General features: G+C 29.1%; 1 protein-coding gene across 1 annotated transcript; it reads left to right on the forward strand.

Annotated features, from left to right (window-relative positions):
* The first annotated feature begins 27,378 nt into the window (after positions 1–27,378).
* LOC116767027 (acid sphingomyelinase-like phosphodiesterase 3a) lies at positions 27,379–57,271 on the forward strand. Its single transcript, XM_032657175.2, has 10 exons — positions 27,379–27,506; positions 46,841–46,964; positions 50,670–50,735; positions 52,515–52,668; positions 53,568–53,773; positions 53,842–54,008; positions 54,453–54,651; positions 54,888–54,997; positions 56,526–56,698; positions 56,921–57,271. Exons 2-10 carry the CDS (start codon positions 46,895–46,897, stop codon positions 57,129–57,131), a joined length of 1,356 nt encoding a protein of 451 aa, XP_032513066.1. The 5' UTR covers positions 27,379–27,506; positions 46,841–46,894; the 3' UTR covers positions 57,132–57,271.
* The last annotated feature ends 14,818 nt before the right edge of the window (positions 57,272–72,089 follow it).

A 72,089-nucleotide genomic window follows, 5' to 3' on the forward strand; every position in this document is an offset into this window, starting at 1 on the left:
ATTATAACATAAATAGTGTTAGCCGTCCGCCGCAATCTGTATTCAAACTGCGAACACAAATATGTGCTCTGCTTAACTAGAACGCTTAATCTCTCTTTGGATGACATTTATGTGAACTAATCTATTGTTTTTAAAATAACATACGCTTTTCTTGAATAAATTGAGAAAACTATAACAGATTTGTGAGTTAAGTCAATGATTCAATAAAAACTATAGTTTAAAATAAAATTCATTTATTAAACATATGTATATCTTTGTTGCCCTTTTTGTTGCGTTAAAGTTGTAACTATAATAGCGGTCGTAGGGATTAGATGAGAAAAGTTGTTCGGGTCGTGACACGCGCGGTATAAGAGCAAGTTTTAAATTGACACCAATTACGCGATTGCTTTATTTTAAATGTTTATTTTAGCATATTTATCATTCGTTGTGGCAATACACGAATGAAACTGCAATATTTTGTTAAACAATAACTACGTATGTACTAACGCATCAGAAATATATTACTGAAACAAAATATTGTACTGTTATTAAATGTGTAGTTATCTGTATATTCATTAAATAAATTAATCTCACACAAATTAATTATTTATTGATAATTCAACTGAAACAACGTTATACAAAATTTACATGACACGGTCATATCACTACGGAATTTTGGGGAAAGCATTAGTATTTCCCATGCGACTATGAATAGTTTAGTTGGGATGATTAATAACTTATATTAATCAAAGCATTATTCAAACAGATTAAATTCCCAAACACCGAAGAGTTGGACATCGATTAACATCTGATATTAGGAGGCATTGTGTCATTTTAATTAATTATTCCGTTCAGATGACATGTTCAAACAATCTGCTACATTACGAACAGGCTGACGTAAAAGTTATTTCACCATAATATATTGCTATAATATTAAATGAGTTTTATTGCAATATTTGGTGTGACAGTCGGCTCGAATGTTAAGGTATAAAAGGATGACATTTGTAGTCGGATTCAATATAGAGCGTAATGCATATTTATCAGAAGAGGATCCAATGCTTTACATTAGCGACACATCGCGCACTTTAAACTACCCCGAATATAAATGTGCTTTGCTAATGTTACGCAGAGGGCTATTGCGGATGGTTTGTTGCAATTACGAGATTTGTATTCAATGAAAATTTATTTTAACTTATTATTTTTGAATATATTTTTATCTTTTTTTCTTGTAAATTAATAGTATTTTAATTCATAAAATTAATAATATCTAATAATAAATCATGAAAAAATTTTTAGCTGTTCACAAAAAATATTTGCAATCATTAGAATTTCCATTCGGCCATTTTGTAGATGATAAAAAAAGAATTAGTGACCCTCACTGCCCGTAAAACATCGCTCTATTTTATTACAAGAATACAATCTCTAATAAAAGTATGATTTCCTTAAATTCATTCGTTATAATAGGATCTACGGAACTGATATTATAAATTTAACAAATTACTTTTTTTATAAGGAATTCAGCGATAAAATATCGGGAGTGAAATTGTCATTTTATCATCAATATAATTTAAGCGACATTGGAGGGAAATTAAAAAGGCTGGCTTTATATTTATATCAAGTACAATTGAATTTCACTTCCACACCATACGTCGATATTATAAGCATGTTTCGTTCAAATTTATTTGTTTTCACCTCTACGTCATTTGATTGTATAAAAGATCTCGAAACATAGTGGTATGAATTGGCAATTTGAATTAATAAAATCGATTTTATGTTCAAGTAGGGGAGAATTGGTATACCGTATCACTTTTTACTTTAACATAAATATTTCGACTATGACAAGACTTAGAATAATTAATGGATATGCAAAATAAAGTTTTATATTTTATCTTACTAAGCCCGATAAATCAGTTGTTTAATCTTACATATATAAAAATTTGCTTTTTATAAAAGACTGTTATCGGTACGATTTAGCTGACTAGTTGTTTTAATCGTGTTGTTTTAAGCCACTAAATTGTTATATCGTACTATTGGTGTTTCAGTCATATCACTGAATAAAAGACAATAAATTTTTTAACCAAATTATTCATTTTTAACTCTTAGGTAATAAATAAATATTACGAATACCTCTTGGGTGATAAAGGAAAAATATTATCAACACATCTACAATCTTTCTTAAAAGGATAACATGATGAACATATCCTATAATAATGAGATAAATTAACACAACTATAATAATAATGAGAAAAAATACACTTTAAATTATATTGATAAAGCTTCTTTCCCTTTAATTCTACAATTTGTGACTTTTCTTTTGGACGGTTGAATACTCTACTCTACTTGAATACTCTTTCGTCCACATTGAAGGTATTGGTAGGTCCTATTCCATTTGTATTTACAATCTTCTGTAACAAATCAAAAAAGTGACACACATTTTCTCTATTGAATCTTTTAATTCTAATCTTAGATGATCTTAGGTTGACGAACACTCAGCTGTGGTGCCTTTTCATGAATTATAAATAAAAATAAAACCATGCATGCCATGCGTTTTTCTTCACTAAATTATTGTGATTGTTATGGATTTCGGCAGTTTTAAATACGAGACGTCGCATATCATTTATTGTTAGGTCAAACATATTTGTTTCGAGAAGAAGAATATACTCAGCCAACTTATTTTCTGTTTCTACATCAAAGATACGTCTTTTTTTTGAATTTTCGTATCAACAGCCATCTTATTTTTCTTTTTTATATGCTGTAGAATTGTAAGTTTTGGAATAGTATAAGTCTTTAAATTTTGTTCAAATTGAATTGTACGCCTGAATAGCTCTTTGTAGATCCTCCTTGTTCCAATTGTAATATTTAATTTTAGCTTTTAGGTCCGTCATCTATAACAATATAAATACAGTCTATACAATATCAGTTATTTTAGACTAGTCGACTAAATCATCCAATCCAACTAATATTACAATCATTTTGGTAACTTCAAGGCGAGTAGAATCAATAGGCTGATATAGGTCGTTCACCACCAATGGCTTCATTACCAATGGGTGAAATGGCAGTCAACACTGTGCAGTCATTATTAAAAAAAAAAAGAATTAAATTAAAAAACTTTTAACATCTTTAACATTCTTTAACAAATAAAAAAAATACGTCTTTCGGCTTCATATATCATTTCGAGTGCGAAATCATGCTGTTCATGATTGTGGCTTTAGTTCCACTGCGACAAAGTATACTAACACCTATCTTATTTTAATCTATTAAATGTAAAAATAAAATATTCAACATACATTTTTGGTAAGCATTTTTAAATGAAGATAGAATAGGATTTTTGCCAAATTTTCGTGCTTGTGAATAACAAATAAGTAAATTGTTACTAATATGTAGGCAAGATTTGCCTGTGTTATTATATCTAAATAAAATTAGTACTTTTTTTGTAAATTATTATAAATTTTTTCTACATAAAGAATGGAAAATTAGCAACTTACACAAATATTTATGTCATACTTTATGAATTCTCTACAATAAATTTGACAAAACAGTACAAAGAATACATGTCTTTAACATCTTATGTATTTTCTTTGCGGTTGTCAAAGCGAGGTAGCTCGGTTCAAAATATATAATTTATTTAAAACTTTATGCGCAAAATGAATACTATTTTGAACCAACGTTTACGATTGGAAATGTCTTTGAAACAATATTTAAACATTAAATGTTTAGGGTACTACGAATTAGTGTAAATAACATATAGTTTTTTTCTGATACTTATTCGTTCTAACTAATGAAGTTAAGACAAGGGAACAAATATCATTATTTAACTAATAAAACCTAAGGTAACACCAATCTCTGTTGTAAAAGAGAATCGTATTAAGCTGTGTGCATGTTATGTTACATGTTATTTTACCTTATGCTGTGAATGCTTCGATTGCTTCGAAGTAAATGGATTCATGCATGGTAAGACGCTTTATTGTGTACGAAACATACGTGTCTTCCTTATTACATTACAATTCGTAATTTTGCCTGCTTTAACATTCATTATTATTAAATGGCTGTTATATAACATCACCAGTGTATTAATAACTTTGCTCAAATTATTTTTAAGAGATAAAAATACATAACTAAAACAATTTCTTGATTCTCAATATATAACATTCCGTTATTCAACTTTTCTCATTTGACGTCTTCAAGAAATCATTGCGAAACTTGAGCAATCAGGTCCTGTTTTTAGTTGGAAATTGCTCATAGTTGATCCTCCATGGTTTCGAGTTAACGGGAGAAATATCTATTATTACATATACTTAAACCATTTTTTTTACGAACAGAGTCAATTCAAAAAATTGTTTTAAATGATTTGTGAATTTAAATATGTTAATATACAAAAATATTTTATGTAAATATTATGACATCAATCACATACATAATTTTATTTTAATTCAAATTTGTCACTGTCACTGTAACTAAACGAACATCAAAATACGCCAGAGGCATTAATATATCATAAGACAAAGCATATACGATCGATACGCGATAAATAGTCTGATAGTAGACATACGACACAATATAAAACATACTCGGTCCCTCGTTAGACGTATTATCGTGTACAGTCAACGTTTTATGTTCATTTATCAGCTGCTAATAACTTAATATTAATATTTATATATTTGTCTTTAATACTATTCAAAGCATTTTCACATTTACTTTAAAATTATATGTTAAACTGTATTTAACATTTAATTTAACATTATTACACTTATTATTCCTTTATATCTAGCCTACAACTTATTCCAACGCTACCTTATATATTTGCAAAGTATCGGTAACGTCTGGGGAACTTATCATGATTTGAATAATAATAACATAACCAGTACCCCCCGTACTAGAGTTGTTTTGTATGGAATAGTTAGGAAATATAATTGCATTAGGTCAGTGCTTGTCGTATGTATCACATTTTGTGTAAGCTCACAGATTATACCATTTAACGAGTTTAGGTATTATAAAATTCATGTAATTAATTTTTTCGTGACGGCTAAATGTAAAATGATCCTAAATTTACGACTAAAAATAATAAATGGAAAAAACCAACCAATGAAAATGTGTTCTAATTGGTTCTGGTTTTGTTAGAAAAAATCAAATTATATCCAAATTGACAGGATATTTTAAATGGAATTCGAATTACCTAGAATAAAAGACGTTTGAAGTAAAATTAATTATTTTACAAAATTACTTTTGCAAGGTATTACATTTCAAAGTTACAGCCTTTGAATAAAATTGAGTGTCCCTGACGCAATTTGATATAATCGGATTATAAAACGATGTCGTACTCCGTGACGTCCTAGAATTGGTTCTTTTAATATAAGACACATTTTAAATTTATTTACACATATAACGACAATTGGTTGCTAACCTTCATAATAATAATAATTTAACGACCAGTATTTTTTCTTCTTTTTTAATATTTATCAAGACATTTCTTTACAATTTCTAAAAGTGCCACCTATATTTTTACAATATTTTTATATAAAAACCATAATCTTTATTGTACCATGTAATTTTCAAGGAGAATTGGCCAAAAATAAGTTTACATTTTAAGTACTTTTTTAAAAATAAAATGTATTCCTATATTTTCTTTAGCCGTAGTGTTGGATTTTATCCCCATTACCTGGATACATTCAGTTTGAAGACTGTAAGACACATCCTGCGTTCCACAGAACGATCTTCCACCCGAGGTTTTCCAAAGAGCTACATCAAGGGGTCTTTCAAACATCACGTGCTCAGGTGCTAACACCTCACCTTCAGCGCCTTTTATGTTGGAGATATCCATGGGCCACCTTGACAACTTGCCATCATGTAGGCAGCCTTCTTGTTTTGTTCCTTTAACATAAAAAAGAGCTGCCCTAAACACTTATGGGCATACCGAAGCAGCACTACCGTACAGTATTACCGTCGCAGACATTCAGGAGGGTAATTGATCTCATGGTAATTTTTATTAATCAAAGAACCATCAGACCACCACAGATGGGGTCCTAGAGCCTCTGACAAGCGGGATTGTGGGTGCAAGCACAATAATGTACCATGGCCTGGCTCGGAGCAGGAGAACGTACGGGGCGTTTTTAGTCAGTAGAAGTCTGATACTCCCTCTTGCCCCACCCAGGACAAGAGCGATCTTTTGATGATTTACCCTTTTAAAAAAGTTAGTGTTACGTCCTAAATAAGCTGACGCACCCTTACTGGTGACGGTGAATTTAGCATTCCACATATTTCAACCCCTAATACAAGGACACCAAAGGATATTCTAGCGCTTGTAGATGAAAATCCTGCTAATGTAAATACAATTTTCATTTGATATTTTAATACTTATATATTATTTTTTACTTTAATTCAAAAATAAGCTCGATATTGTTTTAAGTTAAGGACATTATAATATATGGTTATGCTAACAATGCGAATAACAGCGAATTGTTTTTTATTTTTATAGTCCCCCAACAAAATATTACTCACAAAACAAATTTTGCTGGATATGTAGTACACTGTGAAAAAGACAAAACTTTAGTACAAAATGTAGAGTATAATCTCAGCTTTATATTGAATGATATGTTTTACATGAAAGTTGAATGTACACAAAATTTAAACCTCTAATTCCGTAAGAATATAATATATATATATATATATATATATATGTATATGTATATGCATTTAATATATTTATTTATATTGAAAACTAACTTACTTATGCCATATATAACCATTTATATCACATTTTTAGTAGATTTCAACGACCAAAAAAAAATTATTATAACTCATAAATCTCTAAGTAAATATTAAAAACATTGTCCTTGACTTACACTTATAGTTTAAAGCATATGTAATATCGTGAAAATTCCAGATAACATAATATTTAACTGAATATAAAATATATATAAAATTATTACATTAATATAAACTGTACACATAAACAATATATAAGTATTTAGTTTTGAAGTTTACTTCAAGTCTACAAGCATGTACTAGATACCAAGATATCTTGGTTATTATGAATTCCTCTTTTTGCCTGTTAAACAGAAGTTATGTTCGGAAATAATTATTGATTTTTTTAAGAGAGTCACATATAGATGTAATTTTTATAAAAATATTTTTTGAAAATCATTTGTATCACTATATGAAACGACTATATTTTTGTAAATAATTAGGGTGCCATTATTTTTAATAATATATAAATTTATTTATTTAAAGAAACATTTAACTATGCGAAAGTGTCGGTAAAGTTGGTAGCAAATATTCTGTACTTACTTTTTTTTGCAGATAGTTTTAATAAAATTACTTATTCACGAACCAGCAAAAAAAACCTTAACCCCGTAAAGCCTTTCGTGTAACTGTATTTTGTACAAAATTAAAATTAGATTTTTTCGCAGCTTCCAGTTTAATCGAACGGACCGTAACTCCAATGACTGGGATGCTCGTAGGCATAAAATGTTGCATAAAAATCCAAATAGAAACATACAGAAATAAGCTCATGACTCTTATCGCCTTAAAATAGAGTCTATAATCCATGAAATAAAGAATGCCCCTAAAACTATTTCAGCAACTACAAATTTTCGAAACAAAAGTTACGAAGCACAAACTCGTTCGTGTGTGACAAACGGACATAAAAGTAAATGATTCTATTCCATATAGGTGACATATATGTTTCATTTATAATACGGATCATGTTATTCGTATGCTTAAAATTAGAATTTTGTCAATTTTTATTTAACTAAATGATTTAGAGATAACTAGGGATTTACAATGGAATAATATGAAAAGAGGCTTATTTTCCAATATATGAACTTTTTGAACGATGTTTTAATTATTTTTATAAAATGATTAATATTTATTTTAAACACTTTTATAGATATAAAATACATTAGGTTGGTTTAATTTGATCTTTTGGATTTTATAATCAAATCAATACTTATTAATCTATGAAATAGCCGATCGAACACTGGATTGACAAAGCTACAGGAGATTGAAATTAGGCTGCATGATAAATGATACTTTGTTATTAATTTACAGCCACTATATATCACAATGTTAGCATTGCTTCAGTAACTAAGAACATCGTTCAATATCAGCTCCAAATAATGTTCTTAAAATACCAATTTACAAAAGTACGTAATATGGTATATATCGGGAGAAACTTTTAGGATACACGGAACAATATTTTTCTGGTGTATAAATTACTGGAAATAATTACATAAAATGTGAAAAGAGAGAAATAAATCTTAACATCGTTGAAAAAATAAAATCTCATTTTGTATTTAAGGTCATGCTCTAGCAACTGATCCCCTATAAATGTTTATTAAAATTCTAAATGAGTGCCTTATTAAATTTATTAAGATGCCGCTTTCGTTATATGAAAAGACCAAAGTATATTCGTTGGACGTTATTATTTTTAACGTGATGTTGTGAAAATTTTTGCTCATTTATTTAATGATCAGACGAACAAATTTAAGACTTAACTTTAGCGGACAAATTTACAGGATAAGTATAGGATGTCAAAATTTATATTAAAAGGGCATTTTTATTTTGAGTTGGACACGGGCAGTTTAATACGAGGTGATTTTTCAAGTTTCTTAACTATTTTCAGTAGTCTTTCTGAGCAAGAGGTGGTGAAGAGTATATTGCTATTTTTTATGTGCCTGACCCCAAGGTTCTTATTAAAAAATATAAGTCATTTATTATCTGCAAAAGGTTAATAATGTAGCATAATAATAAACATATGTATATTATAAAAGTAATAGTTTTTAATGAGTTTTTTCTACATGTTTGTTTATTCGAGTTCTATGCATGTTTTTTTTTTGTCGTGTTGGAAAATCCTCATGGTTCTCCGCCGCCCTCGGAGAAGGGCGAAGAGGACTGTCAGACTTTTACTGACTAAAAACCAACCCGTTTTCCTCATGTACTCATGTGTCAGAAGGACCGGGATCGCCGAAGCATTAGTCGCTCCCCCCGACAGGTATTAACCCACCAAATGGTCAGGTGGGACCCGTCACCTACTCTGCGGCCGTCACCCGGCCACAGAACTCAAGTATGAGGCGCGCACGGAACACACGCCGCCGCCTCGAAGCCTGCAGCTGTTTTCTGAATCTGCCGTCTACAGGCCGCGCTCTACGGTGGCCGGAATTCGGCCACACTTGTCTTATGCATATGGGCTTCCACACTATTTATATACTTATGTTGGACTTACAATAATTCCAATTACGATTAAACTTATATTTTTTTCAAAATATTATTAATAATTTTAGAAGTTCTATGTGGTGTCATATATTATTCGATGTATGTTTCAATGCTAGCTTGTTAATCTGATATCAATAATAAGAATAAAACAAGATGATAAAATGGAAAATAAAATTGGATACCATACTGTAACTATTATAATAAATATAACATTAGATTTTCTTTCTTTTCTTTGTCCGTTACTTTACTTAATTGGGTAAACTCTTGAAACTGAGGTGGTGTTATTTTCAGGACAAATTGTGTTTTGTCTCATTGAGACGTTGAAAAATTTTAATTCCGTAGAGACTGGAATCAGTTTCTTTTGTTCGTATAACTTCAGTTTGAATTAGCGAGATTTTTTATTATGAACTCCTTTTATCTTTTTTGTGTGAGGCTTCATTTGATGACATAAGTAGGTTAGACTTACTTTTCTTTACGTTTCATTAGAAGATTTTATAAGACGGATTTGTTGTGAGTAACAAAAAGGTAATTTCAAAGTAATAAAACTTATTTATGTATAATACGATTTATGAAAAGAAAATCGAAAATGTTCATAAAATATTATTACACAAGAAATCTGTCAGGGCTTCATTTGAATGAGTTTTAGACTTAGATTTTCCTATTATTTTATTCTTAACCTAATAATACCTAAGTTGAAGTAAAGCCATACATTTAATGAATAAATAATACAGACTAATATATTGTTGGAAGCGATTTGTGCATTAATATTTAATTGGAAAAGGAACGCTTAAAAGTTTATGTAATTAATTAAGGCAAGTCTAAAAGACATATAATTATAATAAATATTGCTGCGGCTTGATCAAAAATTGTGGACTTTGATAAAAGCCGGAATTGTCAAAAATCTTGAAAATGTATTTTTTTTTTCGGTAATTTTATATTACCATAAACATTTTGAAGACAAGAAATATAGTTGACCAGAAACTAACTTAATTTTTTCTTCCAATGTAATATAATGACAAAACGTGTATGTTTTTCATTATTTTATAAATAGAAGGAAATAAAGGCATACGAGTGTATTAAAAAAAAGACTCTGGATAATTAAATTAAATATGTTTCATGTGCATATAAAAAAGTACTGAGGTGATAACTATTTATAAAATTCAGCGGACATCGTCACGACCGTAAGTAGTACTGTTTAATAAAGAGCGATATTGAGCTGTAAAAGAGTTTACGGTACCAGCAACTCAGCAAAGCCAATTAGGAACTGAAATTTATGACGACCCCCACCCATAAATTGTAACATTTTAATTTAATCTTTCGAAAGTCCAGCTTTCGCAGTGCAACTTCCAACTTTTTTGCCTTGATTTCTTGACTCGACCTTTGGAGACAAATGTTTTGTAACAGTGAGGTTTCTGTTACATACATTTTTTATAATTCTTTGCGAACCTTGTTCGATGAAATATTCAAGTTAATTTTATTATTTTTGTTTGGTCTGGAAGTTTTTTATATTATCATAAGAATAAAAAATCATGCCATAAAAAATATTCAGTGACTTAAAATTATGAAGAAAAATTTTTCATATATGAATAGTCTTTAATTACACGTGCATTCAAAGCAGAAACTTGATTTAAATTTATTTAAGTTTCATTTAACGAAATTTTTCAATAAAATAGAAATAGCAAACAAAATATAAAAGTAAACTATCGAATGGTTACGGTTATAGTTGATGTTATTATTGAAGGTTATTTTTATAAGCCACAAACTACCCATTATTATCTTCCATTTCTCTTTAAAGCTTGCCGCTAACGGCTATACCGAGTAATAAAGTGAAACGAGACTTCATGAAACCGTAAAAGGCAGGGCTGACGTTTAAACGTTTTAATATGTTTCCTTGAAATTTTCATTACTATTAAACAATTTAACTATGTTCATGCTCAATTAGACAGATGTTTTTTTCCTTTTAAATTCATTTTAGTTATTCTTTTTTCTCTTTTGCACTTGTATTTGAATGCTACCTTTAGTAAAATTTAGAAAACCTAATTTTTGGATTTCAGAAGCATTTACTCTAGTTATTATTTTTAAGCGACTTTTCTAACAAGTTGATTCGATTTTGATAACTACATTTGTCTTTAAAAATCATTACAATATATTATTATAGAAAATTCATTCAGCAGAGGTTACAACCGACGGAAATATGTTCCTTTTTCGAAAACGTAATCGTGAATAAAATTAAATATTCATTGATATTAATATTTATTCCTTATAATAGTATATAAGAAATAACAAAGTTATCGTAGCCAGGAAGCGCATCAAACACAATTCGAACAAAAGCTGAATCTTCTAGAGGAAATAAACTTGGACTGTACAAAACAATAGCAGATATAAACTACAGGCGTTGTGTTTGCCTTGATTAAATTTCTATTTTATTGTTTACCTACAGCATGTGATCGTCTATAACAAAACTTTTATGTAAAAAACAATTTAAGACTCACGAGAATAAAAGAATAATTAATATATATTTTTTTTCATTTTAATATACTTTTTTAGTTATTTTCACATAACAAATAATTCTATCTACAGCGTAAAATATTAGGGAGATGATTTTTAAATTTATGTTATAATTGTCAAATTTTAGCTATTAGCTATTTGTTCATAAAATATAATGTAAAACCTAAAGAAACTTTTAATTTAATAACAATTTGTGTAAAAAAGTTTGATATTATAAGCAACAATCAAATAAAAAAAAAACAAGAATAGAAAATGTCATGCGTTACGTGGTCGCACTTTTGCCACTTTTCAACTACCTAATTTAAATAAATAATATCAATATAGTGTACCCCAACCATTATTACGATAGTTATATTAAATATACATTTGTGTCCAATAAATTTAACAAGTGTTGTATGTACCAAACTTGACAACTTTCTTGTATATGATCTTTAAACTTACGGTAATATTATATAATCATGACAACCGTTTCCTTTATTTCTTCCAAATAACTAGTTTTCACCGGATTAATATAGATGACTATAATTAAAATGTAAAAAAAACTATGAAGCGTTTGGCGCTTTTTATATCACTTGGGTTTGACGAAAGATAACCTCCCACAACCAAAATGTATAATGTTCCACAGACGAAGATGAAAATATATGACAATGAATAACAATATATATAGAGTGTATTACTACGTTTATGTTAGTAGCGTCACTACGAATTTCACATAATCATACATAGTTGTTTTAAAAAATCCACTTAGAAAAAACAAACAAGTTTTTTTTCTTAAAACAATAAAGGTGCTACTTAAAAAAATTATATTATTTAATGAATTGCAGTAATTAAAACAAAGCATTACAGCTAACTATAATGTCCATCATAAATTTTTACGGAAAAACTGAACTGGATAAAGGTTAAACATAAGAATAAGTGCGGTACTCAAGCTTAATTTCACGGGTCCCAGCGATGTTTAGATATTTGATGTTTATGTGTAATAGCTGAGACGGTCAACAAATTAAGGATATTTCTAAAGGAAAAGAAAGGAAAAGGTGGATCTATCGTATCTAATTTATAAGTTTTTACATAAAAAAGTTTATAGTTATTTTATTTTATTTATTGCGTATTTTTTTTATTTAAATAATAATACTCTGTTATAATAAAAAATAATATTATTCACATTCTCAATCTATCGTGATATGTCATGCGATTTAACATAAACAACAAACATAAATACTTTGTGTTTTACATTTTCTTAAAATATTTGAGTGTTTGTCATATCTTATTTATGTAACATCCATACAAAATACACAAATAGAGCTCAACTTTATTATCCGCTTACTGTGTAGTCTGACACTTCGGATTAATACACAGATAATATTAATGCCATCTTTATTTCTCCTTTATTTATCTCGAGAGCTAATAGAGATTGCAATCGTCGGGAAATTGTTTTGCTGATTGCGTATTAAGACCGATTGGAGGCAGAATGGTGTCGGGAGCAGACCGCGACGGATTAAATCTTAAGACAGCTGATTATTGGGTATATTCTATATTTATAACCATAAAGGTGAATAAATAATTTGACAGTCAATGGTATATAAGATGGTAAGCTATCCTCTCCTTTTCTTTGTGAGATTATAAACGTACATTCAGCTTATATTAATTAGATACAAATCAAAAATATTATATAGAAGGTATTAATATTACGTACTATTTCATTAAGTTTTATGAAAACGCTTTCATTTGTCGATCAGAGTACAAAAGACAATGCATATTAAAATTCGAAAGGAATTATATTTGAAATGATTTCTACGGTTTCATTTTGACGACAATGAAGATATTAAAGATGCTTGTGTAATTATTTTGTGCTATGATAAAAGGATTAATTCGCTTTCATTGAGATTATTAAAAGGATGTTTGAATTAGTAATCTTATTGTAGGATTTTTCGAAATTCATAATAATATCACAATGCCATATAATATATAACTTGGAATAAAAGGTTATTTTTTTTTCAAAATGAGTCATTCTAACGGTGCAATCCGGACATATCGCGTGTGATAAACCCATAACAGTAAATAGAAGACAGTGACTTTTTTATAAAACCATTTGCTTCAAACCTGCCTCCATTACTGTGATTTATTCAATTATTCAGTAACGAATAACGCTTTTTCCATTGACAGGTTCAGAGGGGAATGTGGATCGCGTTATGTCGAAATAGTTTAATGTTGATAAAGCTTATGGTGAAGGGATATTAAAATTACTTGAACATTTTATGTAATTTTTGTGACGTAATTATTTATAATATTTTTTAAAATAATTAAAATACATCAGATATATTTTTATGTTACTTGAAAAAGTTCATTAATAGTCGAATGTGGGTTGAGATTATCACGGGTCATGGTCATAATTTTGATCACTTCCCAGCAAGGGTAATTCTAAATTCTATTAAATTATTTAATTTCTTCCTTTCTTTTAATTATTGTTTAAATTCACACAAAACAAACGCTGGATCGTTTTTAAAATTTAAGATATCCATATTGAATTAATTGGTATATTTTAAACGGACCGGGCTATTTATGCGAAAGTCACTAATATGCTTTTGACGTAAACAAGCAATTGGTGTGGAGATCGCTTTATGCACACACGGAACGTTAATTTATTCCAGGTCTTACTAATGAAATATGAATTGTTTAACGAAAAACTGTATAATTATTTAATTAAATAAAAGAATAAATAAACTAATAAACTTTTAAGCATACAACTATTGCACTCAAAATTATTATATAATTAAAGTTTTCAGGATTTGCATGTGTAAATGTTTGCGCTTAACTGAACTTTTAATTGCACCTCTCACGTCAGCTTCATTAAAATTCGAAAGCCGAGACTATGTTTACTAAACTTGCTCCATCTCAATGTATCGTCACGGTCTTTATAAAAAAGGGTATATTAAAAGTATGGTAATACTGTTTTTATTTAACAGACCCCAATGTGCTTCACAAACTTGCGGAGTTTATATAAATTGACGGACGAGGTCCGAACATTTTAATTTACCGTCCCTACTGGAATCAACATCAAGAAGTCTGTACAGAATATAAATCAGACTACATTAAACAAAACAATATATTTGCATGAAGGTTTAAAAGCTTAAGTATGGTGTAGGTATTTTTTTTTATCTAATGTTGATAACAATTACTAAAAATTCCGTCTATACCAAATTAAACGTATTTCTTAAATCTAAATATGGAGTGATTTTTATAAGCAGTGTAAATCATTTCATACTAAACCATTAACAAACTATTATAAATAATTTTCCATTCTACAGCCACAAAATAAAAAATAATAAAAATTTAATATTTATTCTATATAATTATTACTCTGTACACTACAATAGTACTGATTAAAGTGAAGACGTCATAGAAACTAAGGAGACTCTAAACCTCTCATTAGTGTCTACTTAATATTCCTTTACTTATAATTAACTGGTTTTGTGCTATGTCAAATTAAATAAGACGTTTCATATTCATTTCGTAAGTAAAGCTACTCATTCATATTAACGTTTATTTTGAACGTTTTTTATTTACTTTCACACTTATTTTATTTTCAAAAATTAATGAACGTTGTAATCTCATATATCTCTTATAAATAACGTGATCTAGACTCTTACATCTTCTAGTTACGTCAAATACGAAAGTAACACCACGCAAAATAAATAAACCACAATGAATTGAAAAGCTTTGTAGTGCTTTTATCTGATACGTAATCAAAAGTGGGTCTCTTTTCCGTTTAAGTACTTAATAGTTAGCAAACCAAAATTAAGTTTTTTTCAAATTATTCGCCCTCTGAATTTTATACATGACATCAAACTAACTCCTGCTTTAAGGGGCTTCAACATTTAATTAAGTAAGTTATTGCCATTCCAACAGTCTATTTTGTCATACCCACACAAAATAATATTAATCTAATGTAGGTGAGAATTTCCTAGTTAGTTTAATTATGAGCAAAGTAAATAATGGGGTTATTAATCATAAAATTTCTCTTTAATTAATACAGTTTCGGTTTTAGCTCACAGTTTATAAGGATGATGTTGATGTTTATGTTTACCCCATGGACCGAACATTATTATATGGGAATTGTGAGAATACTTAGTATTTAAAAGAGACCATTTCTACTATGTGCATAAAAATAGTTAAAATACTTCACTAATGGCAAGTGTTGGCCATCTCTTTTTAATCTCCAAAAACATTACTATATACCTCTACTGAAATTAACAGACGCAAAGTTTTAATGCAAAATGTTTAAATGCTAATTTTAAATTTACTAATTCATGAAATTGATTGAACTCAACTAGTCTTCCTTGAACTCATTTAGAGACTTGCTCTTTCAAACTCTCAACCTCATAAATAAGTTTTTATGAAAAGGATATATTCATCTCTACGTTTTACCTTCTTAAGAAATGTTGTATTTACCTAGTAGTAATCCTAGTCATATTATAAACATGAAAGTTTGAGAGAACGTGTGGATGTATGGATGGATGTATAGATGTTTGAATGTGTGGGTGTTTCTTGCTCGTTCCTGCTTTAATTATTAATAGAATTTTGATTAACCTTTACAGTATTAAAATATGGACATCACAGGACATACATAGTGTCATGGTCTTATAGAATTATACAATAAAAAACAATATTATTTTGTATAAATTTACCTAACAGAGATTATAGATGTCGCCACATAAATTTCTCCCTGAACCCAATTTTGATATTTATACAAACGAAGAGCAAAAACTAGTTTGTCTATTTATTAAAAAATAAAAATATTATAAGAAGTCGCTTTATTTAGATTCAACATTTTTTTATGTATTCTGAGAAAAACAAATGTATTTCCCGCCTTTAATGGCGATGAATAGATTGCGTTATAAATAAATTATTATCAACAGAGGTTCATTCAAACGTGATTGACGCGCGAGGCACCATTAAAGTTAAAGGACTCACGTGATGTGATGGACGGTTCATTGTTCTATTATTAACGTAAACTGGACTTCAGTTTTGATTCGAAAAATTCTAAATTAAATTAAACTTCAACCTAATGGAAATAATTTAACTGCTCTCTATACATAGAAATCTATATACTCGTATTTATATATCACATTGTATCTACATACATATATTCGCAAGAATTATGAGTGCCTAAAACATCGGAAAATGTTATTATGAAAAGGATTTTATTTTTGTTTTTTTCTAATTCTAAACATCAAAATTAAAGAAATGAGTAAATTTTTCACACAAAATGAATCTGTACATTACTTAAGCTTCCTATTGGAAGCTTTTACAACAACTTTAAACGAATCAAATGATTCAAACTTGCATAATCAAAATCCGATCTTCTTGTTAGCATAATAATATATGCATAAGCCATTATCCTCGTCCGCAGATGCAATCTAAGCTTCAGGTGGTTTCTACAATCAAATCAAGCCATTCAAGCTGCCCTAATAGGACATAAGAGGAATGACAAATGAGGTTTAACATTAGCTATAAGAACAAATGAAAATGTAAATAATATAAGTGAAAGTAAGAAAAAATATGTTCGTTGGTTGATAATTGAAAGAAGCTTGGATAAGGTATAGTTGTGGGTAAAATTGTTAGTTGTTAAAATTTTTATAGAACTACAACGTTGGTGAAGTTTTGTATTATCAGAAGCCTTGTTGATTGAAACCTTGTTAGACTGACTTGTTCCGAGAAGTTGAGAGCAAAATAGGTATGTAAAATAACTGCAACATCCATTAATTTCTATATTAACAGGTACCACATAGTTAGGTGCATTGTCATCTCATCTGTCTATAAAACCAAACAATGTTTATGTGTTTATAACCATGAAATAATACTCAACAAACTGAATTTTAAACCTAAACAAAAAAGACTAAATGTTGAAAATAAATTAAAAAAAAAGAGGAATTTCAAAGTACACAGTCATAAGCATAAAGATTATATAGTAAGTTGTTAAGTCACAAAAACAAACTTAACATTTTGTACCTGCAAATGTCAGATAGTCAAGGTAAACACATTATATATGTACGATTATAAAAAAGGTAAGTTCAATTAAAACCTAGAAGGTCGTGTTAGAAAACTATACAATTCTGCTAAATGTCACAGAAATATTTGAAAATATGGTTCAGGATGCTTTATTTGCTCACAAAGCAACATCCCTAAATATTATGACAAAAATTATTATTTCCCTCTTACGATTTACAAACTTAAAAAAGAGACATAATTGGAAATAGATAATCTTGTAGATGGAATAGATATGACCTTTCCAGGATATTTTTTATTTGTTGGTCTAAAAATGTTTTATTCTATTTAAAATATTTTATGGTATGGATCTTTTAATCTTTTGTAAGCTTCTTACATCTTAGTGGATCTTTGAAATATAAATGAACATCATCCTTTATGATACTTTTTTACCAACTTCTGTTTTACTCCAAATAAGTCATATATATATATATACTAGGAACCAGCCCAGGCTTCGCACGGGCTCTTTACAAAAATATAAAATAGCCTATTTTATTTTTAGAATGATTAAAATTATATTATGATAACTTTCAAATGGTACGCCCGATTTAAATGATTTAAAAAGTAATTTACAGACACTGATGTAGGCTCGATAATGAAATAATTTATTTTGATAAGACTTAATACCGTATTTATGGAAATAGCTTTCCAATAAACGCTTTAGGAATGCCAATTTTTAAAAGTTGTATGTTACCTTTAAGGTATAGATATTAATTATATGCCACCTTGGACTTTTCTGTAGACCTATATAAGATACACAATTCCACCATATATTATTATGTTATATCTCAAAGACTTAAAGCAGCGTTTTCGGTTAAAGCTCTCAGACGGCTCATGTTTTCCCGACATCTTAAACAGATATCTTTCATGTACACACAAGTAAATACAAAAACTTAACAAATTATATACTAAAACCTTCCTCGAGAATCACGCTATCGAGTGGTAATAACTGTTTGTTCGTGAACAGACATGGCGAGGGACTTTGTTTTATAATATACTGATATGTGTATGTATCCACAATGAGGACTTTTTATATGATACATTTTTTTTTATTTTTAATTTAGACATCACTTAATTGTTATTCGACAAGATACTTTTGTCTCTTAACTTCTTTGTTTTTCTAAAAGTTTATAAAAACTATTAACAGTTATATAAAGTATTAGAGTAAAAGTAATTCTTAAAGATATATAATGATTTTTCGCTGTGTGAAAACTGAAAACGATGACGATGAAAAGTCTTTTCTTTACACAGTCATAGACAGGTAAAATATGACCTTTCTATTGAAGTCTACAAATTTTTTCCCCCCCAATTTTTTTATATATATAAAATCAAACTTTAAAGGTATTTAAATTCATACAATGAAAGTATTCTGAATCTAAATATATTCAGCAAAGATGTATCAATAATCAAAGAAAATTATATTGGATTCTATTAATACATATTAATTTATATGTACATTGAATATTCTTATCACAAAAAAAAATTTAGTTGCATATGTCACTCTGATTTACATTTAATATCATCAAATTAAAGGAAACAAAACTCGCACAAGCGGTATTACAGCGTTCGTTGAGTTTAAAAAATTCAATTACACAAGTGTCCCGCATGCATTCCAACAACTAGGATAAGGTCGTTCTGGATCTAATCAAAGTTTTGTACAACCCTGATTATGTAGCTTACCGCATCAGTTCATGGAAACATGACTGATCTTGGAATTATACTGACATTTATTTATTGTAGGAACTCCAATACTTATTACTTTAGTGTTTTATACCAATACTGACTATTTTTTATAATTCAAAAGGCAAAATTTTCGGCCTACATTTAAGTTTTACGGCCTACATTATATGGAATTTGTTATCCCTAAAAATGTTCACACCTCAAAGTAGATTTATCATCACTAAGGTTCTATTAACTAAATTCAAAAAACATGTTTGGCAAACTTAAAAAGGGATAATATTTTATTTCTATAACTATACATGTCAAGTTTATTATGCATGTCTGTCCTCCAAATCATATAAAATGAGAAATTATAAAAAATAGTATTTCAAGTTTAAAGTGTAGGTGAAAACTTTAACAAGTTTTTTTTACTGTCCTGAGTCCTGAGGATTTTATAAATCAAGGCAAAAAAAAAAATACACTTATACAAAAAGTAAAATCTCGTCATTTGTTCTTAGCAAATTTAATGCCTTGGATTTGAAATAGTTAAAAAAAAGCATTCGTTAGAATACCGTTGCCTAGATTAAAAGCATTAAAAGAATACATGAACTATACTTAAGCTTTCTTTAAAAATAAAACATAGCTATCAAAATTATATACATGGTCTACAGCTGTGTGTCTCCTACAACTATAACGATTGTACAAAAATTTTATGGATCCTCAAGTAGAATCAAACTATATTTTTCATTTACAATTATAATTTTGATTAAAAACTATTCGAATATACTAATAATACAAAAAAATATGCATCAGGAAAAAAAAATCAAAGCGCTTGGCATTTTAAATATATAAATGAATATAGAAAATATTATTATATTAAGGGCTTTATAAGCTTATGAAATTTAGCTCACACCCAAGGGATAGGGATAAAATTGTAATGCCTCACTGCCGAATTCGTTCCCAAGTTTGTAATAGGAAAGAGCTGATAGTTTCGATGGAGTTTAGATGGATATAGTTTATAGGGTTTTACGACGTGCCACTTATATTACATTAGATTTTCCAAGGGACCTTGCTGCCATTTCCCTACATTATGATACTTCGAATCAACTTTCTCTTTGCATTGTCAATAGACCTGAAACTTAAATCCTTATAAAACAAACTGTGTGTTAAATTTTTTTTATAAACAGTTACATATTTTTATAACGATAACAGAATATGATTATTATTTATAGAGATCTTAATACACCCTAGTGATACATCAAATTACAGGTGAAACGAATTGCACACGCACGCAATAAATAGAGGCGTTTTCTTTATTTATACTGGGCGGCGCTCGTGACACGCATTCCATTGTCTGTGGGAAAACTATGATCTTAGGGTTCCGCAATGGATTTATGCCATTATAGTATTTATATAACCCCGTATCTGCTTTTGTGTTCCTACTATAGTTGGTTTAAAAATAAAATGTTAGACTTATTGACAATTAGTTGAAGGCGTCGAACAGCTAGCCCCTTCGATTTCAAATGACAATTATTGTAAGACTAACAGATTAAGACTCAAGTCATGACCATTTAATACAAATTTAAAAATAAAAACTAAAAGTGTTGTAAGAATTGTCAATTGTTATATATTGGCACTGAAGGAAAGCATTTTTTTTTAATAAATTGGTTATTTCTTGGTCATAATTGATTTGTAATTAATAATAGATACGGAGCCACAATACTAAAAATTATACCATGAAATCAATTTTTTGTAGAATTTGTTTGACTTTGCTGTAGTAAAATTATATATGTAACGTCATATACATTATAGTTATTTATAGTTTTCAGAATTAATTTAATCGTAAGACAAATAGTATTTAATTGCGGAACCCTGATTTTTTCAAATATCGACACTCGTTTGATTTAGTTGATATTATTTATAGTCTCCCTGCCTCCTTAAGAATTTATATTGTTCCATTAACTATGATTTAAAATCAATATACATTTGGTAGTCTTATATTGTGACCAATAAATAAATTATTAAATATGTCACTATTTCAATAACATCATACAAATTACCTTATCAAAGAAAACTTCACAATTTTTAAATGTTCAACAAGGTACAATACTTAGTTAGTTAATATTTCGATGAAGCAAAATAAACAAAAGAATAAAACTGTTCATCTTCCCATGGAATACCTCACAGGTAATCATAAAATCAAACGTACGCGTTAAAGTTACAGCCAGGAAATCCTTTCCCGAGGCAATGCACAATCTCAACTAACTTCAAATCCGGGGAAATGACCTAGAAAATTCAATTATGCCCGTCGCGATTCACGCATTCTAATGTACGTTGCCGTGGCCTGTTACCAAATCTAATCAAAGTTTATGGTTAGCTTTGAGGTTTTTGCTGGTTTACCTTCTGTTAGCTCTGCGGTTACATCCACAGAATTAGCAATTATTGCTCTAACGTAAAAACATGTCCTATGATTATCAAAAAATAATTGTATAAATCGAAAATATGTAACTTAAATAAAATTTGGTACTCTTCTTATAATCACTTTACATTATATTCAAATGTATTTATGAGCAATAAAAATACATATTCCTTCCTATTATTTCATCCACGAGTGATAATAGATTTATTTATTTTTTGTTATCGGCAATTTTATAAAAAAATCTGAAAATTAAATAAAATAGTTTTTAAGCCGCTAGTCTCTCTACTGTGGTTCGTATCTCAGACTTTATGCTAAATCACTGAGCCCAATATACTCGTACCTCAGAATTACATTCCATTGTCCAACTTAAAATATACAAGGTGTTTCACTTTGATTTAACACTGCCACGGTAGCATTCCTTCTATTTTATTAGCATGTATTTTATTCATGTCTTCATGAATTTTGAAATATAAGAAGTCAATAGAGCTATATATATAATAATTAAAAAAAAGGTTGTATGAGAATACAATTTAAAATGGGAAGAGTTATTTTTTACAAATTATGGAAAAGCATAGTAATAAATATTTTGGAACTAATTATATTTAAATTCACATCTTATGACGAAATGGGAGGAAACTAGACATAATTACAAAATTCTCTGAATATATTCAAAAATTATTTTCATATTAAAACTATTTGCCTGATGAAATTTAGAACACCAGAAATAATTCCGTACAACATGGAACGTCCACTTATCAAGTTAATTGAAGCTTGACCTTTTCGATATTAATCCAATTACGTGGTTTCACGTTACGGTTACTTTGGATGTAACAAATCCTATTTTTGACTTAAAGGCATCAATAAAAATAATCATGTTAATAATATTTTAATTCACCAGGGATATGAATTCTTGCTGTAACAGTTATAATTTTAATATTAACATATTTCGAGTTGCACCCGTAAAAGTTACTCAAACGCTCATCATATAGCATACAAAGCAAAAGCGCTTTTTATCCCGACAGTAATAAATTCACTTTCATTTGAATTTGCGTGACCACCTTGATTATCACATTATAAACATGGAGTTACTAACTAACAAGGTTAAAGGTAAAGAAAAAACTTTTCGTTTTAACCGCTTGCTTGTAACGATGTGATTTATTTTCACCAAGCTGTCCCTAAGTTGTTAAAATCGATTTTCAGTTACCTGACGTGAAGTGTTTTGATTTTATGTATTTACGTTCTAGTTATATATAAATGATTTACAACGACGATTAAAAATAAAGTTATGTACCACTACATCCTTGATAACATTTATTATTGACCCAATTATATATAAACAAACACTATTATATAAACTAATGTATACATAACATAATTTATACATGGATAACTATAGTAAATATATTTACCTAGCAATATCTATCTCCATACTAAGCATCGCCTATATTTATAAATAGACTAGTTGAATTCTAAAACGTGTTTATTCGATTATAATATTTGATTAACAAATTAATTGATTATGCATTCAAAATTTCCGTATTCATTTGGTAAGATTACAACCGTACCGAATTGTCAGGTCGCAGTCATGTCAGCCCTAATCCTCGCTCTGACGTATTAAACCTAATATTAATTCCACGGTAATTGATTGCATACACTTGTGTAATTGCTTAACAATGCGTTCTGCATTTCAATGACATCGATTATATTAGTACATATGGACCCTAATTATTATTTAGAAATTGACTATATTTTTCCTTTGAACGAACTTCTATGTTCTGTAATAATTATGATATTAAATTTGTTGAATTAAGAATATTCTAAGTTGTCATACTAATTATATAGTCATGTTTGTTTAAATACTGAATATATATTTTCATAGACATATATAAGTTACTTTTCAACCGACTTTAAACAAGAAGATTATTAATTCGTCTACATTTTTTTTATGTTTGTTACATCATAACTTTCAACTGGATTGATTATTTTTGTTTTAATTTTAGTTCCTCCCTTTTAGTTTTATTACAATACGGTCCAGTTCTGCGTATGGCAATAATGAGAAAATCATATAAGTTTAAAATTAGCATTAATTATATGTGCGATAAATGAACGAGTAACTTCAACGCCAACCGATTTCGATTTATTTATTTATAAGGGTAGACTTCCCAAGTGGTCCCATGATGATTAAAACAACACCTGATTATGAAATTCTGGGAAAATTGAGGAATTCCTTAAAATATGTAGAAATACATAATACACATTCAATAATAGCATAACTTAAGGTGTATTATGTGTGACCTTCATTGTCCAAAGACTTATTTCGTAATCTTGTTATTAAAAAACGTAAAAAGTGAATTTGGTTCTCAATTCATCCGAATCTTTTTTTTTATATTTACTTTGCTAATTAAAACTTTTCTTGAATTTCAATTTCAGAACTCTTTGGCATCCTAATATATTATGTTGCATCAATTTGTCACTAGTTTTTGTAAATTGGCGGCTAGTCTGTAATTCTTGTTACACGTGAAAATAAACCTAAAGCGAGAAAATTTTCAATCAATGATTTATTATGACTTTCGTTGTGGGCTTACTCAACAACAAAGCTATGATAAGCTGCAATTAGCGTTTTTTAATGAAGACCCATCTCGTGTCACTATTTTCAATTGGTTTAAGAGTTTAGGCGTGAACGTAGCAATCAACATGATGATTCCCGTAAGGGACGTCCTTTAATAGCCACTACTGAGGATAATATCAGTGCTGTGGATTCCCAATACTTTAACCGACGGCCAGAAACACCTTCGCATAGTGGTGGTGACTCAAATAGTGTATTTGATATCGTCACAGGTGATGAAGCTGGATATATTGGTACGAACTCGAAACCAAAAGACATTCGGCTCAGTGGGTATTACCTTTCGAGGATCTGCCAACTAAGGTAAAAAAGGCAGAATGTAAGGAAAAATATAATTCCCTCATTCTTGAATTGGATAGGTCATTTCGCTACAGTTGCTGCAGACTTGTAAGTCAATCGCTGTTTGCCTGTTGTCTCAAAAAAATTGCTACAGTAGCGCCCTCGAAGCAGGATCCTCCCTTGCCACGACAATGCTATAGCGCACTCCACAAAACGGACTGTTAAATATTTGACTACGGCAGGTGTCGAGAGTCATCCACCACAAAGTCGTGCCCTGGCGCCTGACGTTTTATTTATTTCCAAGAATTAAAGATAAAATTTGAAGTATTCGCTTTACGAGCCCTAAACATGGAGTGAAAGTGTACGAAAATGTCAAAAAAGACATCCCTAAGGAAGAATGGGCCCACTGCTTTTCACAGTGGTTCCATCGAATGCGACAATGTGTAAAAAGGAACGGGGATTACTTCGAAAAATAATAAAATTAGTAGTAACTTTCTACATTGAGCCGATTATCATTTTAAAAACATTTTCATTATTACCTAGGTTTTTTCCCCGATTACACGAATGCTACACTTCATGTGCTATATTCCTTTCTTTATCACGCTTTAGACACATGTTTGTCAATTTCTTACTCCAAAGCTCGACTATTATAATTGTGTAATTATTACAGGCAAAACATAAAATTATATTAAAGTAAAAAAAACGACTTCTTAAAAATCAACATAGGAACCCAGGAACTAAAAAGCAAAAAGAAGATTTTGCACTTAAATACAATTTCCTAACCTATCTAAAAATAAATTCTAAATATCTGCATAAAAATCTCCTAATGTAGATAAACGAACACTATTTTTATTTACTTTTCAATAATCAATATTAATAACTTACTTAATATACACCATTCTTAATTTCTTAAAGGACATTTCCTTTTGAAGTCTGTGCCTTCTAAAGTTATATTATAATAATTGACATACTAAATTAATAGGACCTTAAAGTGACCTAAGCCTAAATTGACTTACACTTGTTCTCATATAATATGATAAATTCAATATATAACAAGTAATCGGTGGGAAACTAAAACTAAATTTCGTTTATAATCGAAAAAATGGAATGTTACCACGAGATATAAAAAAATAACTATCCGGTGTGTGAAATGAAATTTTAATTTACTAGTGAGCTTTGATATGAATTAGAACACGGGATATATACATATTTCACGCTAGCCCAACTTTGTGAAGAAGCAAATTCATTTTTCTAAAACCATCAAAGCTCGAAAAAATTATTTTCTCTAATTTCAAATTTCATATTTTATTTTACAACTACAGAAAATGTAAGAAACTATACCAAGTCATCGATCATAGATAGTTACAGTATACTGAGCTACAAATTGAGGCAATAATGTGATATTTGTATATCCGATATATATCATAAAATTAGCAAGAAAACCTAAAGAAATTTTATGGTGTTTGGTCATTATTATAATAATAACATTTAACTCCAATCAAATATAATTCTCTGCGTTTTATAGTAATACAAAGGCTATCGAGAGAGGGAAGAAAAGAATTTCTATTTGCGACTAATCCAACGTTCCTAAACCCTGTGAAATGTAATTAAATTGATTATATTGAGTTCAATTGTAAGGATGCATTCCCGTCAGACTTAATCCCAGCAATCGCAAACTCAATTTTAGATAAATGTTCTGCACAACGAAATAAGACGTGTAATACATTTTATCACAGATTACCTGTACTTTATTTTTAACTAGGCTTAACAAAATTATTAACATATTAAGCGTTTACAGCTGACTGAAAAAATATTTGCAAAATTTTAGTATAATTTATTAATGTCAAAATAATGGAAAAAACAGCTTTCTTAATATCAAATCCTTATTATAAACAAGAAGATACCCGTGGTTAGTGTACTACATTTTTGAAATTATTAGATTGCTTCCATGTAAATATAGAATTAATTATTAAATAAAGTAACATGTTCCTCTAGTTTATTTTTAAACTCTCGCAAAAGAAAAATAACTATAATGTAAAATTGCTTATTGCTGTTTAAGGCTATGAAGTTTATTTTTATTTGCTCAAAACAGTATTGCTGTTACGAAGTCAGATATTATAACTTAATGTCATGTAAAATGTAATACATTTTACGGAGAATTGAGTGATAAAAGTTAAATACAAAAAGTTGATACGTGTTTATTTCTGTGAATTATATATTTTTTTTATTTGTGATAATATATTATAACATAATAGTAGTCAAGTAATAAATGACGAGTATTCTTAATTGCTTGTGACACTGAGATAGAAAAATAATATACTTTCTTCAGGTCAGGATCATATATTTTGTTGCGATCGACATCAAAACTATGTATGGACAGATTGTTATTTAAAATTATATGCAAATAGATAATAAAACATGAATTCACAAAACTGAAGAAGAATTCATTTTAAATACATTTTCATAACAATAATATATGTTTATCATAACCCAAAATTAAATTTAATGAAATATTTAAAGAGTACACAAAACAGACGTTTATTAATAAGTGTCAGGTAGTCGTATAAATTAGGAAACTTGTTTATGCATATACCGAGCCCGAGAATGTCAAAAGTTGAACGGTATTCGAACCACCTGACATTCGTCGTCCGATTGCCGCGGGGTTCGGACGTGTCGCGTTCGGTTCGAGTGTTATCGTGATAGTAACGTGGCTGTTAACAGAAATCTTTTGTTTGTGGTGTCCTGGCTTTTTGGTTGTGTTTTAAAAGGGACTATTGTTTTATGGTAAATATTTTATTAGTATTCTATTTTATTTTATTTTTTAATCATATTATAATGAATTTCTCTTATAAATTTTACTATTCTTCTTCTTATACTTTTAGCTCTTTACGTAAAATATTTCATATTTCAATACTTTTATGATCGTGAAGTCTTATTCAGTACTATGTTAATTAATGAGAAAATTATAATATTTTGTAATATTTCAATCTATTTTTTGCATCCACATTTTAATATTCAAATTAATGTTTTAGAGAGACTAATTAATTCAATTAATTAAAATGTAATCCTAGACAAAGTCGCATTCGTCTTTTGCTACATCGTAGCAAGACTACGGAGGGGTCGTTGTCTCTAGACAGCGTTAGTAGGAGCAATTGGCAATGAATGTTCTATATGCAATTATTAAATGAATGTTGCTTCAGAATATTTTAAGTATAAAAGATATTTTTCATACCTCTTTATGTTGTTTATTTTATAATAACGAAAAATTGTTTTCCATAAAGTTGTTAGGAAGGTCATAATGAAATTCTTAAAACTGCATGAAAATCGACATCAGTTCAAAAATATGTTTCATATTAAAAATACGAACAATTATTATATCAACAGTGGATTATTTAACACACTTTGAATAGCAAATTCAGTTAGCTCGTTAGTAATTTGCACTGCTTTAAGGTTTTGTGGTTTTCGCACCTAATTTAAATGTGTAATTAACATTTCTTTTAAATTGGAAATTGCTCTTCAATAATTTATTCAACAATTAGTTGCTTTTTCTCCAATCCAATCTTACATCATTTCTTGTTGGATAAAATTATTTTGTTCACTTCTTTAAACAATATATCAACAGATTGGAATACACTTCTAACTTTTTTCATTATTGAATTCAAATTTTATATTAAAGTAATATAAAATCTCAAAATGTTAAATAAGAAATGTTTTATTGTAGGCGTATTTAAACGTTAACGTATCCTCAGGACTGACTATTATAGGTTGTCCATGTAACTATATCTATATGTAGGTTATTGTTATGGTTTTGATAAAACCGTGTGATAAGAATGGATAAATACTTTGAAAATGTTTTATACCAATTCCCATAAATATGTTAGTAACACTTTCTATGACACACAATTAGATAAATGTACATTTTGTGCAACGTTCCTTATTATACCATATTCAAAGAGGCACCAAGACTCCTTAAGCAAATATAGTCGTCACAACACTAACTAATTATTATAATTACATACAAAAAATGCTTCTTCACTGTATTCGGCTTACGTTGTTAAAGTAATTTAGATTAACCAATAAATTTGGAAGCAATTATAAAAGGGTGCGTTTTCTAATTAATCTTTTCTGAAGCTATCCAGCCATCGTGAAGGCCGACCTTTCAAGCGTTGCCAGGCATAGAGAAAAACGATGCCAAGGTGATGCCCTTATTAATCATCATTTTGCTTAGTCTTTTAATGTTTTCAAAAATTTTGAGTTGAATTTATATATATTTTTTTGTATGAATATTAATATCAAATTTTTTTAGATGCGTACATCATAAAAATTTGCTATAATACTGAAATGGACGTCATAACCTTAGTATTGTATTTAACTTTAAGACGTCGAATGAAACCAACTCAATAAAATACAACAGCGACATCGGAAATTTAATAGGGGAAGTTTATTTTACAAAATTACTGTGAATGGATGATCGTTACAAATGTATATCAACCATATCTATTGAAAAAATGATATTTTATAATACGAAAATTGGTTGAATTGTTGAAACAGTGACAGTGTCTGTTAAAGTTAATTAATTTATAGTGGCTCGTACAAAACAGACTATTAATTAAAATCAATAGTAAACATTTCTTCCTAAGGTGAAAAGATCCCAGTATACACACACACATATATATATATATATATTTAGTGATTGTTGTCGATGTAAAACTTGGCGTTATAAACTAAGCTGGACTGAAACCATTATCTTTTTGCAAACAATGAAAACACGCTTCGATTTGATGTGGATCTTTTCCGTACTGTTATTCTAAAGCAGCACAATTGTTTCACTTATAATGATGCTCAAGATTTTCGAGTGTACTCATTTAAATGAAACTAAGCCTTTCGGATACTACTCGTCCTGTGTCATTTAAAATACTTTAGCTTTATCACTAAGATAATTGGTATTGCTTTATGCGAGTTAATTTTTTTTTATGTGGGGTGTATTTTATATAATTTAAAGGGGTGTATTTTATATAATTTAAAGTTATTTGCTAACTGAACTTTACAAGACTTTGGAGGTCCAAGCAGAAAGATACGACGGTTCATTTTGCATGAAAGAACAACATTTATATTCAATCAAGTGGTTTTGGAATATTTGTTTGACGAAAGGACATGTAAATGGACAAAATTTGGTTAAAAAATATTATGAAGTAATAAAAAAGTACGTAGAATAGTAGGTATCAATTATCATTCATTATATTCTAAATACGTGCTGATAAAAATATAGTGTCATATATTATTATTAATTATCACAGGAACATGAAAGACAACCCCAAGTATCTTGTTTCGATTCTCTTCATATATTCCGTTTAAACTTTGCGACTATGATCTTAGAATATTATCATAAATTTCACATTCAATACTTATTGTGTTGTAATAAGGGTTATTTTGCTTCACGGTTCGCTCCAGAACCTGCACTTTTCAGTTAACCCACTTCCTAGAACATGCAAAATCACGTGTTTAATAACGTTACCCGAAAGCAATATGGCACGCCTGTAAATGCATATTAAGAAAATTATTCATAAAGACACTTTCATATTAACGAATGATATTAATATTATGAAAAAAATCCCTTTTATTTTTTTCTCTATTAATTTAATATGAAAGTTATAATTTTTTTATTATGCCATAACTATGTAGTAGTCCATTTTCTTCGACGTTTATTAGGTATTCACTCGTTTTGAGAATTGGACTTTAATCGATTTGTCGCTTAGCGTTTATATGCCAATAACAATTTGACGACGATATACAGTCCAATTTTATTTGCAATACACTTAGCAAATGGGTCTGAAATCTACATGAACGTTGAAAGAACTTAGTTATCTCGTAGGACACAACTTTTACCAGTAAAAAGTTCTTTACTTCACTGTATGCATCCTAAATTGCATTTTGATCCTCTTATAGAGTGATTTTTAACAAAAATCCTTTTAGTTGTATTTGAAAAGTTAAGAGCGCGGTGGATAAGTTCTTATACACGCTGAAACTAACAATAAAGGGCAAAACATACATCTATGTATTATGTTTCTCATTTTAAAAAGCTAGGCAGTGTTAAAAATAAAAAGCTGATTAACTATATTTTGATTTTTATATAATTTTCATCGTTGTCAGAAGAATTGTAAAATATAATTTTACGTCTTTATATGACTTAAATAAAAAAATAAATGTGATCGGTTGACACTCATAACAAAATTTCCACCAGAAAAAAGGCAAAGTGGAACATAAATATACGGATAGGAACAAAATATTCATGAATATATAAAAATATTCGTGACTCTGCTCCTATTTATATGATCGAAGGTATTGCCTTTAAAAGCTGTTTAAAAATTATTAAAGTAATTTGATACTATTTTAACACATATATACCATCAATATTTAAAGTACTCTTTTCTGAGCTCCATTTTATACATTCTTTCTCATAACTTAACCCTGTTGGAGCCATGACACAAAACGGATAATATTAATTAGTCGAGCGACAGGTAACGAGTATTTTAGCTGTTTTTTATGACATGAGCAAACAATTCAGAAGAGATTTAGTGTGTGGATGTGTTAGTATTAATGCATTCTTAAGAAATACTCATATGAAATATTCAAATAATATGAAGAAATTTATAAAATTATTAATAAAACTAACATGTAAAATCTAATGATGTCTAAGAATTGCGCTTGCACTCATTTAAATGAAACTTGTTGTTGTTGCTACACGTTTTATAGTATATTATAACTAAGCAATCCCGACGTTTCGGCGCCTTTACAGCAAGCGTGATTACAGGCAGACGAGATGAAAGTGTCTGTGACACAGACACGGAGTTTTAGTAATACAATAATAATTACTTACAACTTTACATTTTTTTTAATTTTATTTTTAATAATATTTAATTTTAATTATATTCAATTAAAATAAAGAGATTTTGATTTATTTAATAAAATTACAGATAAATAACGTTCATTTTGTTCTTTAGTACCTTTTGCGCTCGTAATCGAAAACATTTTATAGGAAAAATACTAAAACATGTCGCCTCAACCTACATTGCTCTATGAAGAATTTTTGGTGGCAATCGAGGAAATGAAAAGCCATTTTTTTCTATTGGCCCAAGTGAGGGGCTAAAATTGATATTATCATGTTTTGAAAAATCATTTTCTCATTGATTAATTTGAGGGAAAGACTTAAAGTAAAGGCATTAAATAAGAACTTATCAATAAAATAAACTGTATTTGTTTTGTAGATCCATATAATGGCGAATTTTTCTATCAAAGTTATATTTGATTACCTAGTACAAATAGAAAATCACAAATAATTTGACAAAAGTAATTGCCATTATAGAAAATATTATAACTACTTTAGACAAGATTGACACGTTAATAAATATATTAATAGTATAAAAACTCCTTTCCTCTCTTAACTCCTTTTTATGTGTTGCTCTATGGTTAAAAGTTTAAATCTACAGTTATTGAAAGTTCATGAAATTAAGATCAAATTTTCTATAACTTAAGACACACTACTGAACATCGATCTAACTAAAAAACTTTTTTACGATATGACATTTCTTTAGGAATCGAATTGGAATATGTAATTTAATAACATATTTGCTTAAACGAAAATGAGTGAATAGGAGCTTTTGTTCCTTGAATTGTTATTGCTATTGTAATTTTACTAAAAAGAATTTCCATTTTCGCCGGAAGTAATGTAACTGATTTTTGTAACTTAACAACTATATTATTTGAGATATTTCAAATATGTACTGAAAATTTTATTCTAACATTAACGTCTTTATGAAACAGGGGAAAATTATCCTATACATACAATGTCGACCCCTTGACAAAATAACCCTAAAAACAATGAAAGGGAAAGAAAGGTGTGGTAAAATCAGGCCGAAGTTTGGTCAAAGCAAAATGCTTTGAACGTTTATTTTTGCAAAGATTTCAAATATTCTGGTATTTTGTTTCTACCCGTGTCCAATCGTATTCAAATACTAAATTGGCCTCCATCGTATGTAACCTTTGCAGCTTTATTATCGTTTTATGCGAATAGAAATATTGCAGAATTGTGGAAACTACGTGGGACAGAGGATTAAAGCTCGTTTGCCGGACATTTATGAGCAAAAATTGTTTTATGATGGTTCCTAGTATTAATAGAAAAACAAATCATAGTTCCTATTTGTTTCAGCGCTATGTTACTTTACATAATCATATTTGCAAATAAATATCATTAAATTTCCTACTTTTTCTTTGATATACAATGTTATCAGATACCTACATTGTAGTATAATTTATAGATAATAGTCCGATCTATACTTTTTAATTTCTTTGTGATCTCAAGTTGACAGGAGTATAATTTAATCTTTGAGATGTATTTGACCTCGTCTTCTGAGTGTGATCAGCAGAGCTATTATCTTAAACGACTATCTCAATAAAGATCTTTCACTCACAAGTGACCTTTGACTAAGGATGTCTATTGCTTAATTTCATCGAGGCTTGTTTATTTACGCTGCTTAAGTATTGAATAAAGATGAACTGTATACATTATAATGTAGAACTTATAATTTTTTAACATAGTTGTTTTCAAAATTTTGATTTTTCTATCCTAATGAGATCTAAGATTTTCGCGAGTTTTATTCATTTAAATGAAACTAGTATTATTCAGATATACTACGCTAATTTTATTATTTAAAAATCTATTATATATTATTATTATATCTATTATATATTATATATTTAATTTTCTATCCTGTTAATTTGTAGTTAGTTCAATAAATTAAGTATTCCTTGGTTTCCCCAAATTACAAAGTTTATGTTCGGTACCGTTAATTTTATAATTGATTGTTTTTACATTTTTGGAATTAACCAAGAATCTTGTAATTATGCCCCGTCTCATAAAATATAAGGAAAAATGAAATAAGTTCGGTCATTTACTTGATTATATGGAAAATATCGTGATTCTAATGAACTTAATGGTCTTAAAATGTCGTGAGTTAGGTAAAATAAAAAGTGACACCATTGCTGGTGTTTAATGTGTTTGTTTAATTAAATATTTAATTAATAAACAAATTTGTTACCTATAATATTTTTATAAATAGTGCAAAAAAAGTAAATATTAAAATGACATAAAAGTACTAAAGAAAAAGCACATAGCACATTCTAAATTGCCTTATAAGAAAGGTAGGTAACATAAAGCAATTTGACCTAAAAACATGCAAGGTACAAAAATACTGGAGTAAAGGCAAGGGTTAAAACGATGAAAGCCCTCATAAACATTACCCCTGCCTAAGAATTCTCTGGGGGCACTCTCACGTGGCCTTGAGCATATATAAATGACTAAATAATACATTCCATTATTATAACAACAATTTAACTATTGCTAAGTTTTCTTGGAAACAATCACGCAGTAGTGGATATAAAAATCTTTGTTTCAAAACTTCTATAATGAACTTTATGGGTGCCATCGGTATCAGTTAATAAAATGTAACCACAGAATGGGGGTAATTTGCAAAGTAACCAAACAATACTCCAAGATTTACAATACCATATTTCTATACAACTACATGTACATAAAAATCCAGGCAGTGGTCACTCAAATATAGAGTGAAGTGGGTGAATTTAAATGAGATAATATTATACTTGTACCTTTGTAGCGATAGGGGCTTTAGAGAGAGTAAGGTCCGCTATTAAGACTCGTTAGGGGTAACTTTGCGACTGTGCTATCATTAATTCTTGTCCCTTATCATTATTCCATGTCGTGAATTTCAGCATGAATATTTTAATAAGGAAACTTAATAATGCACACTGAATAATGGACGCCTTTTAGGCTTATTATTTGTGTAAATTTTTCTTTACTTTTCCAAGTTGATTGAGGCATTGGTCATATAACATTGATATTGAGCATAAAAATATGTATGGATTATGTTAGAAAAATAATATTGAGTACAACAAATGAAAAAGTCTTTATACTAGACTTCGGTTCAATCCACTGAATTGAAGAAAATATATCAATTCGATATACCAGTCCACCCATATTATTGTGTACACGAAGTTAAAGTATTTTATAAAATTGCACACTGCCAGCGAGCAAATATGTCATACTTATGTGCATTTCGGTTTCTCATTCTAGATTCAGATTTCAAGATAATAGCATTACGTCGATGTCATGTTAAAAAAACTGTAGAATCTATAGTAAATGTTGTTTTAAAACTGAATGTCTAATACTTTAAATTAAAAGCGAATAATTAATGGGTTATAGCACCAATGATACGTATGAAAAACCCTATTATTTTGTGGTAGATTTTATTTAAATGTGATTAGGCTGGGAACATGTAAAAAGAAATTGAACATTCCGTTGAGCAGATCAATTCCCTACCTACTGAAATTATTCTGCTATATTAAAACCTTAGTAAAGTAACAATGTCAACTTGTCAACATATTATAATCAAATCAAGTAAAAGAAATATATCGTACAGAATTAATATATTTGATTCATATTCAAGACTTGTAGACATTGTTATTACTTACACAAAATACATAACAGATTTAACGTAAAAGACTTTGTGATTTTATTTGAAGGGTCCTCGAAGGTGAGCGAACACTTGAGTTGGATAATTGTAAGTAATGTATAAAGAATCAAGGATGGGGATACAAACGATTTGTCAAGTTCTTGTCCTGCTTTCTGAATATTTTTGTGACAATACTAAAACATTATACATAATACTTATTTAAACAGATTTTTTTCTAGTGAAATAAATTTTACGCTATACAAATGTGTTCATCAATTTCATTGCACGTGAAACCTTGAAAGTTATTTTGGCGAAGATATTTAAAATTATACAAGTTTAATCTATTTCAATAATCATTAAAAATATAGTTTACGATGGAATTATATTTAAATTTTGCGTTTCAAATTAATTAAGTTTAATTCGCTTTAAGTATGAAAATTTATGTCACAAAGTACTTATTTTCTATAAATTACGTTTCATATTTGTATAGCTACTAATACAAGAAAAAAATCACATAATTACACTTCGAAAAGTTCAGTGAGTAATTTGGTTAAATTCATAATAAAATATAGGTTTCCTTGTTATGTTTACAGTTACCAAAGCTATTTTATTAAAGACAATACTAACACCCGTCGTCATAGTAACGTACGGACAAATACAAAGTCTAGCCATCGCGTCCTTTAATTACACGAGGGAAGCTCAATTTTGCGTAAATAGTTGAAATACGAGGAAGGATAGGGTCAATTAATGGGTAACTCTGATTACAACAAGGCAACCTTTTTAATTTGAACCTCGTTTTCTCTTTAACCATGGTTCATTATGGTCAGAAACGGAATCTAATATTGGTTAGTTGTTTTAGAAAGTAATTGCAGCTCAAGGTATTGCGTTAAGATAAAAGGATCTGCTCTGTAACGGATTTATTGAACAAACTTGGAATTAACATGTGCAATGTAATAGAGTTTTATTTGTTTTTATTAGATTGAGAGAATATTTTTATTTTAAGAATAAGTAATATCTAGATAGCAAAGTAGGAAACTTATGAATATTAAATGATCAGGATTTGATTAATATATTTTATAATATAAAATAACTAAATACTATATTTTTATTTATATATTTATATTCACTGATATAACGCTAGGTATGGTTTTCGGAAAAAAAAAATCCCAAATATAAATATAGTAAAATAAATAATAATAATAATCATGATATCAATAAAAAATACATTTAAATAGTAAAATAAATTAAAATCAATAATCACATTTTTTATATAAATTTAGTTTTAAATATAAGAAACTCTTACAAATTGTTACTTGTCTTAATTTTTCATTCTTGCTATTCTTAACTAATGTGATTGTATAAATCCCTAAGGCTTATGTTCAATCTTATTATATTAACGTCCTCGTCCGGAAGTCCCCTTTAATGTGTTTGTTCCACTCTCTGCGTTTCTAACTCATGCCATAAAGGGACATATTTGCCAATCTACAATCAAAATGTTTGATAGCACATTTCTACCACATCATAATAGTAAATAACCTGATAACAATATTTTATTTGAAGCGAGACAGTCCAGAATTTATTCCCGTCTGTACCTCATATGACATCACGCTGACATCACCGCACATTTAGCAGCTTGAACCCATTATGCCGTCGTTATGTAAATACTTTTACCTTCTTTATACTTAAAGGTATATAGTGAACCTTTTTGACTTGGCCTTTTTAGAAGCTTTATGATGTGCTAGGTACATAATGGTAATGTATGTTTACGTAAAACATGTGCCAGTATAATAAACCTCGTTTACGGAGGGAATTTGTTTCAATGGATTAATCAAAAATCCTATACATAGAAAAAAACTATATTATGTTTGTATTATAATATTAAAAAAACAAAATATTCAATTCTTCTAACAAATAAATAAGGAAAATACACAAAACAGACCGCAAAAAGGATACCTTTTAATAAAATCTCGAATATATTTTCTTTCTTATAAATTTGTTTGAAATGCAAAATATCGTATATTTTTGTAGTATCAAATAATATAATAGAATTCATAACAATACTCTATATGTACATAGTACCTGAACAGTATCGATTTATTTATTAAAAGGGTATAATATGTTTTCAAATCAATTATCGAAATTGTTAATCTAGGAGAAATATTTGTTTTCACAAATAAATAATTTTGATCATCTATATTGAAGTAGGCGGGGTTGATATGATCCACTGCGTTTGTTTGCAAAATTTGTTAAAAAATTAATATTAATAAAAGGAGATATATGAATATTGATTTATTGTGTCATAGTGAAACAAATTTGAATACACCAACTATGTAAGTAATGGGATGTAGGAATGGGACGTTGAAAAACAGATGTAAAACAACAAGAGCCATTGTTTCTTTTTGTCACTACAAGCATTTTTATCTAACATTAGATACTTCTGTTTAAAGTGCTTAATCTCCGCATCAAGAACATATTACAATAAAACAATAAGTTGCCAAAATAATGCACATGATGTTCTTCTCACTAGTCGAACAAATATTTCTCTTGTTTCCTTGGGTAAGGTTTCTGACTGCAAACGACTGAATGGTTTTATAAGATTTTGTTAAACTTTCAAAGTATAAAAACTTCCTTCTTTAGTCTCCATGTAGCGGGAGGTTTATTTAAAATTTGGAACCAGATTTTAAGACTCTTTTTTATAGTTACATTACTAGTCTCACTTGCAAAGTCTTTAAATAAATATAATAAAGAAATGCCTATTAGACGACTATTGTCAATAAATCGGTGGAAACTGGTGTATCACTCGGTCTTAGAAAAGATAGCAAAGTGCTACTTTTTTAAGAGTGGTGTAAAATCAGTTCTTGTATATCATAAAGCAGTAAATATCGTAATGATAATTGTTGAAACTAAAGTTTAAAATATTTCAGATCAATCACTTTTCTCTAAAAAACGTATATAATAGTAAAATAAATCCATTTTATGAAAAAAAATATAGAATCTAGTATAATTTGAATAACCTAATTAATTTTGATGATATAAAAATAATTAAAACTAAGTAAATTGCTCATCAAATACCTCCTATTGGTTTTCTAAGTTTATTTTGTTATGAATAAAACCAATATTTATTATATTTTGTTTGATTTTAATTAAATTCGATGTCACTCTTTATTAACAAACTGTCAGAGGTAAGTGATTCAATTGCTTTGTTGTGTAGAATTCCCATGTGTTGACTCCCTTAAGTCATTTTACTTTTAAGAAAAAGTTTTAAGTTAAATTGAAAATCAAATGTTTCCAATGCATAATAAATAATTCAGAAATGGTAAATGTAAATGGTAAATGATAGCTCACAGTGTGTAAAATTAATTTGATGGATAAATACGCTCTATGCTCTGATATTGTCTTCTATATTGTTGTATATATATATATTGACTATTATCAAAATATTGAATCTTCCGCACATTTACCTGTATATATATATATACATATATATCATATAATTGTATGACTTAAAGGAAGTCGCCAATGTCTATTTCAATAAATTATATATGGATTTCAATATTTTTTTGACTTCTATCATGGTCTCATTTACTTATGATGAGAATTTCATTTTTTAATTCAAACTTATTAGCCTTTGACTATCATCATTCCAGCTGATGGGAGACCGACATGAAGCTGAAGGTGATAAATTGTATACCATTATCATCCTTGCAATTACGTTTTTAACATTAAGGCATTGTTGGACTGATATTTAAGTTAAAATTAATTTTGAAATTTTGAATGATAAACCCTCTGACGCGAGCAAGATTCGCACTTGCAAACTCAGTTCTATCGCATTCCATATGCTTTTACCTATTAAACTGTCTCGTCACTATTTTAAAGATTTTTTTTTTAATTCTATATGGTTTAATTTATATATAAAGAGATTTTCATCGCTCTATTCGGAGTTTATAATTAACATCCACTACCATGAACTCTCTATCAAATTATATATGATCCCTAATAGACCTAGAACAGGATTGATACCACTTCAAACCTGTGTTGTCATCCTTGCAAACAAATCACCCGATAATAACAGCTCTTAAAGAGTATCGGACTGGACAGACTCCTGAAAAAGTAATGCTTTGACCACAATTGTTTCAGACGTAGGAGTAATTAACAATACGTCGTAGAGCACAATACTTTAGAGTTATAGAATTTTTTGCAATCAGAGAACACTTGTAAAAGCTAGAAAACTTACCACTAACGCTACTCTGCTAGATCCTGTTCAAAGTTTTCCAGACGTCAAGTAAAACTGCTACAACTTAACATTTGTTTTCTAAAATTTGCCCCCATAAGCGTCCCCCACCAGAAATTTGTATTCCTCTTTAGTCAAAATAAGTAGAAACAACCTTTGATGACCATTAATATCTTCGAAAAGACCAGCTACGCTGAAAGCTGGTCTCTTGGTTGGGTGGTACATCACAAACTCCTCTGAAATGTTTAAATAAACAAGTCGTCTCCTGATCATCACTTTGTTGAGTTGTGATGAGCAGTAGCCACTATCATAGTTGATTTGATTGTGAATATATACATACGCATCGGTGCGCTGATGAAAGTTATATTCAAGAGTGCAACCGGAGTATAGTAAGGTACGAAATTTTTGTAAGACGGAGAAACTGAATTTTCATAAACAAAGCAAGTGCGGCCAATTAATCTGGACTATGGTGAAGAGAGTATATCTGACATTAGCAAGGTCACTCTGGAATAATGAACAATGGGTAAGGCAGGCTTTTATGGGTGGCTAGTCCACAAACTGGGACACATATTGAAGGCAGAAGGCAGGGGTAGCATCCGTCTTTAGTTCTTGCTACAAAGGAATGTTTTGAACAGCATTTTAAGCATTTAAATTTTGAGGTATCCATCGAGACTCATTCTCTGTGGCTTCGACAGTCAACCTCAACGGAAACCGATAAATTGGGCGGTGAGATGATTCGCTCTGTTTTGTGCTAACAATATCGGACGCCGATGTTATATATTTTTACGAAGAAGACAAAGGAGACTGTATAAATATCAAACTATTACACTTTTAAATTATTGTATTTCTAGAAATCAAAATAAAACTAGCAAAATATAAACATTTTAGAACAGAGACTCGAGATATAGATAATAGCAATGTTACTGCAAATTGCGAGGAAGAGAGTAATAGTAAATATTTTCTCCCAAGTTGCGGTCGGACAGTTGCACTCAAAGCGTTTAAGATGAATTGTGACTCGCCGACGCTTAAGAGATATTCGAACTACATAAATAATGTAACACATAGATATATGTCGTTCCTTTTGTAGGAAAAGCTAATTCTGTTTCTAACTTTCCTATATTTGTTAGTAGTTATTGAATAGGTTACAGCATACCATACATGGAAAATTAATGAAAACAAAAACTACTTCATCGTAATTCGTTTGGTTTTAGAATTAATTTTCATTAAAAATAATAAAATATATTTGTATTTATAACCTTTATTTAAGATATTACAAATGTTCAATATATGGATATAAATTAAACATAAATTCAATAAGCTTGATAGGTATTGTTATTACATTCAACTGGAACAATATGAAAAATACCTTCTTTTATATCAAAAGCACATTGTTTCAGCGTACCATATGTTAAAGCGGGCATCGTAATTTCCTTGATGTCATTTAAACGAAACGCGATAAAAGGGGTATAGAGTAGACACTTAAATATATTCTGTTTTTATTTTACATTTTATTCCAATTGTATTATTTATAATTTTCAAATTCATTTTGATTAACATTGTGAAAATTGAATTCAATTTTATGAAAATGTTCTATCTATTGGTTTTAAGGTCTCTAATGAAGTTGAATAGTTTGTAAAGCCACATTAAATTTATATGTAAAACTGTTTTAATACACCAACAATGACTAACAAAACCAATCCCATTTACACTCTTCAAACAAAATTTTAACCCTCCAAGCTAGCTGTCAGATGGGTCTGTCTAAATTATAAACTAGGGACAAAACATCTGCGCGACGGACAAAGCAATTTAAACAAAAATGCATAGACACATGGATATACATATGTATATAGTACAATTTCTTTAATATAATGACGAGAAACGTCAAATATTACATATAAAACGATAATTGAGATATCCAATACGTTGTTATGTTATCCAATACGTTGCTCTGAAGTTGGAAAAGTTTTTCATAAGAATTTCGTATTTTGTGTAACTTGATCTAAATATGGGCATGAATATTCATAGTGGATATGTTGAAAGATAATATTTTGGCATAGATAGAATTTCGTCACTTTGGTAATATAATATTTACTTTATACGTACATATACATCAATTAAGATATATAAATTAATTAAAAATGGTTAGAAACATGTGAAAGTTAAGGTTAATGCAATGACTGATAATTTGATATAGAAATATTCAATCATGAAAAACTCATTCGTGGAAGCATAATTCTATTAAAAATCAAAAATTTCACAGCAAATAGAGGTATCATATGAATTCTCATTTTTTACTTTATCCTTTTTTCTTGAATATATAAATTCTTCATGTCTAATATTTTTCTAAGGTAGATATTAAAACGCCAGGTAAACATTTTAACTCACACTGAATACCGTAAATAATTTCTCCAAAAGAGTTGTCAAAAGTTAGTTCCAAGTCTCTTGCAAAGTTCAGTGATGTCGGCTCGAGCAGTCTAGCCGTATCACAGATGCTGACTTTAATAATAAATAATACTACGACCTGATTTTTCTGATACCATAGTCTGTCTAAACAAATGAAACAAAAAGATTAATGTTGATTTTTTAGAAACAAAGGTTATGATTTATAAGCCTTTATAGCGTTCCTTTAGCGTAATAGAAAATTTAATTAATAATATCACAAAGGTTATGTGATATATTTTATGCCTGCAAATGTTCATACAGGGTTTCTGCTGTCACTTAATCTGTATTTTCAAAACTAAAAGTCGGCTCTCTAACTACGAGTGCAGATGGCAGCTAAATTATTAATCATGGACAGCACCTGCGAAGCTTAGCTAAGAAGCAGTTTTAATGCCATCGATCTTAATTATGAAAATTGCGTCCACATTTCTTTTTTAATATCAGCAACTTCTGATAAATTTAAAAATAACTAAAATTTAAAGATCCAATACAAAGATTAACATATCAGATATACATCGTTATCGAATATGTATGTTATTATTACCAGATTTATTCCATACAAACACTGAAACACAACCATGGATAAAAAGAAAATTTCAAATAAATGATTATATCATAACACAGTGGAGTTGGAAGCGGTATCCATAATTCATGCTTCAAGATGCACAAGGATTGTATAACCATATACTGAATCTTTCAAACTTTCGTTTTATATATAAGATAAATTTTTATTTGTGCTCTGTTTCACACAGCGAAAACAAATACTTATTTTAAATTCGCTTCTCTGCACATAAACTTAATACTAAATTCACTATTACTTTGTTCAATGGTACTTTGGATAACTAATAGATTGTAACATAAAAATAATTTTAAGTAGCTAAAAAAAACCGTACTCGAGTCCAACATACATATTTCTTTCACAAGTGGCAGACAAGTATCTCACTACTTAGCGGAATGGCGGCATTAAAATGCAAAACACTAGAATCTATGCAAAATTACAGCGCGCCGGGTCAACTGGATTCTGGTGCGAATTTACGACATTTAAAATATAGAAAAGATTCAGTAGGACAAAAGTGTATATTATTTAACCGAAATTACAGCTAATGAAAAAAAATATTGTGTATTTGCTTTTTTAAAATGAATACGTTATTTAAAGTATTGTTTTTTATATATCTCTCATAATTATTCAAAAAATTTACTTTCAGAAAACTCCCATCAGAATCTTTAAAATGGAATTTCATTGTTTGATGTGTTTCTAAGATCGCCTAATTTTAAAATTATTTTAGAACGCCTTTCAGAAGGGGTTTTCACGTTTAACCACGTACTAATTCTACCACTTCTCATAAGACAAAGAGATAAATAGATCTTCTCTGTCAGCAGTGAGCTTTCCTCAGAGAGAGGATGTATCTAATCATAAAATTCAAATTATATTATTCAACTAATAAGCTTGGTCATTAAAACTCAGAAACATATAGACCACATAAATAATCTTAAGGTCATTCTGCCCCCTAAAGAAAATCCACCTTCCCATCATTATTTTACAAGTACATTAGAATTCTCAAATTATATCTTTTGTCTGTTCCTATACTTTTTCGTAAAGAAGCTACCTCCGTCTCGAAAAGCATCTTTATTGAGAAAAGCTATCATAGAAATTCTATAGTTGCTCTTTTCTTAAGATATCTAACAATGTATAAGAGCCTATGTATACTCGTACTAAACTTGTTCAACATAGCACTCAGTAATCTCAACCCGAAACATTTTGATCTATAAGATATATAATTTTTTTTTTCATTTTACTTTAAAACAGTTCATGAATGGAATAAAGAGCCTAGGATTTACTATTTATAGTAAATCTTATATATATATATACTAAGACCTAATGAGGATCCCTCATCTTTTTGAGATAAAAACTAGGCGGACTGGCTCATTTTTTATTGTTTAATTTATATTTCCCTAATTGTTTTATTTTATTTTATTATTCAGTTATATAATAATAAAAGTATTTTTAAGTAATAAATAAAAGGTAATAATATATATAATACATATGTCATACACGATGATGCAATTGCCACAAAATAAAATTTTTAAAATTTTTACCAAAGGATTTCGATCTAGATAACACATCTCTTAAGGCTTATCTCTTAAGCAATGTCAAAAAAAAAACAAATATTCTTTCTTAGTTCCTAATACAAAAAAATAATTTCTTATATTACACAAAACTTTTATAGTTATAATCCACTAAGGAGATAGTACCAATCTATATCACTTTTGTAAAATTTTCCACTTAAATTGCCTTGTATCGAATTTTGCAATTGAATTTTAAAGTTATCTCCAACTAATTGACTTGAAATAACTTCAACGTCACTTGTTATACTCTGTATTTATCGATTAGATTAAACATATTTTCATAATTCATTAGGAATTTTTCATCAAAACAGTAATAGGAATTAAGACGACAGAACTTTTACGTTTAATTATGCCTTTAATCAATAAGAAACTTATCTCATCTATTAATATTAAAACATCAAAGACGAAGCTTTCAAAAACTTTTCAATGGATGTCGATAGCTCACGAAATAACTTCAATTTGAAGGGAAGTACAAACCATTGTTGCTCTATCTTTTGTCCTACATTTGTTATAAGATTTTAATGTGATCAAACAAACCTTTCAAATAATCTTATCTTGTAAGTTGAACAAACTATGACTCAATATTATAATTATTTTTAACTAACAATATTTTAGATTCAGTTAGCAGACATCTTCGTTTGTCATTATCCTAAAAATTATACATTGCCTATCATGAAGTTAGGTTGTATAAGTATCAAGTACAATATATCGATCATTACTTCTTACGACAAAAATGTTCCAAAGAAAACTAAACTTTGTATTATATAGCGGAAAGTTTTAATTGGATTGTCCTGGAACCGTATTGTATGGAAATGCTTTAGAATTATATTAAGGCAATCTTTGCGTATACATGGCGAATTTTTCTAATGTATCAATATAATATAGCACAGGTGTAATGATGGCCAAAATATACCAGGAGTGACAAACTTTTGAATTATAATGATATTAAATTAACAATCATTTATAATGGTACAGTTCTTATGAAATCAAGTACATAGAAATAGATTAGATTAATGAAACATAAAAGTATAATACACTAATATGCCTTTATGATTTAGGTTTAGTAAAATTTATATTATTTTTAACTCTAATAATTTTCTCACACAAAACGTTACAAAGAATAAACTTAAATGAATAGGTACCATAACGGTGTTCTCTTCAACCCAAAGATATGAGAACAGAGATATCATTTCACATTGAACAAAAAATATTTTACTTCCAACTTCACCTCACCTAAATTTCGGTATTTACATTTTCATTATGAATCTTACTTGTGAAAACTTGAAAAATGGGACACGGTCATTATTCCTATTTCTTTTTTGCATGTCATCGTGATACGAAACCGTATTTTTACAATGCTCGAAGCGCTACTCGAATGAGTTATATACAAACAAAGGAGGGTACAGTCAACAAAAAAGCTCATTTGCACTCAGCTTTGGCACAGCAGCCGTTGTAGCGTCGATCCTCCGGAACAACGATCGCTATTTGAGTGGAGCCAGTCATGTCTGACGTAATTTATAGAATGTAGCGACGAGATACTTAAAAGAAATCAACTTTATTAGAAGTTGCAGGAAGAAATAAAAATACTTATGTGTTCTACAATAAGAAATTTATATTAATAAAATATTTTAACAAATATACTTTTGTGTGGAGTAAAATATGTAAAAGCTAAACATTTTACATCGCGAGAGTAAGAGTTCAGTTTTGTTTTGCATTGAAGATATGTAACCAATCATATGACAATATCAATCATAACTTATGTACATTGGTAGATATTCAAAAATAATATCAGTTATGAAGGGTATAATACGAAGTACTAGTAGTATTTGTTTTGTATTTTGTTTATCGCACTTAATTTTAGTCTTATAAATTCTCTAATATCCGATCAAATAAAGCTGCCATAACTATTGGGTTCACGCAATTATCTTGTTACTTAAACCGTAATCCGCTTGTAGTGCTTCAACTGAGTCGTGTCAAGTGGCCATTTGTCCGTCACACTGACCGTTTGGAGTTTCTCAACCATGACTGTTTATATTTATGTAACTAAATAAGGATGTACTACATTCAAATACTTGTATTTGAGAGTTCGTGTGAATAGTACATAATTTAATGAAAAAATATACAAGAAAAATGAAGACTAGTGAGAGTCCAACTGGCCCAACAATGGTTTCATAGATTTATTTTTTGTTGTCATTACGAATCCCCAGGTTTCAAATCTTATAGATATATATTAATTTCAACCATATACCTCCATGCGTTTCCGAGATAAGAATATTTGACAGACAGACTGCAGACAGTCAGCCGATCAGATAACAAAGTGATATTACAAGGGTCTTTTATTTTATTTGAGATACGAAAACCTTTTAAAGTATTACAAATTGTTTTTCAACTTTTTGCGGTTTATTCTTATAGTAAGATCGCATTTTTGCTAATTCAATTACAGATTTGATCAATCATTGAAAATAGATGATTTATTTAGGGTTATATTTTATTCCAATAACATAAAAATGCACATATATTATTGTGTAATTACAATGGATCCGGTACCCATGAAAAGCTGAGAAGTTTCGTCTCTCTAGCTACACAAATGCAAGCCTTCAAAAAAATCAAATTTTACGAAATTCGTGTTCAATTGCATATTTTTTATTTTCAAACATAAATATTTGACAAATAACCTGTTCATATTCCGCATTCTATTGAGACTTGTTCATGTAGTTACTATATAAATATAACAAAATGTGAGACACAAATCTAGATACTATACTTTAAATAACTAACAATGTATATTGTTAAAGGTGCAGTGAGCATGAGGTCATCTATTCAGTACGGCCACAATGTAACGCCGTAACATGACTCCAAGCAGCTTTACTCTTTACATCACCAGCCTGCTGTGGCTTGATCTGACACACGCTAAAATTGGTAAGAAATACGAGTTTATTAAAAAGATTTAGTTGATAAGATTGCGTACATATATACCGGTATCTATGTATACTAAAATGTGAGCGTATACTAAAAGTTGCTAAACATTAAGTTGAAAAATTATACTAGGTTTTTATGTTAACAATATTCAATATTAACCACAAAAAAGTGGAAAAATCTTGAGACCAATCTAGAGAATCATTCACAACAAACGAGCATTTAATAAAATCGTTTGTAATTGTGGCTAGTAATACACTGGATAAAGAAGTATTTGATTATCAAATCTATGACTAGACATTTTATTGCATTACTACAAATATCATTTTATGGACGATAAGCCCAGTAGATATTCTTATTAAACGATGGCATCTAGAGGAGTAAATTATCGAAAGAGAAACATTCTCTGTATACCGAAAACACAAAAAAAAACATAATAAATATTTCAGACCTGAATTTTAATTACCTTACAGTTAAAATCGTTGCTAAAATCACGAGCTTTGTATGAACTCCTAAACTAATATGTCATCTTCCATACGCAGTACGAGAAAGGCCATATGAAACTATAATCAGTAGTTTTATCGAGACTATAGTCCGAAACAAATTACCGCCCACTGATGCCGATACCTTGAGACTATACGTTAACGTTGTATTACGAAAGTCAAAAATTCTTGCCATTACTATCACCATACAAAGTGTCAAGCATTAAAATAAATTCAAGGATTGAGAGAGATAGAATGGAAAATATCGCTGTGATAAAACAACTGATTGTCAACAAAACTATGGGATTCTTTATGTGATAGTAAGGTACACAAACTGGAATCATATAGCCTAATTGCCAGAAGTACTCAAAAAATAAAAAATCTCCAGAAACACACAAACCTAAGCGCACCGAAACAACATAATACAATAGAAAGTAATCATTCAACGCTGGGGCTAGCCGAAAATAAAAATAGTTTGGAAAGAGAGGCTTTGGTAGAGCGTTTTAATTTCACACTTCAAGTAAGGTCCCCAAATAGAGCCTTGTTAATCTTGTAAAAGTTGACGCTATCAAAACACAAGCGCGTCTTATCATCACCAGGAGAAGTCCATTCACCTTAACTTAATTAGTGGAATTCTGCTGTGGCATTTGGGCAGTTATTGCCAATGGTCATCTCACTGTTTTAAGCCAAGATAAATGACGTGAAAAAGAACTTATGGCTGACAATAATTTGATACTATATAATTAATTGAAAAGTTAATTAGTTAATCCCCTTTTTACGGTTGAATGACCAGAGGTACGGCTTTTCTGCATTCTTTTGTAGTAGATCTTCTTCGCATCCGGACGAATTGAAGCGCTTTCTCCTTCTTTATACGCACACCAAAGGATTATAACGGTTTGCCTGCGTTTCTTTTTCCTTCCAAATCTAACTTGGATGTCTTCACGGTAGAGAATATATAGTGGGTTCACAACGTCTAAGATATGATTAATGCGTTCACCGCCTACAACTTCATTTCCACCTATCGACGAGAAAAACGACAGTCAAGCAATATTCATTGATTATTAAATAAAAGCGGACTGAAGGAAAACGAGCTAATATGCAAATTCATTAATCTTCTGTAAACCTCAAAAGAATGTGACCACTTCCTTTTTCAAAGCCATAATTACCTTCAGATTGGCGGTATAGTAATTTGCAAATCTCTGGATGGACAACTTTGAAGACAAAATATCGCTAATGGACCCAAAACCATTAAACTATGCTAAAAGTGTATCAACTCAATCGTAACTCTATACATCCGAAAATAAAATTCACATTCGAAATGGAGGCTAATAGATAATCATAGAAATAGAAAGAGGAGCCATCTCCTCTATTTCTATCCATATATAGCTGAATTTAGGAAACGCATACACTTAAATATGTAGGTACCTGCAAGAAACGTCTCCTTTTGCCTTACGTCAAAAGAGTAAGTGACAAGATAAAAAAAAATTCAATTCTAACAGGCTATGTTACTAAGGCCAAAATGAGTAACTCGGGAAACTCGCCGAAGAATGTACTACCCAAAAAAAAAACATTAAAGTGTGTAAAAAAGCTATGGCTGCGGTTTATTTATTAGTTCAAACAAAGCCTACTATTACAGAAAGGGTAAGAATATATATTATAACAGTAAAAATAAATCAACAATAGCACAGCATATAGTGCAATCATCAATGAATCATAGGATTATATATCACTGTTCACAAATCCTTCTTCACCAAGTATTATTTTTACTCAAAAATTTAGCGACCATCAATTAAAATTAAGAAACGTAAAAATGTCAACTGAGAAGAGCTTTTAATATTATCCTTGACTTGATACTCATAGATTTGGAATACAAAACTGCGCTTTTATTGATAATTCAGTAACACAAATATAGAAACATTCATTGTTATGTTTTTATTCTGAGACAAGTTAAAATTCGTCAATAATTAGCTTATTACCATATGTTTAAAAATACAGGATCGCGTTAATCAAATTGCTTTAATAGATAAAAATACTCAACTGATATATGTTATAAATATAAATATCATCCATACATATTAAATGCTACAAATGACTAAAGTTTTTGAATCATACATCACATGGACGACTAATTTCCCTAACCTTAAAAACTGTTGTTCGTGTTTGTGAAGACTAATAGAGATATAAACTTAGTAAAATTTACACATAATCACGATGATGTAGTGCGCTCACGATCGACGCTCAGTCTAAATTAAAGTCTCTGAGACGCGAGATACTGTATGATGCACATGACAAACGGTTAGATGGAATTCTCTCATAGTATAAGTCGTCTTCAAAGAATAAAGTAGTGAATTTATGAAAGCAATTTTTCACTATGTTGTGCATGTATTGTATATATTCCAAAGCGGTTTCTTTTAATTTTATTGGAATTTAGATTTTGAATTTTTTTATAAAAAATGGAAATATATTATGCCATCGTATTTTATTTTTAAATAAATGCAAAAATTGTCGTTATGATATAGTTTTAATATTTTTCTCATAATAATATGTTTTTTCTTAGCCCAATATTGATAAAAGTTATATGTTATCTTGCTAAATATAAAAAATCCTTAATAAATCAAGAATAAAATTCTAAGATTATTAGGAACAAAGAAACTGATAAACACGGGGAAAACATTATTGCTTCCTTTTCTATGCTTCTTTACTATTGCCTCACAAATCTTTCAGTATTTTCCTTTTAGCAAACAAAAGGATTCCAATTGCTTTTATGTAGTGTCATTGTTATGAGAAAAAAATATGTGTTATATTATGTCTAAAAATCAATTATAAAATCTTCCTACATTCTATTATAAATTTTCTGTTATAATCTATATAGATAAATAAAATAACCCATTAAATACAAAATTTATGACAAAACAAATGGTAGGTGATTTATTATCGTTAGAGCTCTGACGGCTATATCTTCAATTATTAAGGAAATCAAATATGATAAATATAGCGTGGTTTGTATTGACGTAAAAATTTGATTTTCATAATAGTGTCTCTATAATGAAAATCAAATTGTCTCAGCCTGTCATGATATATTCATAATAACTTAGTTTTAAAATTATAAACAACTAACACTATATGTACTAAATATCAAAATATATATACTGTACAAACAAATAAATTTGTGTTGTTGTCCTCTTAGACCTGCATTATGCATACTAAATTCATATATTCTTCGCAGGTTACTTCTGGCACATCACAGATCTTCATTATGACCCGTTCCACAACTCCCTCGAGTTACATAGAGGTGAGTTTTCGGGTTTTCATTTTTAATTTTTAAACTTGGTATTCACGTAATTGTCTTTTTGTTTGTTTTGATTTATATCGCGTATTGGGATTTGAAACGGCTTTTAAAACTCCATAGCTATTATGTCTCCTAATTTCGTTGGTTTTGTTTTGTTTGAAACTTTTGTATAAATTTTATGTATAAACGAGGAGCGACTCGAAATTTCTGAATTTGATTTACTTAATCTAGATTTGTCATTTTTTCGTTGTTTTTCAATAATTTACATGAAATAGACATATTTTCTGCGGTATATTTCGAATTTTCATATCATTATGGAATAAAAATTCCATTTCACGATGGAAAAATGTCTATTGTCATTTGTATTTTTGATATAAGACTAAATACGTACGAAAGATACTCGTAGAGGTCTGTAGCAAATCACGTAGCCATGCTACAATTTACCGTAGAGCTCGTGGCCAGTCGAGTGTAAAGAATCAATGACACTGGGTGTTTTGAAGCGAATAAAATTGAAATGAGTAATACATGTCGTGTGTAAAAATAATTTGGAAAGATATTTTTATATTCTGTTTCAAATTATTTTTAAAAATTTATCGTATAACTATTTATTGAATATTCAATTTTAGTCTTTCAGATTTTTGGCTTATTTCTTAAAAATTAAAGCTAAAACGGTTTCAATTCCATTCATCAAGAGGTACTTTAAATATAAAAAATATTTTTTTTTTTTTTGTAATTGCGAAAGATTTTCAAATTACAAGTTAATTAGGTTGTGGTTCTTCAATCTCTTTAAGTTTATTAATGTGGAGTTAAAGGTTAGCATTATAATCTAAAATTATTTATAAGATTTATATTTTTAAAACATCAGAAAGTCTTGGACAAACACAAGAATCTATTTAAATTAATTATTTTATTAAAACTCTATACTTTTTTACTCTTTTATATGATACTTAGTACATATAGGATTTACAAAAAACTGTTAGTAGGTCGTTTCGTTTGAACATGTCTTTGAAATATCAGAAATGTGTAAGCTGCCTAAGCAATATCTTCTCAATGCGATATTAAGCATTCATTACACGTATCCTTTGTGGCACAAGATGGCATGTAACTTCGTGATTTGTTTTAAGTCAAGTCAGTGTTTTAGTACAGTCAGATAAGGATAGCAGAAAAGTAAGATTTTATAGGAACTTATCTATGCCAAATATTGATGACCTATGTATAAATATTGAGATTTCAGTAAATGTTGTAGAAAATAATGCAAAAAATCTGTTAAAATATTTATCAATTGGCTCAGAATTGACTGTGTAATCCAGTGTGACTTGATTATTTTCTCATATTGAGTTTAAACCATAAGCTCAGCTTTAGTAATCTTACAGGATACAGTTACGTGCAGTGATATCTGTGTATATATATAAAACAAGTTATTTATTTAATAATAAAAGCTTCATTATATAGATTTACAACATAACATATATATTTATATAACTATCAAGAATTGTATAACATTCATAATAATTACATCGCTATAAATATGATGTATAGGATGTGAGACATTTATACTTTTTCAAAAGTATTTAAAAAGCTCTTTTAAAGGTTTTAGTCGCTCATGATTTTAAGAGAGTGCACTCAGAAATCTAAAATTTTATACATAATAATAGCTATGAAATTTTGCGGCTTGTATTACCAAATGTGCTTTTTAATAAATAATTCACATTTCAGGTTTTACTAAACGGTTTTGTAAAACCTCATTAAATAAGAGCTGTTCTAATTAACATAACATTCTAGGTTGCAAGCACAGTCGTGGCAGCAATGAGCACAGCCACCGCAATGGCCGCCACCGTGACCACACGTGTGACAGCTCGTGGCCACTCATACAAAGCGCTGCCACATTCATGGCTGAACGACATCCTGATACGTTAGAATTTGTACTATGGACCGGGTAATAACACAGAACATTAGTTTCATTTGAAGTATCGACTATCAGTAAATGATCCTTTTAATTAACTTCAAATATTACAATACGAGTTTAATGATTATTGTAATATTATATTTATTTTGCCATAAACAAATTTTGTGTTCCCAAAACTTAAATGAAATTAACAAAGTATTTGTGTTTGGTATTTATTGTTCGAAGTTCTTGGGCAAACGCCAATAGGACTGAAATATTGACACTATATATTAAACTACGTCCATTTTATTTTATATTTCGTTTGTTGTATTACAATGCCATCGTTTCTGATCGTTGGTGTGTAACAGTTGCCTTAATTACTAACATAGTTTGCGGTGGACAGACCAACTCTGTTTGTATAGTGTAGAAATTTGATAGAGCGATGGTATTGTCACGGGTATATATATATGTATAATTTTTGTATAATGTAGAATGTTATTATACAGTTCAATTGATAAAATTTTCATGCTATTTCTAAAGATTTAATGATATTTGAAATATATTAAAATAATTATCATTAAAGTTGGTAATATAATACAAAAAAACGGAATTCTGAGAAATCACCAAGACGACTTTGTCAAAATTTATTAAAGTTAGTTGTGAGACATGAAGTTTTTAGGGGTGCCTAACCTTCTCTAAAATGTTTAAATATACTTCTAGTAACTCAATATAATACTGTGAACAGTTGATTTACTCTGAATTTAATCAAGGTTTTATTTTTAATATAGTTTTGAGTTTTGTTGTACTTTTAACAATAAATACCGTTTCAAATATACCTTATGAGAATATCTTGAACAAATCGTTACCAAAAAGTAAGGTTTAATTTTATATACACGATATATAAATACATTTATTGTTATTATTATATGATACATACGTATATTTCACAGGGACATCTTGTCGTCATCTATGGAACATCTGAGTGATGAAATCAAACTAGAGGCGGTCAGAAACGTAACTGACATACTAAGTCGTACATTTAGTAGCCAGTTTGTATTTCCAGCATTGGGTCATAACGATCCTCCACCATCCAGGAAGTTAGTGGACATGTGGATGCAGTGGCTGCCCACCGAGGCTTTACAGACTTTTGAGACAGGTATATAGTAACTTGAATTGTGTAAAATTCTTAATTACAATTAACTAACAAGTTTATATTTATTTTAGGTGGTTATTATACCATAGAACAGTCTCACAGCAAACTCCGAATTGTCGTTCTTAATAGCGTGCTTTGGGCTGGAGGTGCGGCCAAGACTGACGGTCCTCACAGAGGACGAGCGCAGTGGGAGTGGCTTGAACACGTACTTAGTAAGGCAAGAAGGAAAAACGAAATGGTATTTATGTTTCTTTTTTCAATTCTATGACAAATTAAAAATATAAATTGTGACCAGTCATATCATATAAAATATGTAGTAACTACTTTTTATTATTTGAATACAACTGTTGAGATAATGTATGCATGAGAGAGTTCAGCAAAAAGTTGGATACTTGCTAGAGAGTTTTGTGTAGTTTTTGTCATACATTTATTGTTCTAGATATTTAAGGGATGGAAAGTATAAATATTTATCCTTTTTTAATAAAAAATATATTTTATTCTTACAAATTCAAAGTAAATATATTTGAAAACAAAATTAATAATAATGAGATCTAAGATTTTCGCGAGTTTTATTCATTTAAATGGAACTAGTATTATTCGGATATACTACGCGGATTTTCATTTAAAATTAATAATTTTATTTCACATGACATTTCAATGAAATTTCTGTATTTTCTGCTAGGTATACTTAGTAGCTCATGCTGGGCTAGGTGTTGAAGAACGTCATAACGCTGGAAGCTCGTCGGCGTCAGGCGGCGGAGAGCTTACTCCGACTGCTAACGCGAGATTATTGCATGTCATCAGAGCATTCAGTGACGTCATCGCCGGCCAGTTCTATGGACATCGGCACGCAGATACATTCAGACTTGTTTATAGTGAAGGTAATGTTGCAATTTGTTGATACTAAGATATCTTTATTATGGCCTATAATAAAATGTAGCTGTATAACAACGTTAGAGTCGTGTGATTTCTTACTTGATCAAATCATGTTTTTCATGTTCCTTATATATATTGTCATGTTCTAAAATTTTCCTTTTTTAAGTTTCTAAAACATTTTAAAGAAAAGTTAAAGATGGTCTTTGTTAAGTATAAGATAAAGTTGAGATACTATTTTTAGGGCGACCTGTATCGTGGGCGCTTTTAGCACCGTCGCTCACTCCACGAGGTGCGGGCAGTGTTTCGAATCCAGGATTAAGACTTTATAAATTTGAGTCTAATACAGGAAAAGTAAGATGAAGGTTTATTTTAAAATATTTATAAGTTTTAGGAATCGGGCTGAAATCTATGCACTCATTTGTAGCTATATTTTTTGTTATTATTTCTTAATTCGTGCTCAATGATATGATTATAATTTTATGGGGTTTTAAGTGTTCACAAATATCTTAAAAATTCAGTAATATGACAAATATTTGATTGTATATAAATATATATAATAAAATATTACAATCCAAAAAGGTTGTCTGAAAAAATGTGTTTCTATGTGTAATCCGAACATGTAATAAAAATAAACGACGGACGGAAATGATGACCGAACGAAACATAAAATATATCTTCTTTATTTCTTTACATAAAAGATACGATTTATAACACCTTATATATAAAGTCGGTAATACACGGAACATTTCTATGAGAAAACATGAGCGGAAAGAAAAAATACGTTAAGTCCAACGTTATCCAAACCTATATTACTCTCTAAATCATTTCCAGCAATTAATAGCTTATACGATATTTTTAAATTGCTATTCTTTATCCCGATACAATATTAATTGCACAGCATTGCGGTCGCTTCCTGAGTTTCATGCACACAGATAGCACTTAACAGAATTGTACAGTATTCCCGACTAACGATGTATGCCCTTAAAATAACATATTGTTGTAGTCATTCGATAATTACATTTAAAATTCAGATAAACTTTACATTCCACATTAAAAATTAAAAATTTTAATTTTAATTCTCGTTCATGCGTTTTTAAAACTGAATGTGATAAAGTATCTAAATAAATCAATAAAGTTGTTTAGAAATTAATGGAAAAAAAAATAAATTCAATAATATATAAAAAAAATCTCTGAATTAACGAATCAAAGTAAGTCAGACCAAAGCTGTGTTGAAAATTTATTTTGTTTTCTTAATCATACCAACTACTATCCTTTCCAAGTTAAACTTATGTTATTTTATATATATAACGGAAGATGTATTTAAACACACATCAAAGATTTCGTCGAGAAATACGTATGCAAAATTTTTCTTCCAGAAAATATAAAGGAATGAACAGAGTAAAATGTTTATATATCGGAGCCTAATGAATTGAGTTTTCGAAATAAACTTTTGATCTCTAAACATGTTTAATCAACGGGATGCCATGATAAAGGAAATAACATGACGTTGCTTAATTTCAGCCAGTTTTGCCCCTCCTCTACTGTGTCTGAGGAATTCTGATGCTTTGTTAGCCTTATGCAGCATTAAAAGCGTTGGATACAATTAAATTAAAGATTTATTTACGCTCTATTTATTAACAGTTTTTTTACTACCTACTTTGCTTTAACTTCAGTCTTTCCTCTGTTTATTTTTTTGAAACAATATCATTGTGTACTAATGTTATTTATCACTAAAAATATTTATGAACTTCAACAAATACACATAATCTATGTACGATGTTATATTATACATTTTTAAAAGACATGACTTACGTAAAGCATATTCATATTGATGTTGAATTATGATTGCCTTTTTAAAATCACTATTAATTGTTTGCAGGTATTAGATTATACACAGTATTATCTAGATGTAACTAATACAAGAGGTGAAGCGCATTGGGCCGTTGAATACAATGTCACACAATATTATGGTCTAAGAGAAGTAAGCGCAGTGTCATTGGACAATTTGGCTGAGAAGATTAGAAATTATCCAGATAGAACCTATCTTAACAAGTAAGTAAATTAATTACAAATTGTTCCAAAATTAAAATTATGTATGTGTTTATGTCATTATTTTTCAACGTAAGTGGCACAAGGCAAATCGTGTTGTGCTTACGATATTATTTTAAACACATTATAGTAATGAAGGTTTTATATTAATGAAATACTGAATGGCTGTAACCTACTATCTAACTGATTTATGTCTATATTGTTAATTATTTAAATGCCAATTAGGTATTTATCAGCTCTGCGGGTGCGACACGCCACTGATGTATCTGAGTGTGACACTGCATGTATTCACGTGCATTTCTGTGCGATAACTCGAGCTGATTTCCATGAATTTCGCTCATGTGTCCGCAATCCTGCGTCGGCGCTAGCATCGCGCGCGCCTCATACTTCTGCTGCAATTTTGGTTTACGCCATGATATTTTTGCTATCTTCTTAAACAATAGAAAACCTTTAGTTGAAATTACGTATAGTTAAAAATAGTCATTGAGTTCTCATGAATGTATAAATATATGATATATGAATGTATGTCCTTTTTTTGTAATACATTAATAAATGTTAATATTTTCAACATGCTAATTTTTTTTTAATATTTTATAAATCGTAGAAATGTATTAAAATGCAATACATATGTACTCAGCATGCTTAATAAACTCTCAGTATTAGTTAAAAAATATCGTAAGTGACAGTAGTTGTATAGGCTATAAGCTATTTTCTTAATTTTATCTACTCAAACATTATCAAATCGAGTATTGTATAAATATCATTATTTATAACTACATACCATCAGAATGTAATTATATGAAACCAGGTAAATGTAATTCCATTACTTACTAAGGGAAGTCTGAGTTCTCAATTCAGTCTCTGAGGTGTGTTAATTAAATATTCCTTTTCCAGTTGCATCAAAGTTGGTAATAGACAAATATAAATTGCTATTCGGAGTGGTTTAACTATTAAGTGTACAGTATTATAAAATGTTATCAAATCTAGATCATAATATTCTAAACTATAAAATGGCTATTTGTTTGTGGCTAGTGTCTTGAGAAGATTGTTTAAATAAAAGAAAAACATTTTGGTAATTGTAATTTATTAACGACTTACGAAATCAAAAAAACGAAATTCACTTATAAATGTTATATCTATTAAAAAAAGAGGCAATTTGAAATTCCTTTGTTGAATCCACTTAGTAGAAAGAAAAATAAAGCACATCATACAATTTTCCCCCATTATGAAAAGGAAACACGCTCTGATTTTGGGGAACCAATTTCTATACATCACTGTCACTGGGTTTCTTGAAAGTAAAGTAAATTACGAATTAAGGTTCTGTGTTTTATATTATTTCCATTTTTTTTAAGTTCCAGTTAAATATAATTAAAAAAGATAATTCGCGTTAAACTCAATAAACACATAAGACTAGTGAGTCACATAAAATAATAAAACAATAAGACAACAGTCCTGCTTATATTACGTCATATTTCACTCTAATAATAATATGAATTAATTAAAATTCAAATTGGTTGCACATCTACTAACAACATTTCCGTTAGAAGCTGGTAAGACGACGAAATATTCCAAATGACTGTATGCAAAATGATTTCGCATAAATTTTTATGTAAAATGCCAGACATTTTAAGCCGTTATTTTTTTTTTGTCATTAAAGACGAAAAAAGAGTCAAAGTCTTGCTTGTAATATAAATTATAATTTAAATCATTTTGGTGACGTCATTCATAGCACACAATATATAAATAAGATACAGAACTCTCATGTTTTGTACTAAAAAACATAGAAGCATATGAATAAATTATTGTATTCGCAGGCAGAATCCTAAAGGCGGACTTTTTGATCGCTAAAATTTGTACCCCTCGTTACTTTGAAGGTTAATCTCATTACGTTTCCCCCTAAAAAGGCCATCGCTTCCTGTGAACATAAAAAGGATAGATGTTGCCATAAAAGAATTTCAAATATACTATCCGAGCAGATTATAGAGATTATAAGCCACAAAAACGTTTCGATGTTATAATGGGTATAAAACAATATTCATAGAAAAGTTTATAAAAGTTTAGAACTAATAATATTCTTGTTTAAATAGATTTCAAATAATTTTAATGGTTCTTATATCTGTGACGCCTAGCTTGATATTAATTTGTTAAATATATTACCTCTTTATTAAAATTTCTTTGTGAAATATAAAAATAATGAGATATTTTTTTGCTAAAGTATTGTATGTCAAAAGAAACCAAATTATATAAAAAAAGCTACGAGAGATTTAAAAATTCGTATCGATGTGTTGTATTTAATACAACTTTTATAGTAATATTGATAATTAGCGCTCCGTTCTATAAAAAATCTTGTTCTACTTTCGTCGAACCAAGCAATCTTCTCAAGCATAAAAGCAACTCTTAGAATATGTATTGCTGATTTAATTGTGATATTTGAACTTTTGTATATAATTACAAGTAAGAGTCAATGTAATTAAGAAAAATATAATTGTCGAAGATATATTGGCTTTTATTTAAAAGAAACCTTCATGTCAAATTTGAAATATATACATCAATGCTTAATGATTACCATATTTTAACACAAAATACTTATTTGGATTTAATATTTTCTTACAAAACACACATTCGATACAAAAAGGGTACTTCTTATAGTTCTAACATTCATATATTCCAATTTCTTTCAGAATATTTTCTTAGGAAACGCTCTTCTGCTGTTAATCTTCTTGGCACCCCTAAAATGCTTGGAAAAACGGCCCATATAAAACCTTTTTTGTTGTGAAAAAATATTTGACCAATATTCAATGACCTTCGAGAATTTTATTTTAAGATCCTAAGCATATACCTGAACACAAAAACACGGGTCTTGTTATAACGTAAGCTGGGTACCATATGAAAACATCTGCATTTAGGGACGGAAGGGTTAAAGGGAATAGCAGGAAATAAGCATTTATGACATAAGAAAATTATTGTAAAAGGTTATACTTTTGTTTTGTATATGAAAACTTCAAAATTACTTAAAACTGTCCTGGAAACCAAACAAAACAAAACCAATAATTTTTAAAACATGTGACTTATTCTAAAATCGATTCGAAAAAATTTGGACAGTAAAGTTAGTTCTGTACAAAATAATATTTGATTAGTTTAGTTTATGTGTGAACAAAATTTATAATGTGTAACTAATCAAACTAGCTCATAAATAGTAACAGTGGGTATACTTGTTATTTGAAGTAAAGGAGGACGAAGTCATAATATAAAAAATATTTTTTATATCATATATATTGTTTGTATTGTATAAAAGTGGTACTAAAAATATTATAATGCTTAATTTACTAAAGCACTAAAACAAAATAGTGTAATAAAATCACGATTATTGTATAATAATTTGTGCCGTTTGACTCAATTTATTTGCTTGTTAAACAACCTTATAATTAGAAAAGGTTAAAAAATATTTTGTCCTCTAACCAATAATTTCATTAGCAAAATAATTGTATATATGTTTCGAAACCTTATTTCTGTGACGAATTTAGGAGTGTTTAATGTAAATAATTACTAAAAACTCAAAGTTAAGATTTTAAATATTTTCATGTATTTTTTACAATTGCATTCGTAAATTATTTATCAACAACATTTGTAATGTGATTATAATTACTGAAAATATTGGAAAGTTTGGCCACCTTGGAAAGGTCATCATAAAGAAGCGGCCATATTCCTTCAGACTACAAAATTATATTCGATAGGCTACTCTCTCATTATAAATAAACATAAAAGAAAGTTACATATAATTTGATAAATAGAAAAAGATGATCTGAATGAGTTATCATATAAATATTTCCGTACTTTAAACATTTCTTGGAAAGTATGACAGTCTGGTTATGTTTGCTTGTTTCGTATCTCATCCTACTCGTAGACGTCATAGCTATTTAACGAACGTAAATAACTTTAAGCGGGAGTAATTAAAATAATATTTACCTGGCAAATGTCATGTAAACATATGGAAATTCAAAACAAATGGAGTCAGGTAACAAAGCCCCACTAAGAAACAATTAAAAAAACAAAAGTGCGTATTTGTAATTCACATCCCATTTAATATTCAAACCGCTGTGGCCTTTCCGTATCTAATTAGCCGACATAAAGAGTACACAGAATTTAAGAGCGTTGGTTATAATTTTTGTATTTGTCCGTACCTCACCGACCTTCTTTGGTAATTGAGTTTGTTGTAAAATTAATCAACTTGGATCTCTGACGTAGCCCCGATTCTGCTGCTATAAAATAATATACCCAAGCTGTTATAAAAGTAATTCTTAGCTCAGTGTAGAGACATGACACTCTTTGAAAAAAAGCAATATAATAACAATTATGTTTTATAAACCACGTAAACTAAAATTAATTTAATATAAAAATGTATATATTCAAACCATATCAAATGAATAACTTTGGCTGTTTGGTTTAAGTACTTCTATATCGACCTACTAATTTAAATTTTTATTTGGAAAGACTGGTTATTTTTTTTAATAAAATGGAATGAAAAATGAAGGAATTCTGTTTATGAGTACATAAAATTGCACAAAAACCCCGCTTTTTCACTGAAGAGACCACAGCGCACAAAATCAAATTAGCTCACTAATAGAGCAAAGGCATTCCTTTAAAGTGTGCACTTTGCTCTCGTATTATTGTACTGCAAAAGTATACAATTACCAATATTAATTCTGTATTCTCTAGTTTTTTGTCATCGTTAACATTATATTACTATTGTACAATTTATTTTAGGTTATGTAAAATTTATTGAACATGACAGACTATGATACCTGTAATTATAAATTAATTTATTTGTCTTTTAAAATTTTTTAAATTATATAGCAATATACAAAGATCCCATGACCAACGCTAGGAGACCGAGCACATGATAAAAACTTACCTCTTTGATTATAGTCATGGCCTTTATTAAAATATTATTAGGGTTATAAATTTTATTTGTAGGGTAGCTAGTTGATTCCCTACTATTAGATTGATAATTATGTTTGAGATTATTTTTTTTTTAAATAACTAACACTGTCATAATTTATAACTCATGTTTGTATGAAGAAAGATACCTGAAATGTACAACGTTCCAAGCAATCTACAACTTGCCTACTGTCACTCTATGCCTCGTGACCTGACCCGAGCACTTGGCATGTACGATCCGCTGGAAAACTTGGCACTAATAAGTGAAATCTTTAAGCGTACAAATTTAGTCCAATTAAAATAAAGTATAGAACGGAATTTAAGTACATTTTAAAAGTCTTGCAAGAAGTTCAGACATGCGAGTCTGTTAGTTTTAAGTTAGTGATTTAGTCTGTGAACTTTGCAAAGAGACTTTTTATAATATTAATAAACATGAAACATCAAACAGATGTTCAAACAGATCCTGGTATTAATTAAAAGTGTATATTTGAACGAAAAATATGTTTTTGCGAATTCACTAGAAAGGAAATTATTTTAATATGTACATATTTTATACATAACAATAAATTTGTTTTACTCTGAATTTATAATATATTAAAAACGTATATAAAATTGTTTACTATTAAAATAAGTTAAAAATATGCCTTCTGTATTGCAACAGATATAAAAATTAATAAAAACACTGCCAACAGCATCCTTTGAGTCAAAGGTAACAAGACAATCCGTTGTTCTAAACTCACAAGTTTTCCTTATTAATTTGACGTCATCAATTATTAAATAGCAATGACTTTAGGTGCACAATAATATATTTATATATAATTAATATGGAGATATAAGTATATTTTAGATCAAGAATTATTCTCTGATTGACAACTTTAGTTTTCAAACTTTACGGTATTTAAGATGAGAAGACTCGACGGAATTTACCAAACGTTCCCTAGCTCAGTTACCTCTGTATCTTAATGTCCTTGTTGAAATAATGACTGCGTATTGGAAACACCTGCCTTAGATAACTAAACTCGGAGATAAGTTCAAGGTAGATTTGTTATTATTAAATAGTAAACTATATATATATAAACTAAATCGACATAAATAGTAAACTCTATTTATGGTGATCGATCCCTAGCCAACTTGATCGGTGATCATTACTTTGATTTTATACAAATTTATACAGGGTTTGATTCACCGAGATGAACTATACACACTGTTGTAGTTACTACGATGTTTTAGGTAGTGCGACGTTGTCATCTACGAATCAAAGGTGAGAAATATCATCACCTTTTATATTGATATGCCGAAATCTTCTGCAACCGTCCGCTCTTTTTGTTTTTTTTAGGTCTTGTAAGAGGCACTTCAATTTTGTCTACGCGTTATCATCATCTTTTGAGAGGTGGCATGTAACGTAGGCCCTAGGATCACCGTTGTAAAAAATTCCAACTTTTAAAAGAAATTCAACCTTATTATCGCACGTGTCTTCTTTTAAGTAGCTGGACAAAAGCGTTCAACCTCCAATTTAATACCTTTTTCATCTGCAAAGCTTCTGTTAGAGGCACAGATCTGATTTCGTATCTGCTTTTTAAATTATTTGTATAAAGCTTGGTGATCTGAACTCCACGACTTTGAGTGCGTACGTTATACAAGTAGCAGTGTCAATAGTACTATGTTCTATGTATGACTAGTGACTTACCGCATCTCGGGAATTCTTAGCACTCCCTTCCAAGTTTGCGATAGTAAGATATAACTTTTTCACCGAACCATTCATTGCCCGTAACAGGTCTATAAAATTTTGATGCTCCACTTTGTATGATTATACCGCCATTATTGATCTTCAAAGCTCAGTATTTTAATCAGCGGGATGGATCCTAGGAACGAAAATTTGATTTGGAGAATATGAGCAGGAGTCTTCCTCATATTCCATGATCCAAAATTTGGCATTTCAAGTGAGCTTTATTTCACAGTTGCAAGTAAGTTAGCTATCATATTAAAAACAAGGTTTTTTATCCAAGTCAACTGATAGAGCTGAGTGGATTAGCAAGCTGAAGTGTTGATGGGCAATAGCATTTGGAAATGTGTTAGTGGTCAGCAGACATACTTGTACTAGAGTGGAGACAAAGTGTAAGATGCCTTCTATACAGGGTAATAATATAACGAAGTTTGGATGAGAGGAACTGGAGATCAAATACAATGACCTGCTTATGTTGAGTAGTGAGCTAAAAAAGGCTGATGATATAATATGATGATATATCAAAAATATAAATGTGTATATTTAGGATGAATAGAAAATTTTAATCACGAAATCGTTAGTTGTACAGGGTTATCCTTTTTATTATATACCATTAATTCAATTATTATTATATCTAAACTCAGATGGCATCTGAGAAATATGCACACCAAGGAAAACTACCAAAGAGGATTTTTAAATTTAACGACTATCATTATATAAGGTAGGTCTACATTTTTTATAAAGCTTTAAATATATACGCGTTTATATGATAAAAAGTTAATGTCATATCGTTTTAATTAATCATGCACGTTCACGAAACCCTTGATTAACGGACGACCACAAACGTATCAATTTGAATAATTAACTGGACGTATGAGTCTTGTATCACAGAGACAATCGTCTATCGCCAAATAGATTAAAAATAAACTATAAAATCACCGTTACAATTTTATCCTCAAATGAATGATAATGTTCCAATTATATATCTTAATCTTACAACCTTTTTTTTTTCGTACAATTCTGTATAGTATGAATATCAAGCCTTACTATTTATTCAAAAACAAGGCCAGTCCACTAATGTATGATGCATTACGAGCTTCCTAGAATTATAAAACCGCAAAAGTGACGGCATTCTTATTAATTATTCTGAAGCACATTAAATGCGGTATATATGTAGAGGTAAAATGGAAGATAATTTTGATTGTAAAAGGACAAAGAACATTTTGTTGTGGTTACTTAGGTATACCTGAGTGCAATATCAATATTATATTTTGTGGTTACGTTGTCGCTAAACACTTACAAAATTTATAAGAAATGTGGAAACGAGTTTCATTGTTATAAAGTATAAACTTATCTTAAAAGTTTTTGAGCTTTTAGGATTCAAATTATCATTTTTGTTTTGTAGTGAACAACAAGTTGACAACAATCTATCATAATGAGATCTAAGATTTTCGCGAGTTTTATTCATTTAAATGAAACTAATATTTTTCGGATAAACTACGCGGATTTTTATTATTTAAAAAACTACATAATCCCGACGTTTCGGTTACTTTTCAGCAACCGTGATCACGGGCAGACGAGATGTGGATGTCTGTCAGTTGGTCCTAGTTATTTATCACCTACCGCCATCGATTTTTTAATTTTCTGGCGTACCGCTCTGGATACCAGAAAGTATGTAGTATGTAGTTTTCTTAAATAATAAAAATCCGCGTAGTTTATCCGAAAAATATTAGTTTCATTTAAACAATCTATCAATTAACCGTAGTGATTTGAACTTTTTCAAATCACTTTAAGAGGATTTTTATTAAATTAATATTCACTAAATGGCTGATGCTAAAGCTACATCAGATTATAATTTACAAAGTGTAACAAGTTGCATTGTAATTGATGTATTGAAAGTAACGTAGGTTATATATTACATTCAAGATTAATAACAGCAATTTTTTCATACTTTTAATATTACATAATATTTTCATATTAAATTCATGCGAGATATTAACTTCATTCAAATTTACTACTACTGCTTCAGACAGCAAAGATTGATGAGGGTATTATAAAAATAATTATTTAATCAAGATTTTATTTAAAACAATTACTATAGATAAAATATTACAAGAGAAGTAAATCTAGTTACATATTCCTAGACAAGAACTATCGAAAATAATATAGCGATGAGTTTGATTTTGTTTAAGTTGAGAGTTTTAAGCTTCTTTAATTGGTAACTATTACCAACTAAAGTAAAATTCATAGAGTAACAGTAAACCACATAATTTTAATATTTCTATGAAATCTACAATTTCATTATTTATCTTTGTTAATTATCGTAATAGGTTACAATATGTGTCTGTCATAACTGTTCTAGTATCGAACTTTTGCAATTATGCTTCGACATCGTTCCCCAACTATTCATAAAATGGAAAAAGTCCGCCATTTCAGAATTAACTTTGCCGCACTAGTTCTTTTTTGTGATAGTCTGTTAGTGTTTTGTACAGAATTGAGATTTAAAATTCCGCGTCAACTATGAAAAATTGAAGCCGTTAGATTCTCTTTACCACGATATTTCGCTGTTAAGCCTATTATTGTGACACATGTGTGCTCATGGTTTTTTTTATTAATTTTATAAGCCTAAAAAAATATATTCTCTCTATACATTAATTAATATTTCATTTTTTATGGAAAAATTATATTTAATTATTTTTTAATACCAAAATAACTATATCCTATCATAAATTAATTAATATTAATTATCATATTTTATTTGTTATCATTAATTTTATTAAATAGATAAAAAATAAAATTTAACCTTATTATGTTATTTTACTATTTACAAATTTATATTGCTTAGTATTACAGCCATAAAGTCATTTACAGTTTTACAACGTAAAAACGAGTCTTTTATTTTGGCTTCGCCACAGTAGAAACAAAATAATTGAACTCATAACTAGCTTTGCGTACTTCACCGCTACAGTTCGGTTCGGTTCTAAATGAGATTTAGATTTTAAACTGAACATATTATATATAAATGTTGCTGAGTATTTAAATGATGTCGATGTTCTTTCCTTTTCATAAATACAAAAGTACAAACACAATCTGAATATTTTTTCGACCTTTTCTTTTGCCCACTCTACTTGAACGAACTTGAGCATTGTCTATAAAAATATTTGTCATAGCCCAGGATAGAAATTAAAATCTTTTAGGGTCTTGAAATTTATTGGAATGAAGAAGTTTGTAGGTACAGGTAGGAAAACGAATAATTAAATAATTGGCGAAATAAATGACGAGCTGCACTTGATGATTGCAATTACAGAAAATAGGCCTTAAAGTATTTGTTTTTTTAATCACTTGAAAGTTTGATTTATTTTTGTTTTGATTTTAATTATTAGTTAACAAAACATCTATAAATTTGGACAAAGCTGTTAGTAAAGTAATTTGGGTAAGTGTGTAGGTATTTGTAATATGGGCTCCGTAATATAGTCACTCGCCAACATTCCAGTTCCATCTAGATATTCTTTCAGCAAGTCTCTGAGGCGAGAGATAGTTAATTAATTATGCGATATTTAGATTAATCTGATTTCTATAAGTATAACGGGTCTTTTGAGAAGGAAAAAATTGTAAAGAGAAATTTTTACATAAAAACCCATATTTTCAATGTTTAGTTTTATTATCTTACTTTTTATTATAAGACAGTTCACATATAAAAATTTTGTCAACAAACCTTTTCGCAATATTATATTTAGTCTTTTAAAATCCATATGACTTGTTCTAAACACATTTGGTTTTAAGCGATCTATACAAAAGACAACAAAAGCTACTGATATTCCCGTCTTACCAAAAAGTGTGAAATTAGTACAAATATCTTAGTTACTAGTATATTTTTGTTCTCATAATATTTTCATATTAACAAATATCTTTAACTTCGGTAAAAATAAACTAGAAAAAAAGAATCCAAGCAGAAAAGATATTACAAAAATATATTAGTAGCAAGCAAAAGACATATATATATATATAATTGATAGTATTATATAAAGACCCCTAACTTCTAGTATTCCAAAAAGTTTAGGATAATACACATGTATATTTTATACGTGTATATACATATATAAATAATAGAAAACCGATTAAACCTCCTAATCAATTATCGGTACTACTCAACTTGAAATTGTTTAATTTATATTTTCGGGACAAAAAGTAATATTTTAGTTTCAGGGTAGTAATTTTGAAAGTAATTGTCCCTACTAAAGCACTTTCCTACAACGGTTTTATATAGAATAGTCGGTACTTTTACCCAACTAACCGTAAATACATTTTAGACCGACTTTTTCTAACTTTCAAACTCTGCAAACTATCGGAATTCTAGATATCACTTCTAGAATTTCGTGACCTGACCCGACCACTGGCCATGAACAACTCGTCAGAGTTTTGTACCAATACGGGAAAACTTGAGACAATCAATTAAAAACATATAAAATACAATTTTAAGTGAATTGACTTTTTTTATAAAAATTTTTCAAACATTATAAGATTAATAATTTGAAGATATTTTTAATACTATGGCACATTCTTGATAATTATACCATTATGAATATGTGAAAGATGTGTGATCACTTGTTAACACAAATTTTTCTTTGTATCGGAAAACATTTTGAGATTTTTACTACCGTAGTGCCCTTTTAAGTTAAGAAAAGAACATAATGAGATCTAAGATTTTCGCGAGTATTCATTTAAATAAAACTAGTATTATTCGGATTTACTACGCGGATTTTATTATTTAAAAACTACATAATCCCGACGTTTCGGTTACTTTGCAGCAACCGTAATCACGGGCAGACGAGGTGTGAATGTCTGTCCCAGTCCGTACTGGTTCACATAATGAGATCTAAGATTTTCGCGAGTATTCATTTAAATAAAACTAGTATTATTTAAGAAAAGAACGTTTGAGCTTGAGCCGATGAGTTCTCCAATCGTTGACTGTGTGAAACCAAGGAGTATCTGACTCCAACCCATGGCCTCAGGATTTGGAATTAGGTTAAAAAGGCTGTTATAAATAGAACTTGTTCTGTAGCAGCTTCGTTATATCTAAATTTAAGCTAGACTTTATGGACTGCAAAAATAAACTTTTGTGAACAAAATTGTTACGAGCGCTCCTTTTACACTTCCTACCAATGTTTTTTAGTTTCAAAATATTTTTTTACGTCTACCGAATCCATAAAATGCACGTTTGATAAATAGAATATAATGATAATGACGGCAGGTCGAGGTCACATGAGTCTAATAATTTAAAAATAATAGCTGGTTCAAGCTTGAGATGATATAATATTTGATAATATGTCATTACGTCACCAAACAAATTTATTTCTAAGCAAGACATCATTACAGTCCATCAATCAATATTTCACAGTGTTATTATAGCTAAGGCTTTTGAAAAATTGAAACACATTACGCATGAAAACAGTTAAGCTTGTCAATAATTCTAAAAATTTAAGTATTTTGCCTATTAAATAATAGTTAAAATTCTAAAATACAATCGTGTTATCAATCTGTTGTGTCCAATATTTGCGATTGTATTAAAGTTTAACATTGTTTTATAATAATTACGAAAAATTATTCGATTTCCTCATTTATATACCATGTAACAATTGATTGCTATTTTATTTGGTTAACATTGTGTTGTATTTCAGAGTCTTAGTTGTAGAAGCGGAATTTAGATTCTTTATATACAACAAATTATGAATTCTGTTAATTTAACATTTTATAGGACAGTTTTTTTTAAGTTCCTCTTGGGCTTTTTTTATATCCGAAGTGTTAGTTAGAGTCAAACTAAAAGTGTCATCAATAAAATTGTGAAATCAATCTTATAATTAATCGACAGTTGTTGGAGAAAATTAATAAAACTCCAGCAAAGTTTATTGAATTCTTCAAAGATGCTTTTTTATTTAGTGTGTAATTTTCCTTTCATCACTTAACATTTTTGTCACCTCAAAAACAAATTTTTTGTAAGCATTTGTTTTATCTTATAATTTAGTACAGTATTTTGCCAATTATGTGTATAGTTCAAAGTATTAAATAAAAAATATTTTTCACTATGAAACAACTTTTGCAAATTTGCTGAATTTCGTAGAGTGCCCTGCCCTTCAAGTGTAAGTTGGTTATTATAAGAGTTATATATTTTTCGAAACTTATAAATTTTGGTAATTCACACGTTCGAACAATATTTTTATAAAATATTAATAACAATAGTATTTTATGTTATTTACATTACTATACACGTCGGCTGGGGCTTACGTTATATAATTTACATAATCTAATAACAGTCAAGGCATTAAAAAAATGACACAGAAAAGCCAAAAATCGTCATACTAACAAATCGACGCACCGAACTTAGTTTTTAAATGAGGAAAGGGCGTCGAATTTGACCAGACCAAAAGCCCTTGGGTAAGATTGTTTATGCCTTGATTCATAACCCGCAACACTTAAGCTAGTAGTAACATTTATGGTATTGAAACAATTGGATACTTGAAATGTAAATCGCGAAAATCACTATCGATTGTAAGTTAATTCCTTTTAATACAGCGAGCTCTGTTCAAAGGTTGAATATTAAACAATGTCTTTCAACTTCTATACATAATTTTAGAAATTACAGTTGATTTTGTTAAGAAATTAAAAGACAATTACCATTTTTTGCTCTGGAAACTTGCCTTTCTTACTCTTTAGCGTTGCTAAACAACATAAGGCACAGCCTTATGTGTAACTGCTCCTCATCGTAGTTTAATTTCGGTCTGGAAACTAAACAACTTATTTTACTGTATAATGGACGGAAGATTGTTTGAGATGTAAAACTAATAGCATTAATTATGTCGTTACAATAATTTGTTTTTCCAACCTTGATAAAAAATACTCTGTACTATCTATCGCTAATATATTTTCCATTAAATTTGAATGAGCTTTTATAAATTAATAATTATTAAATGCTGCATTTAATAAGCGCTCAGAATAATATATAAGACCGCTGCCAGTTTGCGGTTATACAATTTTAGGGCAATGATATCGCGTTATAAATCCGTTGACAACAAATTGGTTACATTTCGTGAATCGCACTAATTATGTCATTATGTCCGATTATTATCGAAATATATATGTAAATATCTGACAAAATATGAATAAATATAACGGAAATTTTATTACAAGCAATTATAAACTATGCAATTACATAGATAAGAGTGCAAATGGGATAGCCGCTTTTAATTTAGTGGTCAATTTGATTCAACGTACGATTGTCAAAATAATCCAATGTTTGTGTTGTTGTATAAATTGCTTACACAAATACATTCTGTATAAATATGTAAATATGTAACTCTATAGAAAATTCATAATGGTTCTATAAACTTTGATTTTCCTGTTGAATTATTGTGACACATAAAAAGTTTAACAGTTGTAATTGATAGAAAAACATTCTTATAAAAATACCTAATATGAAATAGTGTTGAAATGAAAATTAATAAAAATAATTATAACGATAATTTATATTGTGTATGATTGTTGATAATTCAGATGAATATACCAGTAATTCATGTGTATGGTATAATGTATCTCGTTTAATATTTATATATAGGTAATGTATTTCATAAATTTAATTTGTTTGTATTTACGAGTTTAAGTGTTATTACGTTATTTATTCATATAATATATATAAAAAAAATATTATCAATACCGCTCTTATTAACTTGAAGATTTCACTTATGCTTATTGTGCCAAGAGTTTCAGCGATTCGTACATGCCAAGTAATCGGGTCAGGTCACGAAGCCTGGAGTGACAGTTGGGGATTCTGTCAGTTTGCTTAGAACGTGTTAAGTATGAAGGTGTAGAAACTTACTCAAGTCCGACTAAGGACTTCCAAGATTTACATCAGCACAGATTTTAATGTTTTTTTTTTTTAACTTAATGTTTCCTTTATATATTTAGTGAAATGAAAAAGTAAAGAGTGTAGCTAAAAACTTTAAGCAAACAGAAATATAAACTTTCAGCAGTCTATTAAAAATTTTGTTTATGTTGAGAGTTGTAGACGGTTTTGACGGAACAATTTTTGAAAGCTTATTTTCATGTTTTCAGAAAAAAATATCAGCCACGTATGAAATAAATATTTGGTTAAGGGTCTGCTTTTTAAATACTCTTAATGTAGTCTAATATATCTAGATCCAAACCAACTGTGCCGCTAGTACAGGCTTTCCCTAAGGATTTTTAAACTAAACCACAAAACAATCAGCATCCAATAGATATTGGCGTCTTTGATCAAGTCGTCGAATTCTCTCCTGGGACCCTTCATTTCTGATACAATGATCCAAGTAGATTTTTTTCCCGTAATTCCAATTATATGGGTAATTACAAAAAACCGCAACGTTTTAAATAAATATTGATATCAGAAACTATAATGTTAAGGTCTTCAAATAGATATGTTCTTAAAAAAGTTAGATTAGTTCCTCAAGTTGCTTAAATACCTCGATTATTGAAAAACTATAATTAGCATGAAATCGTTTTAGTTTACAAAATAGAATTAACTTTAAAATTACTAAACCATTTGTGTTTAAAATATAAAATATTTACTGTACAATATTAAAATAACATCATAATAGTAGCTTATAAAATATATTTAATTTAAGGTTATTTTCATCTAATCGGTTTAAGCATCTGCTTCTAAAAGCCAGTTTCTCTTAATCCGTTATTTGTTGTGTAAAATGA

The sequence above is a fragment of the Danaus plexippus genome, chromosome 10, assembly GCF_018135715.1.
Source record: "Danaus plexippus chromosome 10, MEX_DaPlex, whole genome shotgun sequence".
Classification (NCBI taxonomy): domain Eukaryota; kingdom Metazoa; phylum Arthropoda; class Insecta; order Lepidoptera; family Nymphalidae; genus Danaus; species Danaus plexippus.

Bases quoted from the DNA above. Each gene is read 5' to 3' on its own strand.
- LOC116767027 (XM_032657175.2), top strand. From the start codon at position 46,895: ATGACTCCAAGCAGCTTTACTCTTTACATCACCAGCCTGCTGTGGCTT. The intron at 46,965-50,669 runs GTAAGAAATACG...TATTCTTCGCAG, and splicing joins TCTGACACACGCTAAAATTG to GTTACTTCTGGCACATCACA. The intron at 54,652-54,887 runs GTAATGTTGCAA...TACTATTTTTAG, and splicing joins CAGACTTGTTTATAGTGAAG to GGCGACCTGTATCGTGGGCG.